A 72,089-nucleotide genomic window follows, 5' to 3' on the forward strand; every position below is an offset into this window, starting at 1 on the left:
CAAACACCAGTAAAAAGATTTATCTAATCAACGATTATTTAAAACTTTGAAGCGGTTTGAACATACGTTACATATTATATCGTACGCGTTTGAAATTTTTGTCTTTATACTGCGGATTGCAATAATTAATCCATCTTTCAGATTTCGATTAGAGATTGAAATCCCTACTAATATTATAAATGCGAAAGTAACTCTGTCTGTCTGTCTGTTACGCTTTCACGTGTAACCCACTAAACTGATTTTAATAAAATTTGGTACAGATATAGAGTTGACCTTTAGAAAGAACATAGGAGAGTGTTTATCCCGGACTTTTGAAGAATTCTCTTGGAAACGCGATATAACCGAACTTTACGCGGGCGAAGCGGCGGGCAGAAGCTAGTTTGACATAGTTTGTATGAAGCTAATGTTAAAATGTCAATCTCTCAATTGCGAAACAATGGATGGATCGAATATTGCAATCCGCAGTTTATTACACTACGTTACTATATCTTGACGCGTCTAAGCTTGAGTGCACCGACAACAGAAACAGTCAGTTTTCATAAAATAACTGTTTATTATGAATTTTCACGTAAAAGTTTCAAAGTAAACAGTAGCTCAATTCTGCTAATTTTATTTAAGCGATATACGATTGCTGTTCGACTAAGATTCAATCACGACCCAATTACGATTGAAGCATGTGTTATTTTATCTTTTAAATAGACGTTTTTATCCTTTTCTGTGAATTAATCATATTGTTTTTGTAGTGTTTGTGGTATCTGTACCTAAGTAGATACAAGAGTAGGGGACACACGAGTAACGCGAGAGCCGTGAGCGAGTACGGGTGTGTCCAACCACGATAGGTGATACAGGGGTCCTACATCCATAAATTTTATAGTTTGCTTACTTTAAAAAAAAACGGACGTTTCTGTTGCCGGTGAATTCAGATTAAAAAGCTGACGCAGTAGACAATTTATTCCGAAAAATCACTGCGCCGTTCAAACGCTAAGTTCAGACGCGAAAAGATACAAACGTATTGTATATATAAGATTATATATAATAGAAGCTTGTACTAAGCAATATATTCGTTAGAATTTGCGTTCTTTTGTATGTATAAATATCTATCTATGATACAAAACTAGCCTAGAAGCATCAGTCGAAGTATGAGCATTGTGAAGTGAGTTACACTAATTTGCACTATATAGTGTTGGCCGTTGAAACTGTACAATATATTAAAGGTTATGGCACACTTGAACGGCAAGATACGGCACAGCTGTTAGGTATGAGCTGAAGTTTGTTTATTTGTTTGAACACGCTAATTTCAGGGCCCATTTAGTATTAAATGCCAATTTGCAAAATGGCACACAGTCGCAAGAGCCAATCCATGAATGTCTGTGACTAGTTCTCGAAAAAACCAATTCGCGGAATGGCTAATTCTCAAAAGATCTAAGTAGTAAAATGCCTAATTCGTGAAAGGACGAATTCGTAAAGTGGTTAATTCTCCAAACGGCTAACTTTTACCAACTCATCCCACAAGTTATATATTATGCATACATACAGTTTTACATTATTAAAAGTAGCTCCACCTAGTCAATCAAACGTCATGGACTATAGGTCCGATTTGAAAAATTATTTCAATGTTACATAGTCTATTTTGTGTTGAGATTCCCACAGGATACGGGTGAAACCGTTGGCAGAAGAATAGAAGTTAGTATGAGATACGATTAAAGGGCCAAATTCAAATGACAAGTTAAGCACTGGGTTGGAGCTGACTTGTGCCGTGCTGTTCATGTGTGCCATGACCTTTACTATAAAGAAACCATGTGATAGACGTTTTATTTTATATATATTTCGTATTTATTAGCTCGTTTTTATGTGGTTTTTTAACTTAAAATCTTGAAATTTAAAATTCCCCCGCGACGTCTATATAAGACCGCTAGCACGGACTGCTTCCATCGGAACAGTTTCGGGCAGCAGAGCGCACCCCCGGCTAGCACGGTCGGCATCCATCTCGGATCCGAATACGAGCGGTCAAAGTGTTGTGTTGATCTTTAGCATTTACTGTAGAACATTCGTGATAAGTGATTTTTTTGTTTCTTTGTTTGTCGACTGAGGAGGGACAATTAAACCTATTACAATACAACTGGTTTATGAGTGGTTTGATTCATCAACAAAATCCCGTTATACTGCGGGAATTTTTTTATTTTTACTTCAAAATAACTGTTAAAAAACTATTTTCAAAGTCGTTTAAGGCCTATAAAATTGATATCACTGGTTGATATAATATCATAAACTAAATCAGCAAAGGTTGAATATCGCCGGACCATAGACAAACAATACTACTCTTCAGTTTCAGGTCAGACAAGAAGATGGCGCTTACAATAAAATGGTAATAACATGATAATATAAATCTATCTACAAACCCTCAAACACCACGCGATATCAATCAATGCAGTGCGAATTAAATAAAGTCGCTTGATTTAAAATGTTTAATTATTGTGATGGAAAACCGTATAAAATGGCAATGAAAAACTATATTTCTCTTCTATACATTTCTTAAACATACAGGGTATCCCAAAACACAATACCTGGTAACAAATTATACCAGTTCTGATTTTTGAGACACCCCGTACAAGACTTAGCTGTATATTTAGCAATACGCAACACATTAAAAAATCTGTATATTCATATACATATATATACCATTCGCACTGCTCCTTACTCTAATATCATTCAACAGTCTTACGGGCCATTTAAGAGCGGTCTGATCCCTCCGAGTTACTGAACATGGATGCCACCATGTTATCGAACTCGGGGACAGCGTCTTCGAACATCTTCAGTTGTTTGGACAAAGATTCGGAGTCGGTTCCAGAAGCTTCGATCACAATGTCCGTCCATTCGTCACTAATGGATCTGGCTTGCAAGCATTCTTGGTAGAAATTCGCTAGCTCTGCTATTGGGCTGCCATCGGCGAAGGGGAACTCCTGGAATTTGTGAATTGATATGTTAAAAGGGAGGTGATTTATATTTACGGAGAAGCACATTAACCTATACTAATCCTACTAATATTACCTCTATAAGTGGGAAAATTTGTGAGTATGTATGGATGTATGTTTTTAATTATTTTAATCCTGTTTTTTAAATTCAATGTTTATGTAACGCGTATTATTGTCATTGGGGCATGAGGTGCTAACCTATAAGTAATTGTAATACTAACCATAGCTATAAGAATTCTTGTTATGTATAATGTATCAGTATATACAATTGTTGGTTGGCCAGAAATAAATAAATAAATAAATAAATTCTTTCATGCAAAAACGGTTAGACCGATTTGGTTCAAATTTGGTATTTTTATCAATACACCACGCGGGCGGAGCCGGGAAAGGAAGGAAGCTTGTAATATAATAAAGGGAAAACATGTTTTTTCTTTGTTTGTTTGTTCGTGCCCTAGACGCTCCGAAACTACTGAACTGATTTGAAATAGCAGCAGACAAAACGCTAAGAACTGAAATTTGGTATTTTTATCAATACACCACGCGGGCGAAGCCGAAGAAAGGAAGGAAGCTTGTAATATAATAAAGAGAAAACTTTTTTTTTGTTTGTTTGTTCGTACCCGTAGAGGCTCCGAATATACGAAGCGATCTGAAAAATTTCACTGCCGGAAAGCTACTACTACTAATATAGTTTATCCCGGTACGGACAGTAGTTCCCACAGGGATCGTGTAAGTGTTAATGTGGTTTATACCACACCAATCATCCCAAGTGTTTAAAATGGACGACAAATATGAAATAGTTTGTAGATTAAAGGCTGTAATAACTAGTTAGAAATGTGTATTTATTTGAGAATTACATAACAACATAGAAAAACATTGGTAGTTGTGATTGTAACATCGTCACATGATGTATGTACAAGTATGAATGGGTAGTGGCTAGAAATTCCAACTATGCGCCTTATCAAGAGTCGTAATGTTTTACTTGGAAATTACTTTGTAGATATATGGATGAGTGAGTTCGGTCATAGCTAACGTTTGAGAGAAATGATCGAATCAATTAATAGCCGTTCCCTAATTCTATATATTTGTTGTTTCCCTTACCAGAGATACGCATTTAATGTTACTTGTATGAGGCTTTATGTCTAAAATCTGTAGTTATTAAATCAAAAGATAGATACAATATAGAGAATGGCCGTAGTAAACTAACAAGGCAGTTTGTGTTAAAAACCTCTTGTTCTTCTGTGTGTCTTCGAAACTACGCAACAGATTTTGATGCGGTTTTTCAAGAAGGTTTATGTGTATAATAACAATAAGAGCCTTGCCTCACTAGGACGCCATGGCGACGTCGCTAGCGGCACAGGTCTGGCTACTTCTGGCATCCAAATGTAGCCAAGTCGAGTGGCTATGGCGTCTCGATAGTCAATTGTTTACGTCGTCGCTGAAGAAATTGCACTCTGATTGGCGACCACGTTGGCGACTGTGTGAGGGAGGTGCGCTTTACCGTGTACATTGTAGTGGCAACTGTGGCCACGTCGCCAAGCTGTCACGGTAGCCAGAAGCCACGTAGGGAACTGTAGCTCGTGGCCACGCCTCCAATTTAGCGACGTTGCCAAACCGTCGCCAAGTGAGTTAGGTTCCATACATTTCAATACTAACTGCTTGGATACGTAGCTGGCGACGTCGCCAATGGCGTCCTAATGAGGCAGGGCTCTTAATGATGCAATGGCAATGTCGCAGGTCATGCAATATCTGTCCATAATTCACAACAAGATCGATAGTCCATAAATACTAGGTCCTTGGTCCCTAGGAACGTGTCAGCAAACTCGCAGGGACAGGTAGCGCCGCGGCGCCGCCCGCGACTGCTAGAGCCCCCCCGCGCACGCACCGAGCGCGCTCGGCAAGCGCCCACCAACCGCGCACTCCGCATTATTGGGGACATATTATTGCACAGCACCATGAATTTGACTTATTTGCCGATAGATTAGGACATTTGTATAAAGAATTATAAATAACTGCTAGCCATCAAGTTTCCATAAATTTATTTCATAATTAATTATTTTAATTGACAGTTGCGTATTGCTTTAATTATTTTTTTATTATTATTGGTATTTTATTTTAATATTAATGTTATTTATGGACTCAGATTGTTTTTTTATTATTATTGTTTATGTTAATTAGTATTACCATGACCATTCCTGACAATGTAATGTGTGTAATAATGTAATGTAATGGTGTACCTAATAATTCTGCTATTACCTACATAATAACGAGGTTGTGTAATACCTGCCGATGTTTAGTCTTATAAGCGTTTTGGATGTGTCATCTACTAGCATGTAAGATTAAATGAAATAAATAAATATAATAAGTGTCAGAAATCAATATAATTATATAATAGATAATTACCATAAGCCCAGAGTATCTGTCTCCGTTCTTAGGCTTGGGCACTTCGATGGCGCGGCTGACGGCGTGAGCGGAGGAAGTCGGTACACTAGTACTGCAGCTAGGTTTGTTCGCGTTCTCGTGGTCTGATATCGTTAGCGCTTTCATTTTCTGGAATTATGTGGGAATTTGAGTTAAACAGTTGAAGTAATAGTATTAACACACGTTAGAAGTCAATTAGGTGAGAAATGATTATCAGTTTGGTCCATTTTGTCAACGTTAAACAGACTTTTATATGATATAATAATACACAGCCGGTTATATGGACTTTCAAACTAAAAATATGTAAACACAAATAAAAGACTGACCTCGAGGCTTACTTTAAAGGTTTACTTGAAAAGAAAAATTAAATATTTTACAATTACTTACGTCACGACCGTCGACCAATATCTACAATGTCAGTGAGCCGTCAGAGCCAGAAGTAAATAGTCGCGTATTACGTTTTTGTGAACCAAGGGTTTCTGTCCGACATAGACAGTAGGTATCTTGGACAACAATAGCTAAAAAACCGGCACTAAGGGTTCCGTACCATTATTTAAAATCACGTTTGTTGTATGGGAGCCCCCAAAATATTTATTTTATTCTAGTTTTCAGTATTTGTTGTTTTAGCGGTAACAGAAATACATCAACGGTTCATGAGATACGGACGGACGGACAGAGGAGCGAAAACAATAGGGCCTCGTTTTATCCTTTGGGTACGGAACTCTAATAAAAGGTGAAGAAAAACATCTTGAAGAAACCTTGCTTAAGTCTGAAATTGCTTGCCTTGAGCAAGCGTAGTGGTTAACGCTCACTCCTTCTCTGTATGAAGACAGTACCTACAGAGGAGTAGTAGTGAAAGGATAGTAAAAGCTGATAAAGATGATCTTACATTTTCCATCTTCTCCTTCTCAGCTAGCAGCCAGGCCATGGGCGGCTCCGGAGGCAGTTGCTCACTGAGGGTCTTGTGTAACTCCTGGATCTTCTTCTGATCGACAAACGCACCAGCAGTCAACGGCTTCGAGAGATCTAACTCTTTCTTCTCGTTGCGGTTTTTTCTGAAAGGCATTTATGTTAGGTTTATTATACACCAAAGGTAGACAGCGACATAATCATAAAATAAATATATATATCAATATTATCAAGTTAAGAATTTATTTGATTGTACGTGCTAATCTTGGGAACTACTGGTCCGATTCCAGAAATTACTTCAGTGTTAATAACTATGCTTCTAGAAAGGCAATGTGTTTTTATCCAGGTGCACGCAGTAGTCCCCACGGGACGCGTTTAGAATACATCTTGAGTTATTTCTAGACCTACACTAAACACAAAAAAAAAACACTTCTTGTTCTTCAATTTTGTTATACTATCAACTATCTAAAAGCAATCAAATACACAAACTAACTAACACTATAAAGTCAGTCTTTTTTGTTTTTCAGTTCAAGTGGGTCAATTTTATTTATTTTTATTATCTGGGAAACAAACAATCATACACTTCTTATAATTTAGTGGTTGAGACAACTTACTTAGGGCTCTCCGTATAAAAATGGTCACTCTTAACCATAATCCCGGTAGTGGCTGGCGAGGCTTCGTACTCAATCTTCTGTCTGGTCTCCGGCATGAACGTCATCTTCGTCCGGTACACCACCTCTATCATTAGAGTTCCTATTGGCGTGTGTAGCTCGCTCACTTTCACTGTCTTGCGTTTTTCGCCTGAAATCGGTAATAAAGTTTTTAATTATTATCGCCAAGCACGTAAGAGAGGAATTATTCTTATTAAAATTGAAAAATGAAGGGTAGACTGGAAGCCGACCAGAACATATTTGGGAAAATTCTAAACTGCTGAACATATGTGAGAAAGGTACCTAGATATTCTAAGAAATATATTAAGGGCATACATAGGCTACATATATTTTATCCGGGTGCGGGTAGTTCTTACCCCGAGACGCGGGTGGTACCTAAAGAGCAGCTATCATTATAATATATCCAACTTAACATACCAAATTAAGAATAAGGACTTTTTATGACCATCTTATAAAAACGATCTATGAAACTGTTTAAGATGCTTACAATTTCTATATGACCGTTAATATTGAACACTCGAGTCTGTCACTCGAGAAACTTTTGTGCCGTATTGGAACAAAAGTTAAAGCTATCGAGTAGTAACTCGATAGACAAAGGAGTAACTCCTAACTGTCCAATGTTCTAAAGCTAAGTTTAAATGAAACCTAATAAAATATGTACCACTGCAGTAAAGTTCCTTACTTCCAGCCTTTTCTCAGTAATATTTAAAGACCAAATAATCGATACTGTTTTGTTACGAAACTTTCGAATTAAATCGAAGACTTTGTTGTGGAGATCCAATTTAGTTTAATTGATACCTTGACATTTAAGTCGTTAAAAAGAATAGAAAGCGCATTTAAAAGGCACCCTAATGTCATGTAATTGTTTTTCAAGTAAAGTCTCTTCAATGCCTAAGTTTTTGACTGGAATTTAGTATCATTTTAAAAGTAAAGTCTGCAATGCCTAACTTTTTGACCAAAGCTACGTAGATACTGAAAAATTGAGGTTTTGCGGAAACCAAAGTTATTAAGCGAAGTTCGCGAATTCCGCGAATTAGGCTTTCATGGCTTGGAGACGTCCCTACTATGAGAATACTTACAACGGGAAACCATTGTACGCAACCTTTTATAAGTCCCATCATTAAGGCGGATGAAAACTGTCTCTATCTAAACCCACCTTTAAGTTTGTTCGGCCAATAGGAGTTTGTTAGGCCTACAAATTGTGACATAACATATTACGTATGCGCGTTTCAACTATATGTACCAGTCAGTCGGATATATGCTAATTAACAGTATCTTTGTCAGCAAAACGTGGCATGTTAATTATTTCCATAAACGTACAGGATATCATAGATTCTTAGGTATTTCTATTTGCATATTAAACTGCTGTTTATTGCCTAGTAATAATGAACGTAATAGATTAGTAAGTACTTAGTAAAAAAAACTAAGCATTACTTTTTAATTTGTATTTTTAAAGACCTAAAATCTAGATATTTGAATTTTCATGATGTTATTTTATATGGATTCATTTCAAGAAAGAGTTCAGAAACAAAAGCTCAAAGTTTTTCCTGTTACGGCAAAGAAGCAAGCCTCAAAAATTCAAGTACCAGTTTTCAACATGAAGTGAAAACAATAAAAAAACTTTTTATTGTTTTTAAAAGCCCTAGAAAGCAAAAAAATATACTTTTAGGTTCGCAGGTCTAGAAGTCAGGTGGTTTTTGTAAAAACTTTTTATTGTTAGCTTTTGCAGTGTTTCTTCTTCACGTTTTATAACTTTATACACATTGACCTGAGAGTTTATCTACCTAAAGCAAGCCTACAATTTTCGAAAGCTGTCTTCGATTTCTCAGGTTTCCTATGATCAGATCCTAGACTTGATAATAATGCCACTATTTGTGAAGGTACATGTAATTTCAAACAAAAAAAGAGTTGTTCAAATCATTTGATAAACAACCGAGATATGGGAAAATTTAAAATTTCCTTTTTAAAAGTCAATTAAAAACTCACCTAAAATATCATAATCCGGTTCCCCGCCATAGATCTTATGGGAAATCTTGTAGGACTCATTATGCTGTGACCTCGAGAGCTTATACGCCGGGGTTATCCTTGAAATAGTCAGGGTAGACTTCAGCATGACGCTCATGCGGTAATACACGGTGGAAGGTGAGCAGACCTCGCTGCCGGGAGACAGCTTGACCGTCCACAGTTCCAGCACCATGTCGTCTCCATCGACTGTGTGTAGAGAGATCTCGATGCAAAGGACTTTGGTAAGCGCGTCCACAACTTCGCCGTTCAGGACTCGTTTGGTGTCTTCCGTCACGCCTGGCTCGTCGGGGATTGATAGATTGAACTGAAAGAAGTAGATTGAATGTTATGTTGGGCCATTGCTACGGCGGATATTTTGGACCAAAAGGGTTAGTCACCGATTGATGAAGTTGATGGATCGAAGTTTAATCCCTCAAATGCTTTAGAATAGCTTCTAAGCCGAAGAGTGGAGGGGCGTATGGATATGTATTTCATTATATATATATAAATGGTCTAATGATTTGACCATTACATGGTTTTAGGTTTAGGTAGTTGTATCTTAAGAATTGCCCCTCCTAAATCCCTACTATTATTATAACTGCGAAAGTAACTCTGTCTGTCTGTCTGTCTGTTACGCTTTCACGTCTAAACCACTGAATTTAATAAAATTTGGTACAGAGATAGAGTTGACCTTGAGAAAGAACATAGGATAGTTTTTATCACGGACTTTTAAAGAATCTCTTGGAAACGCGATATAACCGAACTCTACGCGGGCGAAGCCGCGAGCGGAAGCTAGTAAATCATAAACAGATATTGCACAGCGTAAACTTTGGAGCTAGTTAATGATCTATAATTTATGACGCAAGAAGCAAATACTAATCAATGCTCGCACACAATGAGTAATAAATCCACATGGCATAAAGTAAATACTACTTCGCTTAGTCTGCAAGATAGTATAAAAAATTGCTAAGTTGCAAAATAAGTTTTTTTATAAATAAAAATTTATTAAAATAAAAATAACATGCAGTGCAATTTCTTCATTTTTGGCGCCCAGCATTATAATTACACGCTAATAAAACCTATTTCTTTTTATTCAGCTTTATGCTGTTAAATGTTCCATCAAATGGGAAGACTCAATCAGTAGACAGTCAGTAACCTTGTCAAAGATCAGACGAAACAGAGACTGTCACATATATGCTATGCACAAATGCTTGATTTTATTTAGCACGTTATCATCATATTGCCTTCACTGCTGAACATAGGCCTACTACCCTACTGTCTGTATCCCCCATCTATTACAATACCATTTATAACGAAATACAAGCTATAAATTCGCTAAGCCCGCATTTAATAGTTAAGCTCAGATTTCAAAGCAGTTAAGCTGTTAAAGCTTAACAAGCGAACAAAGTTTTCAACTGTTCCAACTATTAACAACCTTTCGCAGACCAAATACTCTCCTGCAACTATTTGCCTACTGTATTCAGACTTTCAGAGTTACTAAATTCTGCATACATTCACTGTTTTCCAGCAAATATTAGGAACGTTCATATTTAATAGTGGTCTTCAAAATGTTCCATATTTGTGTAACTATTTTCAGCGGCACCCATTTTTAGTAACCTTTGAGAGACAGATAAATTCCCTGAAGCTGTGCCCTACTTTATGAAAATACTCATAAAGTGCTGATTTTAAAATGGAAATAACATTTTAAAACGGGTTGACAAGTTGACACTTCTGGGTTATGCACTATTGGGAGTAAATAATTTAACGTTGACAACGAGTTTCAGCAGTTTAAAATATTAAAACATTTTTATGACATGCAAGAGCCAGTTAAATGACATTCGCTAGTGAGCTTTTGCAAGCTCTTATGTGTTCATTATTTATGTATAGACAACAGCATATCAGCCTACCTCAATCTGTCAAATTTCTTTAATAGATTTTTAACCTTATCACAATAGTGGAAGGTTTATGCTTGATTGGCAATATTTTACAGATTTGGGTAGGTTGACCTGCTGGAGTCTGTACAAGAATTTTAATTGGTTATTCTGTACATTTGCTGTACTTAAGTGTTGTGATTTCTTTATCTATACACATGCATCAAAAAATATACTGTGATTTTCTTAAGGCTTGATTTTATATGACTTTTACAGTTTCAAAAATAATAATTAGAACTGTTAAATGGTTTGTAAATCTTATTGATATGCAATAAGTGCCGGATTACTCTAAATGGTCTTGGTACAAGTAACGTGATTTACATATAGACAAATATACATATGACAATAATTTTTTTTACAAAAATGTGAAAAAAAATTAAATGTTGCACAGCAGTAACATATTCATACACTATACATTATTTTGCAAATAAAATAAGACAAAATAGAAAAAAGTCAGAATAAGCTATTATTACACTAAAAATAAATTGCAAATAAAAGTCGCTAAATAGCAAGCAAAGCACAAATTAAAATGTAAAATAGCACTCAGCAACTTAAATAACAAGCCTACCGCAACTTATTAGAAAACATAATGAATTGATATGCCCTACATTATTGCTATCTATTGAACAAAACAAAGTAGCAACACATACTTCTAGATAAATCATCTTTACAATCTAAGCAAACAATATGTAAGTATATTGTATATACCAACTAAGTAAATAAATAAAAATAGGCTATCATTGATATCAAGTGAAGGATTATCTACTTGTTTTATAATACTGGGGTCAAAAAACTATTTATCAATATGTGCTAAGTTTTTATTACAAAACTTATAACATTCTTTGATTGTGCTCAGTGATAATAAAATACTCTCAGTATGTAAGACTAGTGTACCGTAGTTTCAGTAGTTTTGGAGCAAGTACATACAAACAAAAAATGTGTTCTTTTCATTATATTAGTATAGATGTGGTAACTTTTTATTACAAAACTTATATTTACATTCTTTGATTTTGTTCAGTGATAATGAAACATCTCTCAATGTTTGAGAATATTGTCCCCACTTGACTACAAGTAGCACAGCAGTAACACCAAAGCAATAAACACAATTGACAGACAAACAATAAAACTCAACTAGTATGAGCACACACATATTTTTAACATGTTATTGCAATTACATTACCATGTGCCATGCATATGCAGGCAGGTCATACGAGAATAACTAAGGACGTGCGTTTTTACGACGTTTTGTACCAAAACAAAGCTTACCCATTGCGGCGAAGACTCCACTCCGTTGTCCGGAAACTTGGCATTACATTCGTGGGTTATTTTTTTCCCTTGCCTGCTCTGAACCACTATTTGTGCAACCTTCAGGGTCAGTACCTTCGTAAACTTATAGTACAGTTTGCTCCTTTCTTGTAACTCCGCGTTAGAAGATGCCATTTTCTTATCATTTATTACAGCTAAAGCAACAATTTCATGTTATTTCGATCATTTACGCAGCGTTAAAAAGTATATGCGATCGTAAAGTAACATTTTTACAAATAAACACTGTGCTCTTGTTTGTCACAAATAATTTATATTATATTTTATTAATCAAACAATAGTTTTAGATAGTGTTATTGCAATTTTGAAACGAATAAATGTAAGAATTAGAAGATGAAACTATGAAACGCAAAGCACTGCAGATACGTAAACGCCACCAGACTATAAAAAAAAATCATATCACACAAGAAACTTTGTTGAGATCTCATCATTTCATTTGTCACATGTGGACAAATCTCTTTCATCTGATTGGACAAAACTTATTGGAAGCTGTTTGTTATTGGGCAAAAGCTTGTCAATCCATGCCGTATACGTTTCATTCTATGCGGTAATCTAAACTTTGACATTAAGAAAAACAGTACATTTTTGTACAAAACTATTATATTAACTTTATAAAATAAATTGCGCCGTTACTCGAACTCCATAATTTATCTTTTTATCCGCAGAAGATATTTCTTTACACAAATAAACTCTGACTGCTTAGTTAGTAAAGTTACGCGGTGTTAACTTTCGGCCAATCAGCGCACTTGGATTTGGCGCGATTCCCGAATACAATGGAGCCAAATCTTATAAAATGGTTTCTTTCCCGTTTTTAGCAATACTCTACACTTAATTGGTTATTAAATATTATATTTGTTACACCTAATAACTACCAAATGTATTTAAAAAATATAGAACTTTAAACTTACACATTATAAAGTTCACTTCGTTATCTGGACTTTATCGAAAATGTTAAGGACGCTGGCGACGTGTGTCTAGGTCTCGTGTTAGGCCACTTCTACCAAGCTCCTAAGTAAGTCTGCGCTCCTGGTATCTGAGACTGCAAGTAATCGAATATATTGCGACTTGCGCACTGGGAGTTCAAACTACGCAGACTTAAACTAGATACCCTGTAGGTTCATAAATAAAATAGGTACCTAGGCACTTGCAAGTACCTCTCCGTTGAGGAGATTGTGAATAAGTAGGAACCTAAACTAATACTTAGAATCGGCGTAGGTATCTCAAAACCATTTTGGTAAGTAGGTATAATCACGTGCAAAAAAATATATTCACTAACCAAAAAAAAATCGATTTCTTTGTAAAATGTTGGTTATACTTATTTTGATGACCTTTTTTTTGAATGGCGTCTCGCAGTTCAGCATAGGAAGCTTTTGACGGCTCAACCGGACAAATCCCAGTGGATGCCTAGAATTTAAGGCCTCCAGCCAGGGTCAAAAAAGCTTAGAAACTAAGCGACTGTGTTAAGGGCACCCCCTGTGGAGTACGAGCCTCGGCTCAAGGCGTCGCTGACTAACTGCAAAGGGGTACTCTGAATCATAATTTTAGGGGCGTTTTAACTGTAATGCTCAGCTACGCGGGCTGGCTAAGCAAGGGTCGGGGCCTTGATGACCTATTTTATATGTTGTGGCTTCCAAAATATTATGTCAGAGATAACATTGAAAATGAAGCAATCCAAAAGAAGAAAAGCGCTATTGAATTTTGATAAGGGGTAGGTATACGTAATTGGGACTTGAGACATAACAATACCAACAATATTTTAAAAATACCTAGCTACGCCTGCAAACATCAACAAAAGATACTTAAGTAAAAAAATATGAGTGAAAGCACTTAAAGCACTCAGGCAGTCTTACAAACGGAATGATTCCAATTAGTATGTCAGGCCCTCTACTTATAGTTCGTTTTCTGATAGAATAATATTCTGAACAGGAGTATAATACTTTTCTCGAGCGCCAGACCACTTGAAAATATTCCATAAGTACCCAATTACTGCTAATTGGAAGTTTTTTACTTTATTTCAATGAACTGAAGTACTGATTTAAAAAATATATTCACATTTTATGATTCTATATAATTATGTACCTACCTATATAAAATTTACCTAGGTCTTGGTAAGTAGTACCTAGGTAGGACTTAGGTACCACTTCAGTTCAGTGTAAGTAGCTGTCTAGTCTATTGTAATGAAATGATGGTCTTCTAATGACCATAAGAGACAATGTATAGAGCTGTCGATGTGTGGGAGTAATCCCTTTGATATAAATTGGCTAAGAGCATTTCGAACTCGATTCGAGGTTCCGTAGGTACTCTCCCATATAACCATTTTTGCGAACATAACGTAACCGTTTCGACACTTAGTGTCGACACTGATCTATCTCGAAACATAATCTCGTCGACGTTCCGTGTTAGCGCCGTCGCTGCAACTAAAAATGGGGAAGATCTCGACACAATAAACAAGTAACATTTGGTTTCTAATTCACGTCGCCGTGTCGTAACATTGTTACCATATTTTAACCAGAGATCGCACTAATCATTCAATCATTCATTCGTTCGATCAATTTCGTTGGCTCGTGCGTGAGTGACACGACGAATAATACAAAATACAAAAAATCCCAAAATGATGGTTGAAGTATGATAATGATAATGAAGTAAACAAAGTTTTAGTTTTCATTAATTAATATGGTTTATAATGCTCAAATCTTATTGGGAAAAAAAGTTTACTGTGTAATTTCTTTGAATATGTTGATATTTCCAACGCGCCACCGTAATATCATGTTTTAATAATTCTGGCGAAAGAAAAACTTTTGTTAAATAAAATAAAAATATAAAATGATGCACATCGAGTGCTCAATAGCTTCCATTTAAATACAATATCAAATATTTTAATCCTAATACAAATTATTTAAGCAAGATTTACTCATTAAATTGGTAAATAATGAACTATGAAAAAACATTTTTGATGTTTGTTATGAAAAATATGCTCGTCGCAACTAGTCACAAAGTTACGATAATGTGTCGACACGTGTCGACATGTTACGGTAAATTGTTACAAAATTACTAGATTTTTAAGATGGTTTCTCTTAATATTTGGTTACAGTGTTTTCCAAAGTTTTAGTAAGTCGGTTACTTGGGTTAAAGACGAAGACGTCTTGTTTTGGCCGAGAAAAAGAAAAAACTGCGATTTGGAGCTCGAATGTTGAAACTTTGGCACTAGGGTAGGGACTATACCACTAAGCTCCTCCACTAAATTCCGTACTGTTTTCCTGTAAATGGCCTAGAAAAGAATAAGTTTTAAGTTCAATAAAATGGGTATCCGTCAATTTGCCCTACCAACAATGCAACATCATGAAAAAAATATTATTATAATAAAGAAAAACTTGTGTACGAGTACAATTAGGGACCAGAGATATTTTGGGACTTGGTACTTATTTCTTTAACTCTTCTGTAAAAAGTTGAAGTCCATCGGAATTTACGTAAGGTTTTTGGTTGTTTACTCATTTTAAATTTCATTAAATGGTTGGTAACGGCAGAAAACATAGACAGTTTGAGAATAACTGGCTCTCGTCATGTTTTAAATGTGTTAAAGGGTTCTGGAACATCGACTACACCATGTTACTACCCAGTTACGACACAATTGTGTCAACATTGCTCACTGGTTACAAACCAAACGCAAAGTTTCTAAAATGTGTCGTTACAAATTAAGCTGTAAAGTATCGACACAGCGACCACACAAAGTTACTGAATCTAGTTTCCGTCACATTTTTACTGAACCGTTACAACACATAAAAGCTAATCCCTACACAGTCACGTTGTGTCGTACCTGTTACGAAACTGTTGCGACTTGTTACATCTTTATCATATCTGCGACCAAAAATGGTTGTATGGGCTGTCTATACGTTAGCGATGAAATTCATAGGGTGGCAAAAGCTGGTATGGCTGCAATTTGTTTTTCAAGAGACTATAAATTACTTAATTTCCCAAATCAACTACAATGTTATAAGGTGCCATGAATAGAAGATAGTTCGTATTGTATATAATCAGATACTGAAACGCGTGCCTGTCTATTGCCTTGCTTGAATAATATCACTGAGCAGGTATGCAGGTAGTAGGTCCTATCCAAAATAAGATTAGACTTCCAGGTTTGAAGCTTTGAGGTGCAGAACCCCAAAGTTTACCCTTTGTTTTTTTTAGAAAAGGTCATCCTTTACCTCACCTTATCCTAACTGGGTTGGGGTCGGATTCTAGACGAAGTAAGTACACCTACTATGTGAATAAAGCTTTTAACACCGATATGTCACCGTGTCAATCTATCTTCCTCGACAGGTTGTTTCTCAAGCTTCAGGCTTTTACTTATTAAGTTCTACCTACCTAGCTACATAGGTACATACAAGTTTCTAGGTAGGTGCTTTGTTCTTTACGAAATCTGCAGTTGTATAGAAAGTAGGCACAATCATTGGCCAAAATCAATCAAATGTTAAAAATACTTCATCATCATCGTCATCTCAGCTATAGGATGTCCACTGCTGAACATAGACCTCCCCCTTTGATCTCCACAGATACCTGTTGGAGGCGACCTGCATTCTTGATGTATAAAATCTTTTATAAGAACTACAGAAAAAAATTACATGATAACTACAAAACATTAAAAATTTGAGATTTTAGTATTCAGGTAAGTATTTTCTAAATTAGATGATTGATTATAAGTATTTTGTAATTGAATGTACTGTACTGTAAGTACCGGGTTTCTTTCCTTGCTGATTTACCTGCAATAAGCAACTGCATTATTCTGCCGTGTTCGCTTGTTCATAATTAAGTCGTTGTTGAAACCTGGGCCAATTGCTACTTTTGGTAATACCTACTCTATCTGCCAACAAAAAAAAACATTAAAAATATCTAGCGCCATCTCTTGATACTTAGATTCACATTGATACCCAACTCGAAGATAAACGTGCACCTCATTAGATGTCGCTTTCAATGCAAATAATCTTGGCGTTTGGCAGAAACACCTCTTATTCATTCATGTTGTCCTGGTAACTTAGGATAGTTTCAATACCGCTTACCGACTTTATATAGATAGGATATGTCGAGACCAGCAATGTATATTAAACTAATGATAAAATTGTTGATTTTGTTACGAAGAAGTAACAACTTTGTTGCCGCTGAAAAACCACTTGCAGTGGTAAATTAATTAATTCTTATTTCTTTTACTAATAAGCGTCTTGGATGTGTCATCTGTTAGCTTGTAAGAAGAATATTGTTCCTTCTCCATTGAGAACTCTGGTTATTGACGTGTAATTTCAGAATTGCTACCCTGGCCGAAGGAATAAACAAATGAATTCTATACCATGGAGGTCATATGACATTTCCAGGGACCAGGTTTGGAATTCAACGATCTTCGATTGGGTTTCAAAATATCAATAAAAAGTATTAAATAAATTATAAATATTTATTTTATTAAAAGTTTACAATAGAGTCATATTCATTTATGCCTTGTCTTATAGGAAGTCGATTCTGTTAAAACAATAAATACAATTTGTAAAACATGTTTAGGGAATTTCCCCTACGCCTCTAATAAAATTGCTAAAAGATTTAAATTCGATATAATCATTGAAACTACGAAGAGGTAATATTATGAGCCGCTATGGTTATGAATGTACCACTAGCTTATAATTTTATACAGTAGTCCATTGTTCCTCCGGATAACTTAAAAAGGAAGATACTTATAGCTCACGTTGTCTATGGGATATTCCCATGTTTATCTTTCTGTCATATTTTGGAAGCCGCGTGATATGTATCTCCTTTCCCCAATCTATTATCATAAAACAACTATAGTGCTTTGGAAGCTACCAAATATTACGCCAAATGATTTAAGGATTGCAATGGACAACTGCATGTAATAAGACCCTCGATCATACTATGGATAATAAAATTGACATTGGATATTTTATGGAAAATAACAGGTATAATAGGAATGGATAAAACAGTTAACAATAATTAGTATTATGTAAGTTCATTATTTAATACAATTAAGTAATTCAGTGCTTTAATATCAGTCATAAAGTTATTGCTGTGCCGTTTAAGATACTTTGGCGTATTACACTCAATATTTTCCACAAAACGAATCCAGTATACCTATCGGTAAAATCACGGCTGAATTGCATAATTTCACATTAACGCCATAGGTTCGCTAAAAGGTATATATAAGCTATCTATAAGATTTCTAAACATCGCTTATAGAATCAATAAGTTAAAATCACCATCTCCCAGAAAAGTGGTCAAATTCGACCTTATTGCTATGATATTACGGCGGAGGCAAACCCAGGGTTTTCCTAACAAGTCGCTCGGCAATTTTGTTAAACTGTTCGCGATCCTCTCTCCACATTTTGGCTGCGTCCACGTTAGCACCGCTCTCGTCATTTGGTTCTGAAATAACAAAGTTTTTGATTAAAATTAAACTCATTAAAATAAATAAGATCATTCAGATCATTATATTAACTTATTAACTTCAGGTTTCTGCTAAACATAGATCTGTTTCCGTATTTAGCTACATTGCAATGAAAAATGCACATTCATTGAAAATATCTCATATTAGGAGGAAAGCCAGATGTACATTTTGATTCAGATACAAATATAATTGTTTTCAATATAATTATTTATAAGAAATGCAAACTAGCTTAGGCCATTGGTTTCACCCACTTCCTGAACGAACTACTTTCCGCAGCCGGTTTAAAGATTGCCTGTTCTGGTATATAAGCAACCATACTGCCAAGTTTCATCCAAATCCATTCAGCTGTTTGCAAGTTAACAAGTAACAAATAAACACACTCGCATCACATTTGACAACCTGTATGTTTGTAGAAGTAAAAAAATAGTATTTCTATCAATACATTTCATCATCATCTCCTGAGCCTTTTCCTAACTATGCTGGGGTCGGCTTCCAGTCTAACCAGATGCAGCTAAGTACAAGTGTTTTGCAAGGAGCAACTGCCTATCTGACCTGCTCAACCCAGTTACTCTATATATCTATTTCTAAATTAATAAAACAAATTGTTGATTCTTACCAGCGAGCATGCTGACAACGGAGAGTAATATTTTCTCTACACTTTGTACCGGGGACCAGCGCTCGGCACTGCTCTCATAGCCCATGGGGTCATCACCAGGCGCGTGGAGAATTGATATACATACGCGGCCATCAGCGTAGACTGCAAACACAAATAATAATTTTAATTAGAAAAAAAATATGTACAATTTAAAAAGGCTAATAAAATATTTGTGTATGGTAATTTGGTACTGATTTCATGTTTTTTAAAAAGAGTTACATGCAAGTATTATAATTAATTTCTATACAAGAGCAGATTTAGGTTGTGTTTAAAGAATTGACTGTGAAATTAAATTCTCAATTTTAAGCACTGTAGTACATTAAAGCATTTTATATAATATAAATATGTACCTAATCATGTTCTTTATAAAATTACAAATATCAAATATACAAACTTACTGTTTGGATGAAACATTTCGCAAATAAACTGCATTTTAGGAGGGCTGAGAGGATAGTCCGGGGGGAAGACTAGTTTCGCTGGAAATATTCCACCCTCAAAGCATGTTCCTTCGGGACCACTGCAAAAGATATAAGTTAAATTATATTCAAGATTTTCTCATATTATTTCTCAACCAAACCTCTGTACTAATAGAGGAGCCATTGAAACTCAAAGTCAAATAATTTATTTCATTTAGGCCTTTAAAAGCACTTATGAACGTCAAAAATATCACTAAGTTTGATTCTAGTTGCCATTCCAAAAGTAGCTTCTTATGGAGAAGAACGGGCAAGAAACTCCATGGTTACTCTTTTTAAATTACACATTATTTTAGAGGATGGTTTATGTATTACACTTGTATTAAAATGGATGTGCAAAATCAATGACCTCTGTTGTGTAAGTACATATGTACAATGTCTTTTATAAAGTAATATCCTCCGAGCCTTTTTCCCAACCATGTTGGGATCGGCTTCCAGTCTAACCGGATTCTGCTGAGTACCAGTGCTTTACAAGAAGCGACTGCCTATCTGACCTCCTCAACCTAGTTACCCGGGCAACCCGATACCCCTTGGTTAGACTGGTGTCAGACTTACTGGTCTTTTATAAAGTAGATGGGACGTAAAGCTGACCAATTTGTAGTAGAAACAAAAAAAACTTTGTCAATAATTTAGCAAGGTGATTGACCTCATTCACTATGTTTATCAAATAATAAGTGATATGTGATCAATTGACTTACAACGTCAGAGGTATTTAGATTAAATATTAAATTAATAATTTGGAATATGACCGCTGTCTTGAATAGTAACAGAGTAATATACCAATTATTTTGTTACATAAACAAACTAATTGGTATATATCAAAAGATGAGAAGTAGAAGATTGTCATGGTATAGGCATGTAATGAGGAGGGATGATTCGCATGCAACAAAGTGTGTGCTAAGTATGAATGTAGATGGATGGAGAGGGAGAGGAAGACCTAAGAAAAGAGGGATGGATTGCCTGAAAGATGACATGAATAGGAACGGAGTGAGTGTCAGTATGACAAGTGACAGGGTCTAATGGAAGAGGATGACAAATAAAATTGGGAACAGGACAGGAGGAAGAAGAAACAAACAGACAAAAAAAAGAGAATTATTTCATCATTTATGTGTATAGATTGAAACTTACGTTATAAGTGCCTCCCACTCGAAGAAGTTTTCTTCATTGATAGGGCCGGCTATTATGCCCTCTGGAGGATTTAGAGTCAGCTCTGAAATGAGAACATAAGCTTATAAGTTTAATTATCCACACAGTTCCATATACCAGTTATTTTATGACTTGATGTGTATCATGTGTGATATGTGCATAGTCATATCACCATAAAGAAGCTCAACTTTAATTTGAATAAACCTTATTGAGTTGAGTCTACTTCTAGTCAAGAGAGAATCTACTACATCACAAACTACACAGGCCTCCTCCAAGCTAGGGGTAGGTTCATACACACAGCGCTGGGTATGCATGTTGGTGAGCGCAGTTAAAGATATTTCTTAGCTTCAGAGATGCTGCTACCCGTCCCCGAGCAAGGCGTTTAATATTTAGATAGATTGATAGTCTTTATTTGGTCCACCAATTTTACATTTTTGATCTTAACTTAGTTAAAGTAGGTGACATAATGGGCGGTCTTGTCGCTAAGAGCAATCTCTTCCAGACCACCTTAGGATGGATTGAGACGAAAAGGAAAAGATTATTTACTTGATGTTGTGGTGGTTATACCCATTAAAGTTGATAGTTAGGTAAACAGTGTTTGTACTTGAAACCAATCTGTATTACCAAATGTATAATGACCTTTATTAGGGTCAAACAATGTCAAGTTATGCAAGAATTTATTTAGTTTGGCTGAGTTTGAATATTTTTACTTATAAAACTTAATGGTATCTTGTTTATGGCCAGAATACTGGTATGTTTTGTTTAACCTTTTCACCGCCACGCCATATCGGTATTCCTATGCCCTGTACGCCAAGCCCGAAAATCTTAATTAAATAATCTACTAAAAAATACGTAAAAGTAATGATTTAATAGGTTTATTTTGTATTTTTCTGCGACCTGTTTTTTGTCGAGTATAGCCGTCGTTGGCGCACAGGGCATGCTTGCTCATGTCGGCTATAGCCGACATTGGCGTTCAAAAGGTTAATTATCTATGTATCATTAGATGAGGTTTGATTCTCTATTTATGATTTCTTATAAGAATAAATTTTACGGCAGATGTAAATAATACCATGAATAGATATTCTTAAGTCCAGATTGTGTTATAACCTTTAAGTAGATGCAACTGATTTAATGAGCTATGGTGTGACAGGTATGTTTATTAAAAGTAATCAAGACCAATATCATCATTAATTAATGTGATTGCTAATAAGACTTCAAAATTCGTCACATTATAATAGGTAAGTACTGTGTACAGAATGAATTGCCAATAATTTGCAGTCACACCGCCTGTATGCACATATGTTCAGATACCGATAAAAATAACCATTATTGCATCAATTATTAACAACCTTCTGTTGCAAGGAGCAATGAACTAGTTTTAATTAAACCAATATTTTATCTGCCCATTCAAGAGAATAAAGTTATAGTAAGGAAAAGAATGCTCAATAGTAATTACAACCAATTATAATTTACCAATCTCCATCTAATTATCAATGTAATTATTTAGATGATTGTGAAAGTTTACTTTATAAGGAAATATTGAGAATACCTTTTTATGCGTACTCACGTTTATATTCAGCCATGAGGCGCCTTAGCGCTGATCCAGCCATAATTTTTATTCGTTAGCTGGGAATGTAAATAATATCATTGAATCAAATTTTTGCCCAAAAATCTGATGATGACCACAGCTGATGACAGAAAAGTGCGTTGACTGCTGACAACTACTGAAAATAGGCGCGTTGCAGCTACACAAAGTGGGTATTGTGGGTAAATAAAGCATGACAGTTTTCCTACGTTATCACGTTTAGTTGTCACTAGTGAGAAAAGCGAGGAAAGGAAAAGGAAATTAACAACAACTACTCTAGCGCTTAAAATTTTTATGCAGGATTTGACTCATTTTATTTTTGTCTTTAGGTGGTTAGCCGGTGGAATTTAATATATTTTTGGATGACCTACGTGACTATACTGCACCATGTGCAGTGCACAGCATAGGATTCAAACCACTGATTCAACTCGGCTAGCAGATTCTGATAAATTCAATTTTTCTGAACCTTCTTACTTGGCTTTTTGATACACATGAACACTTTAGTTGTTAAAATAAAACGTGAAACATTACAGTTGGTCAGCAAAAATGTTACCTGTGCACAAATTATTTAATCTGTACACAAATCAAAAGAAAAGCGGTGATTTTGAAATAAGTCTGTCATTAAAATGAAAATTTATTTATTTATGTTTTAATCGTAAGTTTTGCCCTAATCGCATGTAATTTTGGGATGATTATTAAAAAAAATATTCAACGGTAAGTTAGAATTTTCCAAGAAAATAGGTGAGAATATATTTTGGCCACTTCAATTTTACATACCAACTCATTATACCTTTTTATTAGGTAACAGATGTTTTTAGCTAGCCGTTTAAATAAAAGTCTGTAATATATAACAAGCAGGCAGCAATATCGATGATGGAAAAAGTGGGAGAGAATGTATCACCATCGGAACCATTGTTAATCGTGCCTGGCTCTTCTGTGAGTAATAAAATTAATTACATTATCGTTAACACGTGTTACAATTTACTAGTTAATCCAGTTGACATCTGTTCATCAGACTGTCCATAGTCTCCACAGGCCTCTTCTCATACAAAGAATTAATGGACGTCAATCACAGCGCTTGTTCAAGGCGGATTGGTTTTCAGACTTAAAAGTTAGGTTTCGTCAAGAAGTTTTCATTCACCTTTACCTACTCTAAAAAAAGTTAAGTATCATGATTAAGTAATGGTATCCTAGCCGATTGTCGGCCACGGTGGCTGTTATTGTTTTAATGAGGTAAGCCAGCTACGCAGGACATACCTATACTTAGTACACAAGCATTGGCGCAGATACAGGTGCACTCTCTACTCTCTCATTTTCATAGCCCGAGTATGGCAATCCGACACGACCGGAGAGAGATCAGGCGCACGGCCGACATTTACTTTTCGATTAATGAACTGGTGTGTCAATCACCAACTTCCAGACTACCAGCTGCCTTTTTAAAGTTTATAAAATCTACAGGTTGAAATAAAGTAGGTATTCAAACCACCAGGTACAATATCCCCTTATTTGGGGGGAATCTGCGGCCGACTACACTTGTAAGCTGTGCATGAAAACTTTTTACAATAGGAGGGCTTTGCAAAATCATAAAAAGACCCAACACGACGAGGAAGGGTCAGGAAGTGATGGAGAATTTCAGCAGAAACCAACCCCTTTTAGTGATCAAGTAAGATTTGTGTTTTGATTTCCCTATGTATGGCACACGTGAACTGTAATCTCAAAATCTCTTGCACCTTAAATGCGAGTTATATCTTACGACCAATTTAGATATAAGAACCTTGATCTTGATCGTATGTAGTTACACCAACCTTTTTTTTTTGTTTTCTTTTTTTTAAAGACGTCAAAATCATCAAATGACCCCTCCCGCCGTGGGTAAGCGGCGGTGAGGGAATGTCAGACTCTTACTGACTAAAAACCGTCGTGTTCCGTCGTAGGCCTCTTATGTACCAGAGCCACGGTAACTCTTTCGAACAATCCCGCAGAGGTAGTTACCTACATAAATTATAATCTGAGGATTTTACAAAACTACTTTAATTTCGTTCAGGACATAAACGGCCTCTGCGGTTTCAAGTTCATCCCTCTAGATAAAAACATGGATGGCGTGACCACTGATAGTGACGGGTTCATGACTCGATGCTTCACCGAAGATACCTCATACTTGATCATCAAGATTGAGAGGAACGAATTGGATGCTGAGACGATAAAGCGGTCCAGGCTAGATGGTGTCGTCAAGAGGACACAGATGAAACCAAAACTGCCGATTGATTTGAGGTACTTAGGTCTTGTTTCTATACTCGAGTAATAGAATTTAAACTAAAAACTTTTCGTAAGGAAACCAGTGAAAACTGACACTCGTAAACTTATATGCTTTGGTACCATATAACATGTCATCATGGTGTATTTGTACGGTAATAAATTATAAACATTTATTTATTTACTAGTAGGTAACATTGAGCTTTATTGTTTAGCAAACTTTTTTTATAAATCTAGACGGTGTGCTGAAAAAACCTGGGGTCTTATTTTTTTAATTTGTTTCAACCAGGGGGCCCTTTACTTGCACTTTCCCTTCGACCCTGCGGCCGGACCTGCAGTGCCGTCAGATTTTCTTCAATTGCTGTGATTACTCAGTGCACTATCGAGAAGAGCATACGAAAAGACGCAAAGCCGCGCTGCGCTGTCAAGTGTGCGAGAAACGGCTAGACCGGGACTTCTACCCCACCGACACTATCGCCCCACAATACCAGCCTCCTAATAGGTTCACCTTCTCTTGTCGCATTTGTAATCAAATATTTCTGAATAGCAATGAATACGATGAGCACAACCGTATCGTGCACGCGAAGATGAAGCCGCACCAGTGCTCCATCTGTGCCAAGCGGTTCACTCAGCAGGGCGGGCTGCAGCAGCACATGAGGATGCACACCGGGGTCCGTCCCTTCGTGTGCACGTACTGCCCCAAGGCGTTCACTCAGAAGGCAGGGCTGGACCAGCACCTGCGCACACACACTAAAGTGAAACCGTTCAAATGCGTCATTTGCAGCAAGTGCTTCTCCCAGTCGGTGCACCTTCGTCAGCATATGCGCACACACACAAACATACAGCCATTTGAGTGTACTGTCTGCGGTCGGAGGTTCAAACAAAGCAGTCACTTAAATTTCCATATGCGGTCGCATGTTGCCGAGAATTCTCTCGTTATGGCGAATTTTGTGCAAGGCGAGGGCCAAGATGCCCAGATGGATTTCCTGGACTTGGCTAACTTGCAGCGAGTGCAAGATGGCGACACTTTGTACTATGCTACTGAGCTAGCAGTCGGCTCGGCGTCCAGTCAGAATCCTTTCTCTTACCAAGCACAAGTTGTTCCTGAAAATGTACTTTCGATGTGACTTTGATTCAGTTTTTTTACTTACGTATGTGATGAATATGTGTATGAAATAGGCACCAAGCATTGTATATTGTATTCATCGTATCATATTATTATTTAGCTTGTTAACTTTTAATTAGATTCAGTTACTTAATTACTGTTTAAGATTGCATGATAAATAAATCAATTAAATAAGGAATATTTTTTCATTTCTGAACATTATCAAAAATCAAATCAAATTACCTCTATTTTTAGGTTGAATTGGTCCATAGATATATCTTGAAAACTAACATACGTTTTACATAACATGGGTACATAATAAATATTAAATCTCGATCAACGACTAGGTACAAAGACGGCAATGAAAAACATTGCTGCTTTTGATAAGCTAAGTGTGTGCATGATTTTTTAAATTATTTTGGATTGGGCCAATTAAAAATTATTCAAGTACTAAAATTACAAAATAAGTAGGTAATCCACTGATAAAAAAATATGTCAAAAAATTAGACTTATCAAAGCAATAACCAACCAACCAGCAATATGCAACATTGTACACGAAAGTGCAATGATTTCATCCGAAGTACTAGGCGAGCATATCACGAAAGAGATAATGTATGTCAACAGTGCATCGAGTACTAGAACATGTGTTAATTAGGCTTTCCTACTCGTTTGTAGGGGATACAACTAGTTTCGGAGTTCCTACTTCCATTTGCCGGGTGCATTGGAGAATGCGCAGTGAGAACTTCAGTTTACGCACAATGACAGTTTATTTTCAGAACCTGGAGAGAGCTGACATGCCATTGAGAATGTACCTAGTTTCCGTAAATCGTGTAAATTAACCCTAAATTATTTTTTGAGTGACCTCTTTGCCTCGGTAGGAAATGTTTGGGAATTTTAGTGACGTAATAATATTTTTTTTACATATTGGGCTCAAGTTTATTTTTTAGTGTCACGTGAAAATCATTATCTATCTAGTGCAGTATTCCCAATGTCGTCTTGATATTGATATCGAATTATTATTGGTCTTTATGCAAACTGTTATGTAAATAATGATACGGTTCCTGACCTATTTGTGAATTATATTGACTTGTAAATGCAAGACTGTCGCACTCGAGCACACTTTTTAGTAGAACGAAAACATCTAAAAGATATTCCCAGTGTTTAGGTTCGTAAGTATTCCTCTAAGAAATAAAAAACGCGACGCATATCTAGCCGAACAAAATGCAGACGTAAGTAGGTAGGTAGGTCTTTCAAAAACTTTAGGTTATAAAAATCAAGTCCTACACCTCACCTCACTCTTTTTCTGTTCCCGAAAAACTCAAGAAGTACGGAATATAATTTACACACGTTTTCAGAAAGACCGAAAGAATCATGAGGAGACTTAGGTAGGTAGGTATATTAAAGTTGTAAAGCTATGCAAAACTATGGTTGGCCGCCAAGTTCAAGTAAACAATGCAAAAGCTATAACTTCCCAAGCCAACATTTTTAACTGACTCTTTACTTTAATCGTCGATAAAAGTAGTGCAATTGTTTTGCACTACTTTTTCAGAAGTACTCAGACGCTGAATGACTGTAACCAAATCTCTTTTGAAACTAGAATAGGCAGGCAGCTTTTGAACACCGAAAATTGCAAACTTCGTAATACAAATTGCGGAAATATATACAATACAAAGTTAGCAGTGTAGCGTGTTATGATATACAGATATACAGGCCATCGTTCGGTTTAGACAAAGGTATGGCTCCGATGACGCTTCGTCAAAACATGGAGTCGGCGTGTGGCCGCGACGTGGTTACAATTTGGTCCCATGTATATTTTCTTAGAGCCGCGTATGGCACGCCGTGAAAACAAAGCCAACTGATGGCTGCATCCTGGCAACCCTTTTGTTTTTGAACTGACCTTTTTAATGTTGCGTCTTTTCTAGTTTATTTTGGATATTAGTTTCATTGTTCAGTGTCACACAAGTTATCAAAGTTGGTATTAAGGTTTTTTGTAGTATACAATTTGGGTATCAAAATCTTTTATTTCAAATTTAATTTGAAATATGTTTTAAGAAATGAAGTGCACTTATTGTCTTTTAGAATTAATGGCTAATTTTAATGGCTTATTTTTACTTTACGACTGGCATATTGTTCATGCATCTTTCTAGTAACTTATACACTTACAAAGTAATTTATTATTTTTTGTAATCTTAGTTAGATTATACAACATTTATCTCCAATACGGTAGTGAAACATGCATAACAGTAACTGCTTAAAAACTATTTAAAGGGTGCAAAAGATCAGCATTATCTTAGCCAACATTTTTTGCTTACCAAAACATGGTTTTTATATTTTCGCACCCGATGTTTCCTTATCTTCCACCAGACATGTTGTAAGACGTACATTTTTTACGTACGTGTCAGATCAGATACCAATTAGTATGTTTTTTAACCCCGACACACATGTGGCAGTCAGAGATTTACATTTGTTTACATCCGCTGTCCAAGGGTTAACTTTACCTATGCTATGTAAGGGTTGGACCAAAATGTTCGTGTAAAAAATGGGTGTCCTTTTTTACCGATATAGGAATCGTGTAAGTCTGTCCGTTTGTTTGTTTGTTGTCTTTTTGAACCTGAAATAGTTTGGAAATTAATACCACTGTCTGCTAGAATATTTTCAAAGAACATTCTCGGATCATCACGTGCCAATCTACCGTCTCAACCGCCTTTATCAAACGTCACCAAAATGACGCTTAATCAGCCAAACACCTACCACAGCTTATCAGGGTTTCTCATAACAATAGCGAACATTAAAATTATGAATACTCGTAATTCATCGTAAGTAGGTACATTGTCTTCGAGCGGCGTGAACAAAAAGTTACTAGGGATTCAAATTCCCCCTAACGCCTTTCAAGTCGCCGTCAGCGTCGGGCCTTGTTTACATTCGTCGGCTGTTAATGGCTGCAGCTCAGCAAATGTAGTTGTACTGATAGAAGTACGTCTAATATTACTCGGGAACATTAGACATTAGATGTTGGTGATGCGGACTTTTTTGAATTGGTGTGGTTGGGTGAATAAGCTGAGCTGTGATTATAGGGAATGTGATGTGTAGTTTTGTAAGCGGAAAATCAATGTGAAATTTTCGTTATTTTTATTGTGTTTCATTTCAGGTGTTCACTTAGTGTTTATGTTTAGTAGGTATAGGTACGCGATAAAACCATATTGAGGATTTTTCTTAAGTAATAGGTACTTAATGATTTCTTTACACTGAATTAACTTTTTGACTAAAGTGTCGTGGACATTGTACACTCCAAATAGGTTCAACAAAACTATCTCTTAATATTGTCACTATTTACATATACCTATACAACTAAATAACTATTCTTTGCAATCAGGTAACAAAAAGCATCAGTTTTGCCATGGCCGTGGTATGCAACGATCTAGAATAGAATGCAAGAATTTCTCATACTTTGTGTTTTTGGCAGACGCTTAGAAATTCTGTTTCGATAAACGCAGTCAAAACAAGTAATCAAAAGTGTAGGTGTTTAATAAATCGGTTTTAGTTAGTTGCTCTAGCTTGCAGAAAAGAAAAATAAACCAGTCTAGATGCGTAAACTATACGTTGAAAGCACTTTTTATTTGTACTTAAGCTTTCTTCACTATCAACTGGGAATGCTAGTCAGAGCTTAGGAAATCAAAATGTTTGCTCTCTGATGAAGATGTATCGGTAATAATTTTGTATAATATAGCATATATCCAGCTATTTTTCAGAGTATATATTTTCTGTGTTTTGTAACACTCTTTTAATTTAAGTACTTCCCAATATACAGGAATTTGAGTGGTTTATGACTTATAGGTACGAATGAAGTCCGGTGGAGCCTATGTTCTTGTAAGTAATGATATAGGTGCTAGAGCCGCAGCTCTGAAAATAATTTGCAGGCAGCAATCGGACACTTAACTGTTTCCTTTATATGATAACAGCTGTATAAAAAAAGTAAAAAAATAAAAATAAAATAACGTTTATTGACAAGAAAGTAACATAACATTCTGGTAGTTGACGTCGAGCCACAAACTAAGCTCAGTGCTGACATTATTTCAAATTTATATTCTTACAGCAATTTACACGGCATAGTTGAGGATTTCTTTATTTCTAGATAAGATCACTGAAAAATGCCTATTAGAAATTAATCTCTTTCAAAATAGTGGCGATTTTGATTGATTTTCAGTTTAAAAGAAGACAGACGAGAAAATTGCAAAGAATGTCCGGTACGGCAACAGGTAGGTAATCGAAAATAACTTTTTTAAGAAAAACAACAGTATCCTCAGGCGTGGGTAAATTGGGTAAATAAACTTTTTTGGATTTGGTATTTCCTGATCCTTTATGGTTGCCAATCAAATAAGTTTTGAGCCTGTCTTACTTCGCATAAGTTTTGATTATGTCATCGAGCTGATAACCTTTCCTTTTTGCGTTTGAAAGTTACTCTTTCAAACTAAAACGGCTGATTCGACTGGAGTTGTAATCTTAATCTTGCATAGAGATAAGGCAGACAGAGATAGGCGGAGGAAAGATTTAAGCTGGTGTAGGACGCGTACGAAGCCGCAGGCGAAATCAAATTTTATGTAAATGACAATCAAAATAAAATGACTCACCTGGTTTACTCTTTCCTAAACTTGATAACCTTTCTATTCCTAATTTGTTAATTCAAAGTCGCCTTATGCAACAGTAAGTAGGTAAGTACCTAGATACCTTTAGGCAGCTACATAGGTATCTGACCCGACCACTTACGAAAACCAACCAAACCGGTGAACTGCTTCCTCAAACCCCAATAAAACATGATGGAAACGTAACAGCCTCTGTTTCTTGTTGCCCTGGTCGCGCAAATTTGTCTGGCCAAGCTTCCTTCTCATGACGGACGATGGCCACATGGCCTGGCGTCATAAACGTGTAATTTACAACCGAGCTTCATGCGCACGCCACGCTTTCATGTATTGTCGGAATGTTGTATTTAGTAAGGTTTTTGATTCTGTTCAATTTGTTTTTTGTTTTTTTTTGGGGGGTGTTGATTTTTGTGTAGTGAGTCAATTTTATTTTGGAGGAATTTTAGAAAATAATATTTATTAGAATGCATTATTTTACTGGAAGCCGACCCCAACATCCCTAGTTGGGAAAAAGGCTCGGAGGATGGAGAATGCATTATTTTTACCCAGAGAACAATCTGTGTACATCGATACTGTCGAATAAGTGACGATGAAAGGTGAAGGAAAACATCTCGAGGAAACCTGGACTATAAAGTCTGAAATCACCCGCATTGAGCAAGCGTGGTGATTAACGCTCAATTCTTCGCTGGGGGAAGTCTGTTCCCTGCATGTGTAATATGAAGGAATGCACCTTTGTTTTCAAACTGCTTAATGTGACCTTCAATAATAGAGCGTACCTACTCCCTTTTAATATGTCGGTAGCGCACGCGTACGTCTCCTCTGACATTGTAAATATTTTTCAACGTATAACATTTCAATCGAGTAGGTACGCAACTATGACCCTAATAAGCGTATGCATAATATAGAGACCTATGTGTGAAAGAAAATACCTTAGTTAAAGTTAGTTTGTAAAATTTAACAACTTCATTATAAAACGTAATTATTGCTTGCTAAGTTTCCACCTATGCGCTGGTAGTTTGAAAGTTTTGAAAAGTTTACCAAGTTTGTTTCAATATCAGTTTCCACTACAAACATAGGTATATGGAGGTACTACCAATATCAACGTGTTTCAGAGGGATAGTATTATGATATCATAAAACGGTAGATGTTTCAATATTTCATCCCTCTCGCACGTTGCGCCCGCCCCTCCCATTTCAACACATTGCAATCGCAATGCACCCCCAACTCCTTCCTGAAACCTTTAATATCTAGACTACCTATGTACAAACGGGTTATCACCCACCTCTTCGTCATTTATGCTACCCTGGTAACTAGTGTTTTATACGCAAGTCAGAAACTGCAATTTTGTTTAATGGAGCAGCGCCATCTAGTAATAAAAAATATATAACACTGTAATTTTTGAAATAACAGCTTATTTTTTATCTTTTGGTCCTAATGTTGTAAGCAGTTGAGAAAAAAATCAACTCAAATAACAAATGTGATTAAGAGACGCGATTTACTCTAAATGCTTAGATCAAGAGTTGGCCAATACAAATAAATAAGTTCAAGATAGGTCAATTACCTACCTGTAATTTGAAACTTGAAAGTTGAGATTTCTTTCTAGATTAGTTACTATAAATAAATAAGTCTTTGGCAGTAGAACGGTTCACATATTTTTAATGCAACGTCTGCGGAATTCTCAGTTCTTGAATCAGACTCGCTCTTGATTAGTTGTTTGAATTAGTGCTAAAGAAAGTTCTAGTATAAGATTAATTATTGAGATCTTCGAATTACCTACATACCTATGTATCAAGCAAGCCACGTGAACTTTTATTTCAATCGAAGTAAAGTATGAAAGAATCATGACGCAAATAGCTTACTTAACGCTTGACTCAATCAGACGTATCTTTCAGTTTTTTTTTTTGTGAATATAATAAAGTATATTTAATAAGGCGGTAGTTAATCGCAAGGTTCTTAGTATAATTAAGTTACAAAATAATTGAAAAAATAGCATCGTAAACAAAGGACTTTTTCAACACTCGTTGCAGCACGTATCTGTCTCCTAAGTGCATCTTCAGTGCATTCCTCTGCATTCCAAAGACGGAAAGTACTAGGGTAGCATAAATGAAAAGGAGTGTGCTTTCAGTATTTAGTATTTTATGCAGGTAACCTAGGTTACGGCGTCAGCAACGCATGCGTGTTGGGGTGGGAAATGCATCCCTACTATTTACTGTCAGTATGTTTCATTTTTCAGGGAGTCTACATGCCTGTAAAAGTTTCAGTTTTTGTACTATTTAGTAGATTTTATTATTCTGAAAAATGGTCCTTTTACCCTAATTCAATTTGAAGTTTTTATTCTTAGGACAGGTCTTAAGTATCTTAAGTTTTAATTATTTAAAATTCGTATTGAAAACTGCGCAGTTGTTCGAGTTTCCCGTGAGCTATTGTGTGATATCAAGGCCTTAAATAATTTTCAAACTTGTAACAACATAACAATAAAATATTTTTAATCAATTACTTAAATATTTTTAATCAATGAAATATTTGAAATTATTTTTTAAAATGTTTTAAAATTAAATAACACGCTTAGCTTAGCGTGGAGCTTACTTACGGGAAAAGCGCGGGAAAAATTATGAACTTTTAAAACTAAACTATATAATATATTTTTTGCTATTTCTTTACTGAACAAAATGTCTAGGATGTTGAAAACTAGTAACTACTCATAACGAATTTTTGAAGCGTAGGGAACTCTGGTAATATTATTAATCTTTTAAAAGTCAGTACGTGTAAGTAAAACGCATACAAACAAAGGGAACTGGCCTAACAAGAAGTCAACATCCTCCTGCCCTTATCCCATTTTTTTGTACTTTACGGGTGGCACAATATTCCTCAGTATGGTTTGCTTCCATACTCTTCTATGTACCGCCATCGCACTGGTAACGTTCTTTCTAGCCATGTATACCTAATGCAGTAAAAAGTATCAGACATCTGAAAGAAAGAAAATTATTTTTTCCGCCAAGAAAGTATTTTTCCGCGGAAAAAATAGTGTCTGTATCGTTCGATCACAAAATATTATAAACTAAGTGGCAGCTTTTATTATCTTTTTTATATGTATATTTTCTTAGTGCAATGTAGTAGCAGTGTCAGAGTTCTTTTTTTCTTGGTAATCCGTTTGCACAAATCTCAAAAATGTATTTGTCGATTCTAACAAGAATGAGTACGTATCCACGTTGGCTGGAAGTCAGATAGGCAGTCAGTCCATGTAAAACTCTGCTCTTTTCAGCCGCATTCAGTCAAAATTTTTATTAAAAAAAAGTAATTTATTTCATTTAGAGCACTTGTAAAATGTGCTTATGAATGTCCGAAGAGGTGTTAATGATATTACCTATAGTTGTCAATTCCAAAAGGCAACCATGTGTGGGAAAGAAAGTACACTGGAACCCGCTTTACGCTGGCAGTACCTATTCAAATAATTAGAAATAAAAAACAGGTTATAAGTTTCAGTTTTACAATCTTTTAGGTAATCTAGCATAATTACTTAAAATTACGAATACTAACGAGTACCATTAGTATGATATCTACTTTTGTAATATAAACAAAAATAAAATGAATAGAATAAGTAGATAAGTATGTTATATGACTTTTGACAGTTTAGTCAGTAGCTTGAAATCTCATTGATACATATTAAAGTGAAACAAAAAACATGATTACGATAACCAAAACCTAAAAAAAAATGCTCTTTAAAATTATCACAGAAGCAATTTTAATTATTTAAATAAAAAAGAAAAAGGTAAACAAGACCAACTATTTTTCACACTGGCAAATTCGCAGTATTGGCAAGCATTGCCGACTCTATAGAGCTTATAGACTACTTGTAGGGAGGTTACGATCGATTTTCGCACCAAGGAGATTACAACAGTGATGGTGTTAAAAACCAAAACTTCTATGTGTATGTATGAAGATGGAAATCCATGGGACAAAGGAATGGCAATTTCTTTGGGTATATAGTATGGTTATGTGCTCTGCGCAGCTTTTGCAAAATCTGGCCTAAGATAAAGCTGTCATTGCGAATTATTTTCAGCTTGCGTTTGTATACAAGGGTGTGAATTATACTTATAATTCAGATGCTATGATTGGTTCTACAAAAACCTAGGTTTCAGGAAATTAAAGTACGGTCCGTAACACTGACAAGGCTGAGCTAAGAGATGCAGAAAAAAATACAGCTATGCAATTGATTGAGATACAAATCATACCCTAGGATTTCTGACTAAGAAATACATCATTAGACTTGGTATAGAAAATCACATGACCATTCATTTCATTATGTTTGGGAAAAGTTGAGTCGCCATTTTGTCTATCATATCTAGAACTCTTTGGGGCTGGCGCTTGTATAGAAACATAGAGGAGACTTAATGTAGTTTCGAGACTTTGCCACGTGCCTAGATATATTGGACAATGTGGTCTCTGATACGCATGCGTGGTCTGCTCAATGTTGCTAGAGGGAAAAACCAAATTCGAAAAAATAGGGGGAAAAAAATAAAACGCTTTAAACTAAGCGTAATTAATCATTTGTAAAATCAAATATATTTTCCCATTTATAACGAAAAAATAAATAAGCTTTATGAAATACCTTTGAACCATTACCGCCTATTACGCAGGATTGTTTAATTATTGCCAACATAAAAAAATCAAATGTTGCCAGATTGGACATCGATAAGCTTTTTACAAAATTTTGATTGGTTGGGCCACGCCCTGAATTGCACTTTATTGATTTTAGCAACAATAACTTACTAGGACATTATAAGTGCTGAAGAGGTCATAGACGAACTTCAGGTATCCTAGGTCTACGCATGCGTAATCTGGAATTTTTATTACTTGGCCCCGACCCTAACTGATAAAGTCCTAGAGTGAAATGGCGGGAAAGTTTTAAAAAGTTTCAGTGTATGACATGAAATACAAACCACGTCTTTGAGTTTACTCCGCTATATTTATACATGAGGTAAATAATGTTTGGAAAACTTGTTTCATTAGTGACATTTTCTCATATTGTCTTATGAAACGAAAGCTCTACGTCTCATTCAAAAGTTGATCAGAAGTTGTTGGTTGCATATTAAAAGCAGGTAAACTACTTGTTAGAATTTACAGCTAGATAAACTACCTATATTACCTTACCTATCACAGCTATCTACTACGTAGGTATACTTACAACGGCATTATGTGTAAAGCCTAACTCATTCATGAAAATGAAAAGTTCTGATTTTCAGCCCGGTAAATGAAGTTATTAGATAATTCTAGTATTTTAGGGAGGCACCTGAATTACAGGCCTGGTACAATAGCAGAGCTTTATGCAGCGGATTCAATACGTCCTAAAATACTCATTTTCCTCACTCAAAACTTCGTGTCCATTGTCTGTATACCAGATTATAGTGACATAGTTTAAACTAGAGCTAGGTATGTTGGATATAACCAACATACCTACTACTACTATTTCTTCTTCTTCCTAACGTTTATCCCGTCTTGTGACGGGGTCCACTTTCCGTATCTTCTTCTTACCCTTGGCTCTACTGCTATCTACTATTAAAATACTGCTACTGCTGAGTTTATATAAATAATACAGAAGCTTTGTAGTTTAATTACAGTAGATATCCATAAATTAGTAAGTTACTGAGAGTTGAAAGTAAATCTCAAGTTTTCTACTATGGCTTGATTTAGAAATAGGTACCTACTTATTTGCATACAGATAGATTTTTTGCTCGTCATTTCGTACTTGAGCTGTTGTAATATTTTGTGAGATTATATAAAAAGTAAATATAAAAAAACTATACTGATTAAAAGCTACAGGTATTTATGTAAATCTCCGATAAGTCGAACTGTAAGGTGATGATGTTTACGCTATAGCTACATAACGCACGCAACATACCCCAATTGATACCTATATCCAATCAAATATATACAAATTGTATAAATGTATATACAATCCACGTTCCTATCTACCAGGATCGCACAAATTTGGGGAAGTGTTCGATTGTCGAACAAAGATGCAACGTTTATCTCTCTCGCTTGCATAAATATATCTATTTGGAAATATTGTAGTTAGGGGTTAAAAACTGAAGACCAACGCATTTTACGGCAGTCAGTTACTGGGTGCCAACCTGGCAATATGGTTGGTACCTGATAACTAGGCTGAATAGCTCTATATAAATCAAAATTGTTAAAAATGCACCCCCCGCCCCCTTTCTTTTAAAATCTGATGACTTTTATGAATGCGAGTATTATGGATGTTATGGAAGTTAAAAATTAGTTTTTTTTTTTTACTGAAAATCATTTTCACTTCTCTTTTTAAAGTGTAGAATTATTATTTTTTTGTTTGGTTGAACACGCTGATATCTTTTAATCTCTGATCTCTGGCTTTAGACACAAGGAGCGATTTTAAAAAGGTTCAAAAGTCATCGTTTATGAGCTAGGTCAACGTAGGATTTTTTTTTTCATGTTTAATGTTTATTTATCGGCGAAGAAATATTTTGTGCTCATTGTACGGAACCCTCGGTTGCCCAGGTAACTGGGTTGAGGAGGTCAGATAGGCAATCGCTTCTTGTAAAGCACTGGTACTCAGCTGAATCCGGTTAGACTGGAAGCTGACCCCAACATAGCACTTTATTATTTAGGTATACTCATTTTCCCGCGGTTTCGCCCGCATTCTGTGTGAACTACTGCCTGTATCGGTATAAAATATAGCCTTAGTTACTCGGAAAGAGTGCAGCTTTCCCACTGTAAAATATTTTTTTTAATCGGTGCAGTAGTTTCGGAGCTTTACAAATAAACAAAAAAGAACTCTTTATTACATTAATATTTTAAGTAAAATTCCAATAAAATACAAAAGTTCATTCACATACTATAATAGTATTTAATGCTGGAAAAAGAAGCAAAACTTGTCTTTTATATGCTTATCTTCGGCTCATCTCAATCTCCCCCACTTTAAGATTGACTTATAATGCAGGACGGCAGAATGTATAATTGGTAATTAAAAATAGGCAATTACAGAACGAAATAAAGCATGATGGTTTATCCTGTTTTTCGTGCTACCAACAGTCAGTAAACTTTTTCTATTATCACTAGGTACATAGGTAAGTAGTATAAAACAAAGTCGCTGTCTCTGTCCCTATATCTCTATATATGCATAAATCTTTAAAACTACGCAACGGATTTTGATGCGGTTTTTAGGGTTCCGTAGCCAAAATGGCAAAAACGGAACCCTTATAGTTTCGTCATGTCCGTCTGTCCGTCTGTCCGTCTGTCCGTCTGTCACAGCCGATTTACTCGCAAACTATAAGTACTACAGTGATGAAATTTGATGGGAATATGTGTTGTATGAACCGCTACAAAAATATGACACTAAATAGTAAAAAAAAGAATTGGGGGTGGGGCCCCCCATACATGTAACTGAGGGATGAAATTTTTTTTTTCGATGTACATACCCGTGTGGGGTATCAATGGAAAGGTCTTTTAAAATGATATAAAGTTTTCTAAAAAACATTTTTCTTAAAGTGAACGGTTTTTGAGATATCAGCTCTCAAAGTCGTAAAAAGTATGTCCCCCCCCTCTATTTTTATAACTACGGGGTATAAAATTCTAAAAAAAATAGAGGTGATGCATGCTAATTAACTCTTTCAACGATTTTTGGTTTGATCAAAGTATCTCTTATAGTTTTTGAGATAGGTTGATTTAACTGTAATTTACGGAACCCTTCGTGCACGAGTCCGACTCGCACTTGGCCGGTTTTTTTTAAATAGATAGAGTGACTGAAGATTATGAAACATAACCTAATCCATTCAGTGGTTTAACCACAGGAGTAATTTTTTGTTTTTATAATTTGCAACATCATGTGTAAAGCAGAGATAAAGTTAAGAGTATCGAATGTTTTGATCAGTTGACATCTGTCAGTTTTCAAGGGAGAATTTCAGTTGTTTGTAATGACTGACTTTTATATGGTGCTCTAACTTACGCACATCTTTATTCTATTTACTTTGTTTAAAAAATGCATTGTTTTATTTTTAAGTATTTTTCTTTTTTCTTCGTGTTAATCGACATATTCCAGTGTAGTAACGCATTTCATTTAATGTGATTGTGATCGACACACCCGATATGTATGTATGTATAAATTAGTGTATTTAGTATCAGCGTTGCACCCGGAAAAAGGGTAGGATGATGTTGCACCCATCGAAGCCGGGCTGGTCTGTAGTTTCTATTATTTTTAACCATAACCACCACGTGTCACGCATCCCAAAAACCGCGAAAATTTAAAAAAGTTAACAGCTCCCAGCAAACTTTTAGGGGTCAACTGATATTGGACAGTAGTGAGTAACATCTCATGCTGCTTATGGTCTCCTAGTAACTTTTTGGCACCGGCACCTGAGTGCTGATTCCGAGTTTAGTAAGTTATTGCACTCGATATATAGTTATAACTCGGCTGAAATAGATAGTCGTATGCTACGTCAAATAATTTGGATATTATACTTTCATTCATTTTTATTCATGTGTTTTATTTTATTGTTATGTTTTTATTTCGTGTAAACATTTTATGGGTTATAAAACCCGACAGCCAAGAAATATTATTGAGATAATAGGGTCATATATTAGGGTGTGTTTCTTTTTTTTGTAATTATGTTTTAATTAGTTAAGTGCCTCACTGACGCATTAGGTTCTAGGTAGGTCTATAAGGTTAATGATATAGTGAATAAACAAATACTTAAATAAATTTTGCCGAATAAAAACTTTTACTATTTTGCAAGTGAGCGCGTTTATAATACGACCAAGAGCCGATGTCAGTTTTTATTAAATAAACAGTTTTAAAATTAATGCTACGTAATTAAGTTGTACGATAATTTACGTATTGAGAAAGTTAACTTGAAAAACTCACACTAGGCACTTTTTCAGGCAGGCAACAACAGAGACATCTATTGAACTTTTCAGTCTAGCTTTAGCGACATCTAGACTATTTTTGCAAATCTGCAAACATGGAATCTGAAAGCTGAAAGGTCATTGCTTACGTTAGACTTTGCCAACCTATCATAGATGGCAACTTACGTACAGATTTTGTTTATACCAGCTTTTGTAGTAAAACAAAAGAATTACCAATTTTATTTAGACTATTTTAGACTTCGAATATGTGTGTAGGTAGGTACTTAGGTAGATAGATAGTTTCTATAGGTAGCGACTGTAATGGTAGGATAGGTAGCAATGATGCCTTTATTGGATAGTTGTCACCAGGTTATAAGCATTATCATCCTCCGACCATGCTACATATTCTATGTATCCAATCTCATCATCATCATCTACCGAGCCTTTTCCCAACTATGTTGGGGTCGGCTTGCAGTCTAACCGGATATAGCTGAGTACCAGTGTTTTACAAGGAGCGACTGCCCTATCTGACCCCCTCAACCCAGTTACCCGGGCAACCCAATACCCCATAGTATTCTTTTATTCTAAAGTCTTCTTTCTCCTGCCCTGCCATTTTAAAGTACAAGAAAAAATAGCCAATATCGGTATGTATTTCCGAGATTAGCGCGTTTAACGTGTTTCAACTTTCAACCAAACAAAAAAATCAATTACAGTGCAATAAACGCACAACAATTATTAGAAGGTTTTACTTCATCAAAGTACCTGTAGGTACTGGGACTTTATTGAAAAGCCTTTAGTAGTAAAAGGGATTTTTTAAAGTCGGTAATAAAACTAGTTATTATAACCAAATCATTTAATAAAGAAATGAATGAAAAATGTCACATTGTAATTACAATTTAGTGTAAATGGTAAATTCGTTTTAAGTTATAGAGAGGCGGTACAGATAGATTGTGAAAATACAAAATAATCTAAGATATAATTCGGTAGAGAGATACATTATAACTAAGTAAAGGTAGAAATATTTTTTTTAGTTTACCCATTTACATTAATATTTTAAGCTGATTTTGAAACAAATTAACAATGCTAAAGTTAAGTTACAATTTTTTTTTCCAAAAATTATTTTTTGTTGAGTTAATCGAATGTTTTAGTTTAAAGAATTTTAAACCCTGGATATCATACTATGGACGAAATGGATATTTTGATATTCCTAAAAGTGTTGTTAAAAAATCAGTCTCAAACATAGAAACAGTTCCAAAATTGAGCAATAACATTTGACACATTATTGACATACATAATTATACTATTAAAATAACAGTCCATACATACACTATTCAGACTTAAAAATAATTATACACGATACTCAGTCAGACACAAAAAATGCCGATAAAATAGTTCCAAAAGGGGTGAAAACACTATTGATATTTTACTGGTCATTTCAATTTCAAATCGTTGAACAAAGGAATTTTTAAAGTCTCAAAAAACACAGGTTTTACATGCGACATTTGAAACACAAATAACCAATCACAACACTACCGCACTACTTGAAAAAAACCGTTAACAAACACAATCTTGAAAACTTCTCGGAGCGAAGACCCTCGGGGAGCCGCCCATTCAGTAGTAGGACACGTGACGTAGGATACTGCGGAAGTACGCAGGCAGGAGACGGTTCAGCTCCTCGACGTAGATCGCAATGATGTGCAGGGTCACGCTGATGATCCCCAGCACAGCCAGCACCAGGATCTCGAGCATGATGAAGACAATCCTTGCGAACATCTTCAAGTCACTCAGCAGTTGGAGAAACCATCTCCACAGGGTTTTAGCGGACGCCACAATAAGGCGCCGCATGTTAGCCCACTTGAAGAACTGTATTTTGCCGGTTTTCTTTAACACTTGGGAAAAAGACGCGATTACGGAATCGCAGCAAAATGCAAGTGCAGTGCGCTCGGTACGCATGCGTCGGCTGAGCCTCGATTTAGCTCAGACTGGGCCCCGGGCAAAATTGTTGCTATACTTACTATTATTTTTTACGGTAATAAATTGCAATTCTATTAATAGTTTTGAAAGCTCTAAGATTTTTTACAAAAAGAATTACTTAGCTTACTAAGATTTTTAAAACGTATTTTTCAAATATTCAGCCTGAAAAAGTTTCCCGCCAAAACGACTTGATTTGTAAATTCTTAATGCAATTAATGAAGTCATTCTTAGTTTAATGGTCCATTTCATAATTAGGTACTGAAATGGTTAGGCAAATGAGCATGATTAATCATTAGAAAAATGTTAGAAAAGTTTGTTTTATAAGAAAAATCTCACTCCACGTTTGAAACCATAGGGCAAAGCAAAAGCCATAAATTATGCATTCTCTATGATGCACCTGGCAACATTTTGCCCTATAAATTAATTTAATATTGATTTATTTCACCTGTCTCGATATGTTACACTCACATCAAAAAACATTTGCACACAAGTATATTGACCTGAATATGCTCGTCCTTTTTGTTCTAGATTTCGAAGCCTGGTTATGTAATAGCTCGCCTGAAACAAAGGATATTCAAATCCTTTGTTCATAAAGGAGTATTTCTAAACAATGGTCTAATCTGTACTAATATAATAATAACAATTTTTTTTTTTTTAAAAAACCTACAATTGATTCTTGGTTTTGGCGGGGGAGGTGAAACTTAGGTGCTTATCTTTAGAGCCTATTGAAAACCCTAATATAGTTAATTAGTCGCATTTGAATATAGAACATCCTTGGCAGTCGTTGCGGGTAGTTAGAAGCCAGTAAGTCTGACACCAGTCTAACCAAAGGGTATTGGGTAGGGTAGCCCCGACCCTAACATACTTAATTGAGAAAAAGGCTCGATGGATTGATTTAGTCGCATTTGAATATAGGGGGCCTATTTGCGAGTTTTTTGCTACGTGTATAGCGAATTAATGGCCTTATTAGTACCCCGTTTATAATAAATTAAAAACATACAAAAGCCTTATTTACTCTCTTATTTTAATATATAATTCGAGTTGAGATAATTGTTCGATGACGTAACACGCAAGTAGGTATTGAAATATTTTATTAACTGACTACCAGACCACGGGACTATAGAGTCCCGGATTTTTGGGAGGCGAACGTGGGGCCGAAGCCAACACTCTGATGCCCTCTTAAGACAACTTTAATGAAATGGTGACACGAAACTGACGAGTATACCTTTAACACTATAGAAATTAACCCAAGGACAATCCCCGGGTCTGTGCTAAATTATTGCTAACTATGGAAACTACTTGAGCTATTATGATGGATGTTAGTAGATTAGTTATGGGAAATTATGGGAACTACGGCACCTGCCGATGACAATGTACCTATTGAATACATGTAAAAATGTCAGGCTAGCTGGGCCCCGGGGAATCAGTCGCTAAATCGTAACAAGAAATCGCAACTGATTGATTATTAAGGTAACTTAGGCAATCATACATTTAATTAATATACATCATCATCATAATATTCCGGCCCGGGCCCCGGTCTATAAAATCGATAGAGCTGTCAGTACAAAAGACAGAAAACGCCCTTTTAGAGAGCAATGCACTCCAATATCACTGAAAGAGATGCAGAATTGAAATAGCAGATAATTTAGCCTTTGTCGGCTGCAAGCTACAGGCATGCGCACGGCACCCAGACGTCAATAACGCGCTTTTTCTAGACCCTGGTACTAGGATACCAGCGACACATAGGAGGTCGATGTAACCCAACCGAGATCGAGTATCTCGAAGCTTCTCTCCACACATGCTATCCTAGTCGTCAGTCAAAATCAACGGCTATATCCATCGCTATACATGTTTAATTTACAATTAAAGTAAATCAGTACCGCGATGGATAGTTCGGTGATATATTTTTTTAATATTTTTGAAATTTTAATTTTGTTTGTGTGTGTGGTGCATACATACCTCTATATGCGTATAAAGGACATGTAGGATAGGTGTAAGGTTGTAGTTGTGTGCGAGGCATGAATGAAGCACGCAACAAGTTGGTTTGTTGCGAACTTAAAACTACGAGTAGGAATTAAACTATTTATAATAACTGAAAACTATTTATAAGATTTTTTTAATGGCTTATACATAGGTACTCCAAACAACTACAAAAGTGGATATTTGCTCAATCAATGTACAACAAGAAAATAATACACTAAAATCAGATAGGTAATATACCTACAAAAATGAAAAATAAGAACATTCCAGACACACACACTGTTGACACAAAAATCCAAGATCGTCATTGTCACAGCTAAGTTTCGGCGAACAGTGCGCATCAGGTGACAAAGGAGGCCGCACACTATATTATTATGTCGGTAGACTTGTCGCTACAAAGTTTATTATCCGGCCATTATAACCGCGCCTGTTATTATCAGCTAAGATAAGGGGAATTAAGATCTAGCAAGTTGTACTTGTAAATAATAAATACAGACAGTTAATTTGGCAATCTGTCGGTTTAGTAGCTGATATATATAAGACAGATCCAGTGTAGGTATAGAAAATCATCATCATCAAAATTTAAGAGCCCAGCTCTTGTCGGCGAAGCTCCATCCATTTACGCCTATCTAGCGCCAACTCCTGAACTTCCTTATATGTCAAACATTCACCTTCTCTTTAATTTGCTTGATGAAGCTTATGCCTTGGACAACCCATTCCCCTCCTTCCTTCGATTCCTATACATAAACCGCAGTATGTTAAAGTATATATTATAGTAAACGGTCAAGAAGTCTCAAATATAAATAACTAGCTTCTGCCAGCGGTTTTACCCGCATCCCGTGGGAACCTCTGCACGAACCCGGATAAAAAGTAGCCTGTAGCCTTCCTACTATAAATGAGCTATCTAACACCGAAAGAATTGTTCAAATCGGACCAGTAGTTCCTGAGATTAGCGCGTTCAAACAAACAAACAAACTCTTCTGCTTTATAATATTAGTATAGATTTAAAAAATGTACCTACTTATGACTTGCTACGTAGGGTCTACGACGCTCGCCGCGGCCCGCTACGCATGCTACGCGCACTGTCGCGTAGGCTATACGTAGTTATTATAGCTAAAAAATAAAAATATTCATAAATAATGAATTAGAATTTAATTTGAGATTTAACCAGAATATTCGTTTTTAGATAGGTTCAACTTAAATGATTATTATTTTCATAAAAATCAATTTTAATATATAATCCGAGTTAAATTAGTGAACAGAAAATATTATGTACCTATTTCATTAAAATTTAACTGAACTGAAAACTGATTGTATTTCGCATACCTACATGATAAAAAGGCGACACGCAAAAAACGTTAGAGACTATCAAAAGCGTTGCCCAAACCGCTGACAAAACATAATCACAAATTCTCATAGGCCACGGTCACTACAGAGAGGATGTGTTATCTCCGCGTCAGCCTAACGTTACATAGTAATCAAATAAACGCCGACTTTTACTTCACCAACAATGTAACAACTCGAATAAATCGTTACACGTCGCTCTCAATGCGATTTCACGAATTTTTCATCCGTAATAATGGTCGGAAAATCAATTAAACTTCACCAATAAAATATCTAATTGCACACCAAAAATTAAGGCGAAACCGTAAAAACCTCAAAGCAAACATTTCTAGATCGTAAAAGGTGATGAATGGAGGGTTCAAGATCAGGCAATGCTCCGGGAGCGGCGCGCGCGCCTGTCCGAACGCCCGCGCCATCTTGTGGGCGGGGCCACACAGATGCTCATCTTCCTTTTTACTTCGTATTCCCTGAAAACGCTGCGTGGGAAAGAGAGGAGTAGCTTCGGATTTTGGAACGTTGAGTTCAACACATTTGTCATGTTTCCCATATACCTTGTGAATTATTTTTGAAATTGGAAGCAGCTGTTTAACGATATCTACTAAAATGTTGAGTACAAATCGAGTAGGTATGTGGTTTTATAAGTATGTAGAGATACTATAATGTTTTAACTTTTTCGTCTGTAGATATGGAAATTAGATGGTATTGCATGAAATTTCATAGCAGCTGCACTATGTTTTCGTGTTTCATCGTAGTAAACAAAAAATACAATGATGGTTGTTTACTACAGTGGCAGTATTGTTTATGGGAAAGATCAGCAACCGCGGCCATCCTGCCTCGGCACGTATTTATAGCACCATTCGATAATAATGATTTATTTATTGTACGCGACATACATGTGACGTCACTTTAACGTACGTTTAATGGGTATACGTTAAAAATCAAAAGCTGTGAAACTGAACGATTTTATGAGGATCTAAGTCTGTCTCGCGTCATTAGTGAACTTTATCGGTTGATCTCTTTTATGTTATCTTGCCAATGCTTAAGGACTTCCCCGGATTTATTTTGATAATTATTATTTGAGTACAAAGTCCACTTAGCAAAGCTCTTATTACTTGTACTTCCTTTCATTAATGAGTTTCGGTTTAGTGTCGCACCAAAACATAACTCATTCATGACAGTCCATTATATGTGTGACTTACATCTCGGCAATAATGTTAAAGTTTATGTAATCAAGCTGTTATAATGTCTTCCTCTTGATCCTCTTCAATGGCCCGAGGAACTGCCAAACGCCATTGATTGTTTACTTTCCTGGTTTGTAAACTGAGTCGTATGGTCTTCCAATAAAGTTTGTTTTCGATTGCTCTCTTTAGTTTACACGTGTGCGAGTAAATAAATCCGGCAAGTTTAATGCAAAACTTTTGGTTTACGCTTTATGGTAAATATTTGGTGTACGTCGTATAACTGTTTTATAGTTCTAGTAAAATGTTTGGTTTAATTGTGCTAGGTCAAGAGCGGGCGTTCGACAGGCGTCCTTGCGACGGGTAAATATTATTGTCTAAGCGGGTTTTCCGCTGCTTGGGTGTTTGTATGAGTTTGTGGATGATACAGACGGGGATCCGCCAGAGCAATGACCGCACGCACATACGTGCCCACACACCCTGTCTCACCAGCCACCGCGCCTCCACCAGCCACCAGGCCTCATAGCCATAGCGCCCAGGTGCTCTCAGCAATACTGCTGAAATGTTATACTTACACAAATAAGCCACTACGAAAAGTATTCAAGTTCAACTTTACTTGGCTTCGTATTAAGAAAAGTTTTCCTAAAATTATTTCGTTGCTCAACCCAGTTAAAACGTTAAGGCCCAGATTACTTAGTAGTTACTAGGGCTAAAGCTTCAGTTAGGTGTGAGAGTTTGCGCGCGTCGGTAAGCTTCGGTTCGACGAGACGCTGGAGAGCAGAGGCGGACGTGGGAGTGGTGACGCGCGGTGGGGCGGGGCTGGGCGGCGCGGCGCGGCTCCGGAGGCGGCGCGCGCGCACTGTGAGCTCGCCCGCGCGCCGACGCACACGCGCTGCACGCATGAAGACCGAGGACCAAACCACCGAGGAGGCGGCGCGCCGCGCGCCTGCCACGCGACGCCAGGAGAAACCACCCTTCTCCTACATCGCTCTCATAGTGATGGCCATCCGACACTCGCCCAACAAGAGGCTGACGCTCAGCGAAATCTATGCGTTCCTCCAGCAACAGTTTCCATTCTTCCGCAGCTCCTACCAGGGCTGGAAGAATTCCGTTCGCCACAATCTAAGTTTAAACGAATGTTTCGTGAAGTTGCCCAAGGGGCTCGGTAGGCCGGGGAAGGGTCACTACTGGACGATCGATCCGTCGTCGGAGTTCATGTTCGAGGAGGGTTCGTTCAGGCGGCGACCGCGCGGGTTCCGTCGGAAGTGCCAGGCGTTGAAGCCGCAGTTCGGGAGCGGGAGCTACCTGTGCGGGGGCGGCGTGGCGGCGCTGCCTCCGTCGCAGCCGCCGGGCTACGAGCTGGCCGGGGGCAGCGGCGCCGGCGCGGGCGGCAGCGGGTCGCTGGAGTACGGCGCGTGCGCGTACTCGCACGCGAGCTCGGGCCAGCAGCTGGCGTACGGCGGCGAGTACTGCGCGTACGGCGCCATCAACGAGCGCGAGTGGCCGCTGCCGTACGGCGCCGTGGAGGGGGGCTACCGGCCGCCGCCCGTGTCGCCGCCGCCGCACCACGACCTGCCGGACCTCATCCCCAACTACCAGTATGCTGTAGCCAATGAACATGGTGAGTCACACATTATTATATTATTCTCCATTCACACATCTCAACTGGAGGGAACAACCTAGACCCTAGCGTTGAGTCTTTCTTCTAGAGACATTTGTGCAAGCAGTATCTGCAATGGTCCTTCAGTGGACCGTTGTTACCTATCGAAAGATGGGAAATCATTTGATTTCTGTCCATGTACACCTGGGGTAGTTGATAAGACGACTTACTGACCGATAGTTGTTCAATACAATAATATTTATTTAATCAACAATTGTGCATATCCAGTTCGACTGGGTGAACTTCTGTGGTAGAAGCAGAAGTGACTTACCTACCATACCTATACTTACCTTTATGTACTTTAACTTCACGTGTGACCTACTGATTACAATTTACTTACACGAGCGGATACCGTCACCTTTATTCATTCCTAATAGGAAAGCACGGATGGACCGCATATTTTTTACTCGTTTAGAAGAGAAAACAAAGTCATCAATAAGTTTGTGGTCACATGATGACGAACATGACCAACATACATTCGTAAACAAAAACACACACTTTTTTTAAACAAATATTTTATTTATGCTATGAAAATGTTCTGCAGCAATTACAAAATAGGTATTTTGTGCCCAATTTCATTGTGAAAATCATCAAAAAAAAACAGATTCTTCAACATTTATACATATATATAATTTAACATGTTTATACGTATAAATATTTACGTGATGTTCAGAATTGGCTTCCGTCAGCGGTTTCACCCGCATTCAATGGAAACTACTCCGCGCACTCGGCAAAAAAATGGTCTACAGCCTTTTTCGATAAACAGACTATCTAACACTGAAACATTTTTTCAAATAGGACCTGCAGTTCCCGAGATTAACAAATTCTGACAAACAAGCTCTTCAGCTTTATAATACTGGCAAAGATTTATTTCTAACCGAGGAAAATTGATGATTAGAAGGTAAACAAAAAAAAATACGTCGACGATTTGTATATTGTTTTACTTTAGAGCGATAATTCTTAATAACTTAGCGTAAATTTATCTAAGGGGATGATTATCACACTTACTTTAGATCAATTAGCATGTTTTGGTTTTTATATCTTATTTTACACGTTTCACTTCATCCTGAACTCATACAAGGAAGAATAACATTTAAAAATACAATATTACATTGAAAGAGGCGGCTGGACTTTTACCAAGTTCATAGACAATAATCAGCGACTTCAAACTTTAAGCTAATGTCACTAAAAATTACTTTGTATTTCTAAAAAAATATTCCAAGCATAAAAACTTTAATTAAATGTAGACACTAAAATAAATAAAATGTTCATCCTATCGCGTCTAAATTACCTGAGCTTTTCAAGCGGCGCTAGTTGTCTTACTAAAACGTTTTCACGGCTGAAATTCAGTACGTAAGTCTTCAGTTCCTAGTTTCATCGTGTGCCTTGTTATGCTGGTCATAATAATGCAGTATTCTGCACTCCGTTGCATTTCATCTCTCTAGATGGCGTTTGGATCGAAATAGATCACGCTATGGTTTCGTTACCCTGAAAACATGACCCCAGCGACGCAACATCGAACCTTCAGAGATATATTTTTGTACTTTTATACGACGTAGGTTAAGTTAGATTAATCTAGGCGCCAATTGACTATGTAGGTTACGATGTGAAATTTCCACTTTTTTTTTCTCTTCAATTTTTGAGTTGACCGCCCTTATGGCGGTCCCGAAATACCTAAAAAATACCTATTTAATAGGTAAACCTATCATGGATGTTCATTCCATGAAGGTGTAACTTGAGGAAACCTAACATTTCCTCAAGTTACGTCGCGGTTTGTTACTTGAAAGTTTCTTGGGTTTTTACGCATAGATTTACATATATTTTTTAAAATTAAATATTTAAGTAATGTTTTGTCTGTCACATCATGATACCTACTTATTTAAATACATGTTATAAGTATTTATAGTGCTTACTAATAAAGTATAGCGAAGAAATTATAATTAAGACAAATCTTGATTTATTTCTCATTTAATTTTTGTAACGAAGGTTAAATATATTTATTTATTAAAGTTTAGTAGTTTATAAATCCTAAAAGTTTATTTAATTATTTCTTTTAGTATGTAAACTCATTGGAAGACTTTTAAGAGATGGTGTTATGAAATCTAACATCGATATGTACTATGTCAATGAATTCTTACATGCCTACGGGCCGAATTAATTTTAAATTGAGAACGTATTTAAAAAGTACGAAGGAGGTAAAACACACATTCTATTCGGCCAGTAAGATCGCTATAAGTACCACACGCGTCGTCTCTCATCACATACTTAGCCAGGAATTCTTGTGGAGTACTTGAGCGAAGCTACTGACATCATCTTGCTGGGTCAAGCCAGAAGGCAAAGTTCTCAAAAATATGTATTAAAAACTTACTTCGAGTCTCATAAAGCTACCTAGTGAAAAATATCCACCTCTTTTTAATTTTATGAGGTATCTTCCAGTCGTAACTTTCCATCAGAAAGGCGTAGGATTTGGTGAGGGGTGGCCGTTTTGGGGCTGCCTTTTGTAATTTTTGACGTTCAAAATATGCTGTTTTGCAGTTAAGTTTGAATATATGATTTCGACTTTGAACAAGAGCTGGGTTTTATATTAAACTGCTAAGCAGTTCAGTACGGTGTTTTACAAGGAGCGACTGCCTATCTGACCTCCTCAACCCAGTTACCCGGGTAACCCAATACCCTTTGGTAAGACTGGTTGTCAGATTGACAACGGGGTTCTGATTATCCGTAGCGACTGCCATAGATTTTCAATGACAGCAGCTCAATGACAGTGTTGGTGAGCTCAGTGTGGGATATTTTTCAGCCTTGCTAATCCTGCTGCTTGTATCCAAGCAAGGCATTTAATTGGCGTGGTTTGTGGGTTATAATGCCAATGGTAGGTCGCTAGTCCATCACTGTAGTAGGGTGCACACCACATTAGTTAGTTGTATGAAACCTATATTTTGTTGATTTTTAAAAGTTCTTTCTAGCAACATTATCGACTACCTGCTTGTATTATCATAACTTTTGATTTTGAAAACTACTTAAGTATTATCTTAGCGATGCTTACAGTTCCTTAGACTCAAGCAATGCCTAAATCAATTAAACTAGAAGTTAGTAATAAACCAAATTGTTCTACTATTAAGTTCAAGATATTTAGCTTTGTATTGTTTGGAAATAACTGCTATACCGTAATATTAATTCTAATGGTTCATCGTAGTTCGTCGTGATGTGATGACGTGACTTTTGACACCCGCCGTGTGACCATTTACACTAACTGCTCGCTGGCCATACTCAAACTACTCGTGTTGTCTATATAATTTAATATCCAGGTCCAGTGGTTACTTACGTTATACCTGCTATATTACTACTCGACCACATTTCAAATCTAAAGGATTAGAACGAACTCTGGCAGAGAGAGCATGAGCATGAGCAGTCAAGCAAGGGCAGCTTTAGCAGCGTATGCCTGGTAGCTGATTGACTTATGACTATGAAACCACCAGAAGCACCCGTACATATCTGCCTTTGCATTTGTTCTGTGAATACTTATAGGGAAGACAGCTTGAATGTTTAATATTGACTGGACTGTGTTATAGTAGATTTCCGTCCCATAGGGCTATGAGAGTGAGGGAATAGTGAGTGCACCTTTGTCTAAGCAAACGCTCATCATCTCCCCGAGCCTTTTGTCGACTATGTTGGGGTCGGCTTCCAGTTTAATCGTATGCAGCTGAGTACCAGTGCTTTACAAGGAGCGACTGCCTATCACCTCCTCAACCCAGTTACCCGGGTATAGCCCTTAGTTAGAATGGTTGTCAGACTTACTGGCTTCTGAGTATCCTTAACCTCTGCCAATGATATCGGAGCCAATGCTGGTGTACTTTAATATGTCGTGTGCAGCTGGCTGATCTCCTTACATATAGGTAAGAACAGCCGAACAATGTATCCTATGTGTTACTACTCGAGGATAGTGTAGCAGTCCATCAGTGAAATAATTGTTTCAATCGGTTCATGCGCAAGGCCATTATCGACATTTATATGTTTTCCTAAGCACAAGTGTTTCATCATCAACATACAGACTCCAGGCTGTTTTGGGATGTTTCTTAAAACCTACAAAGCTTTTTTCTGCCCAACCAAGGAATCGAATCTGAGATGAGTTAGAAGCCTGTTAAAAGTAAAAATGATAAAGATAAAGATAAATTTATTTGTTTAAAACATATGTTATAAAGGTGTTAAAAAAAGCCTTTGTCTTGATATGATTATATTATAATGTTTATGTTGTTTATATTTATATTATTATTTTCTTTGTACATAGAGGTCCATACATACCTACTTACTCGTAAAGTCGTGGTGGCCTTAGGTCTAGTTAGTGGTGGAGGGTAACGAACAAACTTTTCATACATGAGTGAGTGTGGGTTCTATTCCAGATCTAATGTAGGTACTTTCTAAGTATATCTTGGACATTAATGACTGCATTTCGGAGGACAAGACAAACTGTGGCCCCAGGTTACAATTTGAACATCTTTGGCAGTCGTTACTGGTAGTCAGAAGCCAGTAGGTCTGATGACCAGTCTTACCTGGGGGTTTTGAGTTGCCCGGGTAACGGGTTGTGGAGGTCAGATAGGCAGTCGCTACTTGTAAAACACTATTACTCAGCTGTATTCGGTTAGACTGGAAGTCAGCTCCAACTTGGTTGGGAAAAGGCTAGGCAGATGATGATGGCATGTTCTACATATTATAGGTACATACTTACTTCTGATAATTCTTCTTACCTCCAGCCTTGTCAATCCGTTATGTTTTAACACAAAATAACTCATTACATTAAACAAAAGAATAGAGTTTTTTAAGAATTAAAAGACTTAAAGGAAATTACAGAGTTTTAGGTACTTATGTTTCAATACATAGTATTTTTACCCTAAATCGATTCCCCACATTGATTTCCCCTTGTAACTGGGTGAGGCGGTCAAGTATGCGAGTGGACATGTAAAACACTGGTACTCAGCTGCATTTGGTAAGACAGCACATAATTTTGAAAAGACTAGGCAAATGATAATGATTATGGATTTTAGGAAAAGGCTAGACGGATGAAGGTGACGTGGGCAGTCTTTCGATAAGGAATTAACATATGAGTGAATAAGTATCAAGACGAAAGCAAATGTAAGCATTTTAATAAAGGCTTTTCTTGAGCATATTTCTCGTTATTGACGGTCAGTTCCGATTGATTCTTCCGTTCTAAGCTTGAGAATCATTTTTGTCTGACATCTTCATACAAAAATGCAAATTAATTAATGAGTTGTTGTGAGTAAATATTTTATTAGCGAATTACAATAAATTATGATTTATACTTACGTTTACTTACTACATTCGTTTCTTGTAGAGCTTATTTCAAGGGCTAAACATTATGTTATGTCTTCCCCACCTTTTAGGATTATCTTAAAAAAAAACAAATTGATAACGTCTTTCTCTTTCAGATGTCGGTTAAAAAATACCAAATGTAGTTTAAATGGGCTCAGTATTTTTTTTCTATCTCAAGGCATGTTTAAATTCTTAACATTGTCATATCCTATACATATACGATACATTTTATCTGGCGCCAGTTCTAATTTCACCCGGACTTCATAACCAAAAGGAGCCAAGAGCTAGTCCTAACAATGCACTGGACTAGAAAAGTGAAAGTACTCGTCACATCCCTCACCCACACATTCAAACCTAACATTACATGACGACGATGACGTACACGGTACACGCACACATTATAAATTCTAGCTTATAAAATCTAGCTCTTATCAGTCTAGACTCCTAGTATCTCGGTTCTGTATAACTGAGTCTAATCAATACTGCAGTAAACTAATGGGGGCGCTGTACCAAAACGTGCAATGTATTGATTGCTTCGTCTGGCCGAGGTACTAGGATACTATGATAATGCAGGAGATCTCAAAAGCTGCGTTGGAGGGCTATTTAACCTAGCATAGATCCTGGCCCTGGGTATAGATTTGGAGTCTCTGAGTGGCTGGTAAGTTTCTTGAGCCAATTTCTTTCGAATTTAGAATTAGAGATATGTTTTCAGTCTTAATTCAAAAAGCTAAGACAATTTCCACGGTCCTTATCGGCGTAATCGCAATACTTTTCTTTATAACGACAGCTTATAACCTTATAAACAAAAATTAAATTGCTGAACTCTGGAAAATTACTGAAATGTAAAACAAGGTTTCTTACTCAGAAACTTTTTATGTTGAAGTTCACAGCACATATAACTTTACGGAAGTAACTTTACGTATTTTTACCAACTCAGTTAAGTTGTGTTAGCAAACTTCCGAAATTCCTTTTAATTTATTTAAGCAATTTTCTGCGAATGGCATTATTAATCATGGCTACCATTTTTCAACCCTTTCCGCAAAAAAGGGGTTTTTAAACCAAGTTGGCGACTTTTAAAACAATCTTCTGGCTTGTTTCGACTTCACAACTACTAGTAGGTCAAACTTTTTAATGTTTTTTTAGGGTTTGAAGTCAAATAAGAATCCTTATAGTTTCACTATGTTTATCCGTCAGTCCACGGTTCATCTCAGTGACCATTAATTCTAGAAAGCTCAATTATGGCACTAATGTGTGTATATAGGTATATCAATCTCATCGACGAAAGCCGCCCCTTATACAGAAAGCGGGGAGTGATTTTATTTCATTACAACCCTGACGTGCATATTGTGGGATAAAAGTTTTAACAAACTTTTCAGGTTGGTTGGGTTTACTAAAATTATTTTTTGACAATGCCAATATTTTCGGAAATAATTGCTTCAAGGGTAAAAAGATAATTGCCGCTCGTCCATCTTTTGAAAAGCAATCTTTAAAAATATGAAACAGATCTCAAAAGTAAAACTTTATAAAAAAAATCTTGGAAAATCATATTTTAAACTATATCACTGAAGTAAATTTATAATTTCACCTTAGGTATATACAGGCATTTTTTAAAACTTAGTTTATATATTTAATCACTCTGAACGTATCTCCTTTCAAATAAAAAAATCGGTTTACACAGTCCAAAATTACTGCCGAAAACCCGTCTAGTTTGTTCAACAACTGCCGTTCCCAATATTCGAACTATCTATTGTTTTGTTTATCAGCGATAGGAATTTGACATTTTTCTATCTCTGTAAATAGAGAGAGGTAATAGCCCTAAACCAATTTTCCGCACCAGTTCAAAATTTCAAACTAGATGGCGTTGATCAAATTAAGCAAATCCTAGATCGCAGAAAATTCGAGCAATTTTAATGAAAATGTCTTCGTGATCATCCTTAACTTGAATATAGTTTTTTTTTTCAGTTTGGTTAGTCTCTCGTTGGCATGGGTCGGTCGTTTGTTATACACATAAAGTATTTTTTTATCTTCGGTATTAGGTAAGTCAATGTAAAACACTGGTACTTAGCTGAATCAGCCGACCCCAACATAGCAGGGAAGATGATTTCTTCTTGCTCTTGATGTGTGGGTTAAATACCTGAAGTTGAAAAAGTATTAGTTTGCGTTCTATTACATTGATTGCGTTAAATAGAGTAACATTGTGGGTAAAAATTGAACCTGTTATGTGCTTTCTAGTTTCACAAGCTTTCCCTATTTCTCTGTTGGCAAACGACATTGATCAATGTTCTGCCATCCATGGTTTTGTACGATGGAGTAACAAACAAAATATATTATTTCTTAGAAGCTGTAAGCGATAACTACCACTTAAAACCTCAAACGATTGGCACCTACTTGAAAATGTTCTCAAGCGTGAGCTCGTCTTAAAATAATTCAAAGGTTAAGTTTCAAGTACATAGTTTCATTAGTCTGTCACGTAATTAAGATTATTTTTAATTTGTCGATAATTTGATAAGTTCTGGAAACAACTATTTAAGTCCTTTTTTGAAAGCAAAGTAAGTTTGTAACTTTAGGGTATGAGCGTAGAAATAGAGTTTCGTAAATCAAAACGTAATGAACGACACTTCTTTGCGCTTTTGTCAAAGTTAATTTAAAATCTACTATCGGAAAGAGTCTAATTTTAAAATAATGCAGCTGTTTTCCCGCAATTTCACCCGCGTCCGGAACTAATGCCCGTACCGGGATATCGTTAACCTATGTTACTCGGGTAGAGCGTAGCTTTTCAGCAGTGAAAGAATTATTCAAATCACTTAAGAAATTTCGACGGCTTTAGGGCAGAAACAGAAAGACGGTTAATTCTATCTTACCCTTACTCTTTTACACACTACAAAATTCCGACTAAACCATCCGAAAATACAGTGCGAAATTAACACAAACAAATCCGAGCACATCGCCAAACTGCCAGCATGGCGTCCGATTAAGGCGCAGCGTACATAGACGGCCAATAAATACAGACTCCTGCGCAGGGCCGGATAATCGCCCAGTTTATAGCCGCCCATGTGCGCAGGCCGGTTTCTTAGAAGCTTGGAACTCCCTTACGACCCATAAAATGTGGTATAACATGTGCAGTTGCAAGGCAGACGCTCTGATGCATCTCTTAAAGGTCGGTTCTTCGTTTTACATAAACGATTTGTATCATTGTTTTGTGTTTACTTTCGAAGTTGGTTTTTGCAGATTATTCAAATTTGGATAGAAGGGATAATCATTTATCACTGCATTACGGATCACCCTATCATATTATGCTATCTTCCCGTGGCCAAATGGCTCACTAGTAGTTACACATAATTAAGATTCCAAGATTTTCTTACATACATACAAAGTTACAAGCAAAGCTGATATAAGCGTGTCAAAAATTGTTTTCCATAGCTGTTTATATAATTTTTACTGTGTAGTATTTTTTTACTTGAAATAAGCACTATTTGATGTGCATTTCTTATGATACTTTCATATAATTAGGAAAATATCTGTAATAGGTTTTCCTTTTATAAAATAGATATTGATTCCATAAGTGTAACTATGATGCTCTTTGTCACCAATACCTATGTTTTATTATTAAACGTAAATAAATAATTATGGCCAGCATAAAGTACGTTATCGAGGAAGGCTGTAGGCTACTTATGTGGGTGCGCGGGTAGTTCCCACGGGACGCGGGTGAAACCAGTGGCCGAAGCTAGTTACTGATAAGAACGTCTTGACCTCTTAATTTTGGTACCAATGCTAAGTAGTACCTACTTGAAATAAATGAGTGTTGTAAGATGATCTATCACATCCTTGTGAAAAATTGTGAATGCTGAGTGCGACAGCCCAATAATTAAGATAAGGGTACATTCTTACGATACCTACGTATCTACCTATGCATTGGGTTACTTAGCTTAAGTTGAATAAACACCATTTCAGCTGTAAGCTGTAATATTGACTTTGGAATGTTACATATAATTGTGAAAGCTTAATCTAGGCTTATCAGTATTTTACTAGTCTTAACTTAACTAACTAGTCGTAACTTAACTTAACTAGTATCCTACTAGTTAAGTATCGTCCACCCTTATTGTGATAAATCTTCAGTTGGATTTCTGATACCAGGGCTTGCTAGGTGATTAAACCTGCAGCTCACTCGATAAGAAGAAGGTTGTGAAAAATATATAAGTATTTTTTTATCGGGAGGTAAATAGTAAAACTTGATTTCTCCCATACTTATCCCATAATGACTGATAAGGAACATAGGCTTTATTTGGTAACAGAGGTAACTATATTAGCAATATTAATCTGAAGAGTTTGTTTAAAAGCGCTAATCTCAAGAACCACCGGACTGGTTTGAAAACTTCAGGTCTCTTTCCGTGTTAATTAGCCCAATTATTATTATTGATGAAGGATATAGATTACTTTTTTTAAACGGGAGGGTGGATTAATTTCCCTAGTAGGATTATGCTGAAACCGCTGGTAAAAGCTAGTTAGACATATCAGTGCACATATTTTGTCATCATTACATTACGTAGTGTTTAAAACAAAGTAGTTTTTTCTGTCCCCGTTGTATGTTTAAATCTTCAAAACTACGCAACCTTTTTACATACCTTTTTTTTATAAGTAGAGTAGGTAATTAATGAGGAAGTTTTATATGTATAATTAAAATAGGTACTGTTGACCCGTGTGAAGCCGGAGAGGGTCGTTGGTTAGTTATAAAAATAGTTCCAGTCCCTGAATCCAGACAAGACAAGAGCATAGAACCTACATACGTTACTGAAAGTTACGCGCCTGAGCACAAAAAGATCATAAAATATAAAAGTTCCTGAGAGAGCGTGGTGATGTATTTTAGTTTACGTGTGATAATGGCGCTGCGTACGCGCAGCTACGCGTCTGATGTGTTTACACGAACGCCCGTTTGTTCAAACCGTTTGATCTTTATAAATGCAATAGGTATTTCAAAAATATCGCCGTCGGCGGAACTCTAACGCTGGCTTTAATAAAAAAATCGAGAATGATTTTAAGAACGACAACCTTGATTCTGTGTTTATGCTCGCCTATGGGTGCTCGGTTTATGAGCATTTTTTGATTTAACGTAACTGACGTGTGTTTGAAAATTTTATTTCAGTACATTCGTTGTACGGTTAGAGGTGGGCTGTCCCTAGCAAGTTGACGGGGATGAGTAAGACTCAAATTTCTCGAAAGATGAGGTGTATTTTAATTTACGATTGCGAGTGAAGCCGCCGTTTATTTGTACGATCGCGATTACTTTTGTTTCTGCGAAGTAACCAACTTTGTATTAGTCACTTTGGATCGCACTAATGGACTCGATTTCCTGTTCTTGATTAAACGTTTATTGTATACAAAGTCTTTTAGAGCTAGATACTTGAAATATAATGCAATTTTTGTTATGTAGGTTCAGATATTCTATTTATGTCTATTGTTTTGAGAGAACTTTTATTAGTAAATACCATATCAATACTTAAATACCTATCCCTATAAAAAAAAATATATATATATAATAATAAAAAAAAATTGCGGTGGCCTAGTGGGTAAAGGACCAACCTCTCAAGTATGAGGGCGCGGGTTCGATCCCAGGTCAGGCAAGTACCAATGCAACTTTTCTAAGTTTGTATGTACTTTCTAAGTATATGGTACTCAGCTGAATCCGGTTAGACTGGAAGCCGACCCCAACATGATTGCGAAAGGGCTCGGAGGATGATGATGATGACTTAAATACCTATCCTACAAGACGCTTTCACATCAGCTGGTTTTCCATTCGGCTTTTTATATGCGACACATTCCAGACGACAATAATCCCAACGGAAAAAAACCCGTTCGTATGAAAACGTTATCATTATTTTGATAAGTTTTCATGCTCTACCGCTCCTGAAACAAACGAATCTAGAATTACGATTATATGTTCTTTCATACACACAACATAGGTATTCAGTCCTCTAGTCTGATTGTTAAACAATTTCTTTCTTTTTAGTTATGTTCCTTTAATAACTGGGCTTATTGATACATTTTGTTTTTAATTTTTATTTTTTTTTAACAAAACGCTGCTGTCAGACTATCACGTTTATATTCATTTCAGAAGTAGGCCAATCGATTGGCGTATTTACAGTATATACATGGCTAGTACGCAAGCGTGTGAAACTAGTCGCGAATAGATTGGAATTCACTTTTTATACAAAGTCTTCCGATGTATACAGCAGCAGTACGCAAATACTCGCATATATTTTGTAGTGGCCAAAGTATCTTGCTTTGTTCCATAATATACAGTGCTAGTCCGCATACTAATCGTGTATACATTGGAATAGGCGCGAAAAACTTTACGATTCCAATCTATTCGCGAGCAGTTGCATGCTCGCCATTTTGATTAAAACACGACCTAGCATTTAATGTTAATTTAAATATTAATCATGCTCGTTCAATTTAAAAACATTGTATTAAAAATTGAAATTAGTGACGAAAACGAATCGCTGCAAAACCGACTCCACGTAGTCTTGTCTGCCCTACCCCTAGAGTGCAATTCAAAACCGCGTAGGCGCGGAGGGGTGAGGTGGCCTGCGAGGTGCGGTGGTGAGCGTGAAAACCATCTGCGACGATAAGCTCGCATGGGACCGCCGGAGCCCCGCAGCACCGGAGCCGTGACAGAAGCTATGCTTGCTGCATGTTGCTTGCTTACATTTTAAACGTACTGAGTTAAAAAATTATATATTTTATGATGTCATTTAATAGTATTTTAGAAGTTTACTGTTAGAATGCCTGCTAAAAAAGATGCTAAAAAATAACCATCATGCTGAGTTGTATTTAGAGTGGTTTACTTAAAAGATAACTAGTGGCTAAGATACTATTATTTAGATGCTCGTTAATTGTGGCTGACTTAATAATTTAGAAGGCAACATACATTTTTGGGGGCGAATAATAATATTAAAAAGAAGCCTGTTTAATTAGCACTTTAAATAAACAAACTCAGATTCAAAGCCATTTTTATTTAATGCTTTACCTAATATAAATTTTGTATAGTTAAATTTGACCGTGTACAAATTGGAAAGATGCATGTGCACGTCTAAGCTACGAATTATACGCGAGCAGTACGCAAAATTCATGTATACTTTGAAATCACAAATTAAAAAACAGCATTACAAAGTATCAGCGAGCAGTTTCCTATGGATGCGTTTTGGCTATGTACACTCTGTAAATACGCAATCGATTGATAGTATCTAGGTTAATTTTACGAAGCTTCATGTTGCAAAGAGCAGCTTTTTGAGCACTGATAATTTTCACAGAGTAAGTACATAGTGTCATGAACAAAGTTTATTTTCAGATTTTTTTCCATACCTATATTATTACCGTTCAATTTACATCTATGTTAGTAGAAAAAAAGGGTCCGTTCATTAATATACATACATGATAGTAGAAAAAAGCGTCAAAAATTCATCCCCATCGCTGTCAACTGGGAGCGTGCCCAAGAGGCTGGCTGCATTACCTCGTTGGATCGCCATGCTGATCCTTTGTCCGATGTAACAGCCAGCCTTTTGGTCACGAGAAGCGTCCACCAGCCGCATATCGTACGCAGTTAATTTTGAATTCTTCAAATACCGAACAGCATTTTCCGGTGTCAGTTAAAACAGTTGTTTCTCTAAATAACACATCTTCAGTATTGTTCTATTTTGTATTCGATATGTTATGGACCATGTGATTAATTCGGGCATTATAAATAATGCCCGAGCATTATGAATAATGTCTAGCTTTATCGGGCCACGTGATTAATAACTATCTTAACTTCATTATTTATCACATTGCACGGGCATTATTATATTGCTACATGATAGTTGGGCAATTTGATAATAAAGCTATATTTTATGCGGTGCGAGGGTGGCAGTTGTTCTAATAAATAAATTCTGTTACTTGCTACATATTTTATGATTATTGTTTTAAATAAAATAGAACATATAGTTCTATTTTAATGGAAAATTACAAGTCTAGCCACAAAATTATTAATTGGACTATTGTCATCTGATTTACTAACTCGGCCTCGTTTTTCTTGATCTCATTTTTCTTGACTCGTTTTTTTTATGGTAGAATTTAATTTGGATTCAAAATATTGTATTAAAAATTGAACTTAGTGACGAAAACGAATCGCTGCAAAACCGACTCCACGTAGTCTTGTCTGCCCTACCCCTAGAGTGCAATTCAAATCCGCGTAGGCGCGGAGGGGCGAGGCGGCCTGCTCTGCAGTGGTGAGCGTGAAAACCATCTGCGACGATAAGCTCGCATGGGACCGCCGCCGGAGCCCCGCAGCGCCGGAGCCGTGACAGAAGCGATGCTTGCTGAATGTTGCATGCTTACTTCCATGCTGGGTCAATTAATATGGGATGTGTTATGTTAAAAAAATGAAATTAAATATGTTTGTATTACTTTGCCCAAAAGGTCACGGGCAATATGTATAGTGCCCGGTCAATTTGATTATTTGAATAATTATTATCAAATTGCACTCTCATATTGGGCATTTTTCATAATGACCGGGCATTATGTATACTGCCCAATTTATCACTTGGTCCATAACAGATATAAATAACTCGTGTAATTGACACAGATCGATGCATTTGACTCGACGTGTGCGGTCCGATTTGAAATCGATTCCCGACGGGTAACGAGGGTGCATCCAGTAACAATGTAATGAGAAAAAAGAAAAATTGTTGTCTGATTGCTTCGCGCTTTAAGTAGATTTTTTAAATCAATAATATTCATTCTTTCGTTTCCTGTAATGTTACATACATATATGCTAATTTCATTTTTACTTTTTTTTATTCAAGTTAGAGTAAGACATTTCGGTCTACTTACATAAACTTGCCTTAAATACAGAGATCAAACTAGAGCAAAACGAGTTCTAGTAGCTTTACCTTCTACCATAATGTACTTATCAAAAGACTTTTAGATTTTTTTATTATTTATAATCATTACTAATTTTTAACTTAATAACGCCAATATTTTGATACTAATATTCGTCACATAGTTAATGGGTGGTCCCTCGCAACAGATTTAGCTTCTACCATAAACACGCAAGACAAAAAAAAAACTAAAAAGCCGAACGTGGCTGATTGCAGTTGCGCCTAAGACCTGCTAAAAAAATCAACCCTTTCATATGGCAACCTTGACCTTCAAAAAAAGAGGTTACTTTTTACAACAGACCGACAAAAAACAGCAATATAAAAAAAAAACTTTGCCAGTACTCGTACTATCAAAAATTTTTACGATTGACTTTTTCAGCATTTTTTTATTACTGTAATCACTACCGGTATAATTTCCCTACGGTAATAATTTCCTTAGCTAATAAAATAGGTATCACAAAAGTATGTATCTACAATTTTACTAATTCAAACAGTTTTATAACGGCAATGAAAAAATATACAGTCGTTACAGTATTTTATTTTCTTGTAATTTTCATCGTTTCACGTGTAAACTCCGCCGTTTTGTTTCAAGGGTTAAAATTATCATCTACTTAGCCTTTTCCCAACTATGTTGGGGTCGGCTTCCAGTCTAGCCTAGGCTGAATACCAGTGTTTCACAAGAAGCGACTGCCTATCCGACCTCCTCAACCCAGTTACTCGGGCAATCAAATACCTCTTAATAAGACTGGTTGTCAGACTCACGGGCTTCTGACTACCCGAAACGACTGCCAAAGTTGTTCAATGATAGTTTCAAGGGTTATTATTAAAGATATAATTTCTCTTATTTAGGGAGGATCGATGGCGCAATACCAGATTACCTTTCAACGTTTGTGACTTGAAAGATTTTCGTCCTACGATGATAACTATCAGGTATTATGAGATCTTCAACTTTGTGTCACCGCGAATTGTATCTATCTTGTGTTCAAAGCAATCCGAGTGTAATTCGTCATTAGGCTTCACAAACATTAACTTATGTGGGAGCTTCTCTTCAGTAACGCAAGTTTGTAGTTACGCTGAACTGCACAAAACTCGGATTCCTTTGTTCTTCGTGTTTTCTGGAATATTGCGTCTTCGTGAATCCTTAATGCCTGCCAAACTCATGAACTTGAATCGATCGCTTATCGTTTCAGATATTCTTACATTCACACACATCCGACGTCGTAAATGAATCTAATTAGGGAAACGTGCATAGACTAATATAAAACGAATTATCCAGTTTTATTGCTTCAATGACATAAAAAATATTTTGATTACTATCATAAATTTGCGGCATTCGGGATTCACATAATTCGCTAGCGAACATATTACATTTGTAAATTGAATTTTATGTGCAATAGCTGTGCGACTTATGCGAATTCTTTTATATCTGCTCCAGGAATAGTTGGCGCTGTATGTACCTGCGTGTGCCACTTAAATCCTAATAAATCTATAGTTAAACTGTTAAAGTAATGTAATTCGGTGTCGGTCGGCGCGGGCGCGGCCGCCCCGGCGCGCATCTCTCGTCGCCTGCCAACTTGAGAGCAATTTATCCCATTGCCGAGGCCCTCTCCCTGGCGTAATCTATGGCCTTTACAAAGCGATGACAACTAACGGAATGTGAGCTTATGATCGTCCGTACAGTACAACACTTCTATTTTTCATTATAAAAGTCTTTCATAAACAGTTAAATAAGAAACAGTTTTAGCATTCTCGGAAGTCGAAACAGTGCCCGCAATATATGTATTATCAAAAGTAAACTATTGAAAAAATATTGATAATCTTCTGCTGTCTCACTCAACAAAGTAGAAATGATGAATGTCGTAATCAAACAATTTCATTTCAGAATTTATATTGTGGTTTCCACAAAATTCTGAGAATAGTTTTGTATCGAGAGATATTGGGATACTATTGCTTGCATATACATATGTAGACTGGATGGAGTTCTTAGAAAATTTTATGTCGAAGTAAAATTTTATTCCTAAAGGCGGGCAATTGGTTGGTGTTGCTAGTTTGTTTAACTTACGTCGATTAGGTGGTGCACGTGGCCGCTAACAGACGAGGCACAGGCGGCGCCGCGGTGGGAACCAGTGGAGCGCAATTATAGCCTAACATCCACATATTTTATGAGAACACGCGTGTATGTGAGGTTTTACGCCGGCTCCACATTTATTATCATCGCGTTGTCAGTACTGCACTGGTTATTTTTTTCCACAGAGATCGTGGTTTACCGAATCTGTATAGTTGTCTACGGAACATATGTTTTTGTTAATTGGTCGTTGTTTTATCATTTATTTTACGAAACTGATCTCTTTTTATTGTTGCAAACCCATCTACGTGTCTTCGTACCTAACTGCTGAATTACTTACATAAGCTTTTGATTCGTTAATATGCAATAATATTTTCATAGCCTTTTGACCACTCCCATGCGCCGGTTTTAGATCCAAGCTACTATATTCTATATTGGTACCTCTATAGATTCTAGTGTATTCAGAAAGTACATAAAATAGAAGAGGGATTCTAACCTTTAAGAGCCGTTTCCAATATTCTGTCTATCCGTTGTTTTGTATTCTAAAGATATGTGTCTACGCCTACAACTTTTTTAATAGCAAAACGAGCATTAATGTTTCGATCGCGTTTCACTTTTTTAACAAATGTCAATTCCTAAGTGGGTAGATTTTTTCTTACTCAATACGATCGTCACGAACTCGGCTCTGCTGCTTGTAATTTGTCTTAAATTCATAATCTACTATCTACACTAATATTATAAAGAGGAAAACTTTGTTTGTTTGTTTGTTTGGTTGTAATGGATATGTTACGGGTAAAGCTAGAAGGTGGAGTAAACCTAGGTTTACCCGGGTTGACTTAGTATTACCCAGGCTTCTTGGGTAAAGTCCGAATAATAAGTAAAATTAATTTTACATTCTGAGTTTACCCATGTTCACCTAGGTCTACCCAACTCTGACTGGGTAATGTTAGGTGTTGCGTAATTTTCGAGCCCGTGGCGTTATTCTAAAAAGGTTTAATTGCAAAACAGAATGTGCCACAAAGAAGTGTTCATGCAAAGCTGCAAGAAAATTGTGCAATTCTAAATGTCACAGCAGTTTATCTTACTCAAATAAATAATTTCAATTTGAACAACAACGACCGTTATTAGTTTTTTTCTATTAAAGCTATTAAGTTTATGCTCTTCAATAGCCTGTGTAGGTATGTTTTTGTAATATATTATAAATGTTAAAAATGACCTTGGATTTTCATTTCACTAATAAATTAGACAATTTTTTTACATTACCCAGTCAGAGTTGGGTAGACCTAGGTGAACATGGGTAAACCCCGAATTAAAATTTATTTTACTTATTATTCGGACTTTACCCAAGAAGCCTGGGTAATACTAAGTCAACCCGGGTAAACCTAGGTTTACTCCACCTTCTAGCATTACCCGTAACAGATATATCAAAAAAAACTCAAAAACCGATTTTAAATATTCTTTCACCATTAGAAAGCTATATTATCTGCGAGTAACATAGGCTATATTTTATCCCTGTGCGGGCAGTAGCTCCCACGGGACGCGGGTGAAACCGCGGGAAAACGGCTAATTATACGTAATTTCAAGATATTCAGGGTTTTACATTACTTGTATGGGGTAACATCAAAATTCTATCTCTAATAATCTTGAGAATGGCTTTAAGTATTTTCAAACTTCTATCTGTCCCTTTAAGCGTCACAAAAATAAAGTTCCCTTATCATTTATACTTGTATATATGTATATACTTGTGTATAAAGTATACGAGAAAACATTATTTTATTTAATATTATAGGTAAGCCAGCTTTAGCGAACACTTGTTTTACATACAATGTGCAATGAAAAATGTATCAACTCCACAAATACTGATGACATCATGCGCTGCGCCTCCAACGGACACATACACACATACTAATATAACATCTTTGTTCTTCAGGCTCAGCTCCCATGTTCGCCGGCATGAGGGGGGTGCACGGCCAGATGCTGAGTGGAGGGTCCTCCATCACCGGCCTTGGAGGCTTCGGGCTGTCATCATCACTCCCAGCCCTCCCGGCTGACAGATCCAAGGTCTACTCATCACCACCACCGACGCCCTTACCTACTCTGCCTTCACCAGCCTCGGTACCTACGCCCGGTCCACCTCCTTCGTCTTATTACCAATAATTTTATTTTTTTACTTCTTTATGGATATTTTATCACCGATAGTGTGAACTTTTGTAAAGGTATGAGATTGTCTAACCGTCAGTTGCACAAAGTTACAGCTTCTTTAAATCTATTGCTGACTCTTTCTTTGGCAACAAGATAAAAAGTGTTAGCAATAGATTTAATGAAGCTTTATCTTTAATGGAGCTTTGAACAACTGACGGTAAAACGTCGCTCGCATCGATAGCTAAGATGAACGCCAAATGTAATGTTATAGTAATTATTATATTATGTATTTTTCGTCAATTTTGAAATTACTTAGTGTACCATAATTATGCTTAGTTTTATGTTAGTTGTTTAGATATTAGTTTAGATGGAAGTATTTATCATAAGAATCATCACTGAATGGTTTCAGAATTCATTTTATGTTGCTAGATTTTTACAGTACTTCTTTTTGCTTTTAATTATTGGCAAAGTCTAATGTTTATTTATCCAATCTTTTATACCTCCTCGTAGAATGAATAGCTGGCTTAATGTTATAAATAGGCAAAATATACTGTAAGACCCTGTAAATTACAGGACTTTTCAGGGCTCTAATATTGTGCCTTAATTTAAGTACAACTCCAGTAATTAAGATTATTCCATCTTACTCAATTGTACCTTTCTATTACTGAAAAAAATATAAATACTTATAAAGGGTTTTAAAAAAGAACAGTTTCTCGGTTATTGTTGTTGTGCTAAAATGTCAATATCTTGAGTTCTTTGACACTTAGGTACCCATTTTTTTAATGAAAATTGGCACCTAACTACTGTACTTGTAAACTTAATTTTATTATCTGCTTGTTACCTGACCAAATCATTTTGTTTTCACTTTGATATTTTTGCCTTGAAGTTTTCAGTTTTTTTTTTTTTAATATATGTACTTAGATGATAAATTGCAAATTCTTAATTAATTTTAAATATTCGCAGTGATCATTAAGTAGGACTTAGAGTTAACTTAAACCAGTAGGATATTATTTTATCAAAGTCATTAGTAAATTGCTAGAATAATATAATAATAGTAAGCGTACAAAAGTATTAAGTATGTTAATTATTTCATATTATGTATGTATTATTTTCTCGTGTCTAAATGAAGACGGTGTATTTTTATTAGTTGTAAGCTGTTTCTTTTTTTAAATAAACTCTTATTAATTTTATTTTTATTTTAACTTGTCCCTATTTTATCTCTGATATAATTAATTACCACATTACACTTACACTACGTTTTTTGTTGTTCGTTGTGGTCAGAAGATTATTTTTGAAATAATCGTACAAAGTACGAAACCGTTTATAGGTACCAACTGACATTGACCTACATCCCTAAAACATAGACCCTTAAAAATAGTCAACAAATACTTAAAACATACAATTATTTTAACATCTTGAGTAGGTACTTGCCTACTTACCTTACACACACACAAACTTTTTTTTTCCACACAACATATGATATAATTCTGTGAACTTATGATATTTCACAAAATGTATAAATAAATATTGATTCTTTTACTAGATAAGAACTTTCATTTATTTTGTTCCATCTAATATGTACATTGTACACACTTATATATATAGAGGTACAAACTTAATCTACTTATCTTTAAAAAAAGGATGTAAAAAAATAGTAACATAATTATGTACAAGAACATTGATTAGGCGACGAAGTATGTAAGTATCTGTGTACACATTACTTGTATATTTTAACACGGGGGTAAATGTCTTTCTATCTCTAGTAACCAATTCATGGATGGATAGAATATTAGGAGCAGCCATTAGTGCACAATACATTATCCATGTTTGGTTCCACAGTGGCTGGTGTTGACAGGGCGTCATAAGTGGCCGTGCACCCTGGCATGCCGTAAATATCTCCACGGAACGAAGATAACGAACGATGAGTGCTGCAACAACCCAAAACGTTTTTTAACCAGTTTTAACTACTTACAAGTTTTTTAGTAAAAAGTTATATAAACCAGAGCTAGTTTTGTTGACTAGCTAATCATTGACACAGAGTAAGGAAATATGAGCAGAGATGCCGTAATGCATGTAGGTCAGGCGCCTTCTTCTAGTTTAAATTCCTACGGTGGGCAATGGGCATAAAAAAAACGATCAGTTACAAGTAAACTAAGTAGGCGTTCGCGTTCTTTGAGACATCCGTCAAAGATTTTTAGTAGGTATTACAAAATATGGTTGGGTCCAAACAAGGCGTAACGTTCCTCATCCCCCGCACATCCGCATTTTGGCGCGTCAATTTCTTAGGCGTTATGACACCTCCGCGAGTGATTATGTTCTCCATGACTATAGCGTAAGTGATGTAGGAATGAATTGCCAAATGGCTTGGGGACAAAATATGCAGATAAGCCTAATGGTGAGCGATTATAATCGGTTGCGTTGCTGCTTCCCCGCAACACTGAGCAATGCGTCTTTTGTTGCCGGTCGATTCTAAAAATTACTATTTTTATTGGTATTTTTGTAAGAAACTTGGTAAGTACCTACCTACTTCCTAAGTAGTACACTTCAGTTACACTTTGAGAAAAGGACTCTCCGAATCAATAATTATAATTAAGGATTAAATGTCACTATAGGAATGCTTCAACTCATGGTTTTTGAAAGTAAGGGAAAGGGTGAGGGTTAAAAAAACTAATTATTAATAGATTATTTTTTTTAATAAACAATATTTACAAAAATGCGTTAACGAAAACTATAGTTTTCTAAAGTGCTATAAAATTGAATGCGTTGTAACACATTTTTGCTAAAATAAAAGTTAGGTATAAGGCAAAAAATAAATAAAAAGCTGGTCATATACTTATGTATAACTGAATTCGTCACAATCTGCATTTTTGGTTCTTGGTGACGGGCACACGACACCCTCCAATGAGTTTCGTACTATTCTGTTCGTTCTGACTGCGGCGGAATTCCGCCGTTCCTAGCGTGAAGTTGCGACATGCAGTCAGTCCTCTCTTGCAAGGAATAGGCAGGTACTCTTCGCAGTTACAGGTCTCATGGCCTCTTTCCACTGTATCATATTCAGTCATTGTTGTGACTTCTAGAAGTTGCGTCCTTTCCGTCCTTGTCGATTTTGTATCGTATGCCCTGATGGTGGCTGGTTGTGATATTGGCAGTGACGGTGCAGGAGCGGGTGTTCGTGCAGGCGAGCGGGCAGTTATTCGGGAAGAGGCGCGAGCAGGGGTCCGCGCAGGTGTAAGTACAGGTGTGCGTGAGGGTGCAGGTCCAGGTGCAGGTCCCGCCCGTGCTGCAGCAGCACGTGCCGGTATTTCAATGGGACGTTTTACAGTTGACAGTGTATGCTGCGCAAAACCTCTTTTTTCGAGTTGAAAACCCCTTACTTCCACAACCTTCTGACTAGCTTGTGTCTTTCTGTCTGACAATGATTTTTGTGGAGTCTCGGCCAATGAGTTCTGACAACCTACAGATGATGTTTGAACGCTGCGAGCTCTGTTTATAGCCAAGTTTGCGCAACAAGCAGTTTTTTGTACAGCAATGTATCTGCTGGCTATTGAGCCTTCTGTATCATTCTCTGTGTTCGTGTACTCATTGCGAAAGTTCTTGTCACTGGGACTCCATTGAGTTTGTACGGCGTACGTCTTCCTGTGGGTTCTGGTGGAGCAACCCACATCTGTAGTTGGTCTTGTTGATGCTTCGTTTGCAGTCTCTCCCTCCATCCCGACTGATTCCAGGATGGTATCCTCTTGGCCGCTCTTCATGACATCGTAATAAAGTTTCTTCGATAAAGCATGCATTGGTAACGCAGCTTATGCACTAGTAGTACCTATGTAACGGGAAAGGAAAAGTAGCTTGAATGGTAAAAGTACTAAAAAATAGTATATTATAATAAAACAATAATATTTCCCATATTTGTGACTCTGACATGACCCACTTGGTTTGGTTATAAAATCCAGAGAGTATATAATCACTACGTTTTAATAAACTCCTAGTAAAATACTGACCGCAAAGAGTTATATGTCAGCTGAATGCAAAGAGGTAACATACCTACAGGTATCTAATATCTACAGAGTAAGAATAAGAATGGCAATATTATATCTACAGAGTAAGGTCCCCCGTGCACTATGCAGCCCTTCTGCATAGGGCCTAACAGGGCCCACAATTGTCCATAGCTACAAAAAGCCTGCTTAAACCCCGTGTCAAGAAACTTGTGGAACGCAAATAAATGATACGAAATGAAACAAATAAGTACTGAGTTGAATAATATAAATAAAAATCGAAGGCAAAGGCTACGTTGTCGTTGCAGGCGAGGATGTTTCGTGTTGTTGAATACCGTTTCTCATACATTTGAAACCAAATCATAGTTCGATGTAAGCAGGGTTCCGTATTATTATTTATAAAACGTTCCATAATTATTATACATTTATAATATATTCCATATTCTGTGATATTTCAAGCATCTACCTGTTGTCGTTATTGATATCAAGCAAAAATGAGCAAAAAAATGACGTTTGTTGTAAGGGAGCCCCCCAAATATTTTTATTCTAGTTTTCAGTGTTTGTTGTTATAGCGGCAACCGAAATACATCATCTGTAAAATTTTCAACTCTCTAATTATCATGGTTCGAGAGATTCAGCCTGGTGACACACGGACGGACGGCGGACGAGCGGAGGAACGAAAACAATTAGGTCCAGTTTTACACTTTGGGCACGGAACCCTAAAAAAAGGAGCAAATCGTTCATACCAATACCTAAAGGATCAGCGAGCTACGTTATCGTATTATGAAATACTAAATGAGCAATCGAAAGCGAACTTGAATGTGATAAACATGTTTACGCAAACAAAGGCGCGAGACGCAACACCGACCTCTTCTGACATCACGACGCACTACTATAGTCTAGCAGGGGCTCGATTCTGCTAATTTTACTTAAGTGACACATACGACTGGGGCCCGATTCTACTAATTTTGCTTAAGCGACATACGATTCACATTCGACTACGATCCAATCACGCACGACTCGATTAAGATTTTTTTATTTTATTTTATTCAAAAGGAACTCCAACAAAGGATACACATTACATGCATAATTATAAAAAGTTATTTATAGATTTGTGCTCCTTCAGTTATAGGAGAACACGATTGAAGCATATGTGGCTTTCCGCTATTTTTTCTTTGAAATAAGTAAACGTTTGTATCCTTTTCTGTCATTCAATAATTTTGTCTGCAAATGATTTACGATTGAAATATAATTATAAAGCAAACTACCGTATAGACTAAATGGCAGATCAATCGCAAACCAATCGAATGTCATTGGAATACGATTCGTCTTACACTACTAGCAGAATGCGCGATAAAGTTAAAACTGCTATTGCGATTACATTGTTATCCAATTGTCACATTATTAGCTAGCCTAGCAGAATCGGGCCCCAGACAAAAACAAAATTACCGATTGTTCAAACATTAAACCATAATAAATCCTATTGATGTTGATACGGTAATCATACCTATACTTTCCTTAAAAGTCGACCCATACTTACTGACTAATCTTATCAAGTTCCTATTTTAGATTTATGTAATGAAATCTGTAAACATGAGATTTTATCATGTCCACACGGGCCCAAAATTGGTGCTGTAGCATCTTGGAGTGCACACCGAGATTTGCTTGGTGTGACTCCGTGTCGTAGTAGCAGATCCGAGTGCAAACACAGACTATATAATGCCGGGACATTGTCGTTCGTTCATTGGCCGTTAACGAAGATAAGTGGCGACCGAGCGCCACGCAGCTCCATGCGCTCGGAACATAAATTCGCTCATTCCTCAGTATTTGTCCAGACTCCAGACGCGCAACATCGAGCACCCTCAGCCATCAACCGTCACTCGTGAGTACCAATAAGTTTTTTAAAGTTTTAACGTTAGCTAATCTACTCATAGAATAAACTCAAATCATTAATTATGAATACGATAGGGCATTCAAGGCAAGTGAATTATTTTACTGGGCCGTTACTAATTTTTATTAAGTAGGTACTCCGATAAAAAAAAATTGCAGCTCAATTTTTCAAGTTTTTTGCACTTTTCGTTTTATTTTAGCTTGTATCGTGCCTAATCACCTTAAATCGAAGGAT

The 72,089-nt window shown here is 36.5% G+C and overlaps 5 protein-coding genes across 6 annotated transcripts in view; 3 read left to right on the forward strand and 2 right to left on the reverse strand.

Moving 5' to 3' along the window:
* Positions 1-1,076: 1,076 nt before the first annotated feature.
* On the reverse strand, positions 1,077-13,241 carry LOC135117392 (autophagy-related protein 13 homolog). The gene is made up of 7 exons (XM_064036595.1): positions 13,137-13,241; positions 12,172-12,365; positions 8,957-9,299; positions 6,914-7,100; positions 6,280-6,445; positions 5,373-5,519; positions 1,077-2,960 (listed from the first exon to the last, which is right to left on the reverse strand). The coding sequence occupies exons 1-7, from the start codon at positions 13,138-13,140 to the stop codon at positions 2,730-2,732; spliced, it is 1,272 nt and encodes a 423-aa protein (XP_063892665.1). The 5' UTR covers positions 13,141-13,241; the 3' UTR covers positions 1,077-2,729.
* A 4,413-nt stretch (positions 13,242-17,654) lies between these two features.
* LOC135117394 (ubiquitin-conjugating enzyme E2 G2) lies at positions 17,655-22,666 on the reverse strand. The gene is made up of 5 exons (XM_064036605.1): positions 22,509-22,666; positions 20,924-21,005; positions 19,721-19,839; positions 19,284-19,424; positions 17,655-18,645 (listed from the first exon to the last, which is right to left on the reverse strand). The coding sequence occupies exons 1-5, from the start codon at positions 22,549-22,551 to the stop codon at positions 18,524-18,526; spliced, it is 507 nt and encodes a 168-aa protein (XP_063892675.1). The 5' UTR covers positions 22,552-22,666; the 3' UTR covers positions 17,655-18,523.
* A 662-nt stretch (positions 22,667-23,328) lies between these two features.
* LOC110372437 (zinc finger protein 26) lies at positions 23,329-26,073 on the forward strand. The gene is made up of 4 exons (XM_021329139.3): positions 23,329-23,462; positions 24,016-24,189; positions 24,568-24,794; positions 25,066-26,073. Exons 1-4 carry the CDS (start codon positions 23,397-23,399, stop codon positions 25,901-25,903), a joined length of 1,305 nt encoding a protein of 434 aa, XP_021184814.3. The 5' UTR covers positions 23,329-23,396; the 3' UTR covers positions 25,904-26,073.
* Positions 26,074-45,749: 19,676 nt separating this feature from the next.
* LOC110372486 (forkhead box protein F2) lies at positions 45,750-67,165 on the forward strand. 2 transcript variants are annotated; one of them, XM_021329237.3, is made up of 3 exons: positions 45,750-47,492; positions 62,618-62,698; positions 65,764-65,901. In XM_021329237.3, the coding sequence occupies exons 1-2, from the start codon at positions 46,772-46,774 to the stop codon at positions 62,665-62,667; spliced, it is 771 nt and encodes a 256-aa protein (XP_021184912.3). In that variant the 5' UTR covers positions 45,750-46,771; the 3' UTR covers positions 62,668-62,698; positions 65,764-65,901. The 2 variants fall into 2 exon arrangements, with proteins under 2 accessions (XP_021184912.3, XP_021184910.3); XM_021329235.3 differs by lacking the exon at positions 62,618-62,698 and having other exon boundaries at positions 65,764-67,165.
* A 4,535-nt stretch (positions 67,166-71,700) lies between these two features.
* The window catches only part of LOC110372452 (D-3-phosphoglycerate dehydrogenase), an 8,592-nt gene continuing 8,203 nt past the window's right edge, over positions 71,701-72,089 (forward strand). The window contains exon 1 of the mRNA XM_021329185.3: positions 71,701-71,846. Coding sequence (XP_021184860.3) covers positions 71,755-71,846 — 92 coding nt within the window. The 5' untranslated portion in view covers positions 71,701-71,754. The remainder of the gene's footprint in view (positions 71,847-72,089) is intronic.

The sequence above is a fragment of the Helicoverpa armigera genome, chromosome 1 (assembly GCF_030705265.1).
Source record: "Helicoverpa armigera isolate CAAS_96S chromosome 1, ASM3070526v1, whole genome shotgun sequence".
In the NCBI taxonomy this organism is placed as follows: domain Eukaryota; kingdom Metazoa; phylum Arthropoda; class Insecta; order Lepidoptera; family Noctuidae; genus Helicoverpa; species Helicoverpa armigera.

What these genes read in the sequence shown, in the direction of transcription:
- LOC135117392 (XM_064036595.1), bottom strand. An exon ending in ACCGGATTATGATATTTTAG is followed by an intron (nt 7,101 to 8,956) that starts GTGAGTTTTTAA and finishes TACCGATTTCAG; the next exon opens with GCGAAAAACGCAAGACAGTG. An exon ending in AGAAGGAGAAGATGGAAAAT is followed by an intron (nt 5,520 to 6,279) that starts GTAAGATCATCT and finishes ACATAATTCCAG; the next exon opens with AAAATGAAAGCGCTAACGAT.
- LOC135117394 (XM_064036605.1), bottom strand. Translation starts at nt 22,551, where the DNA reads ATGGCTGGATCAGCGCTAAGGCGCCTCATGGCTGAATATAAAC. An exon ending in CCTCATGGCTGAATATAAAC is followed by an intron (nt 21,006 to 22,508) that starts GTGAGTACGCAT and finishes TTCTCATTTCAG; the next exon opens with AGCTGACTCTAAATCCTCCA. An exon ending in CGTTGTCAGCATGCTCGCTG is followed by an intron (nt 18,646 to 19,283) that starts GTAAGAATCAAC and finishes TTGTTATTTCAG; the next exon opens with AACCAAATGACGAGAGCGGT.
- LOC110372437 (XM_021329139.3), top strand. Translation starts at nt 23,397, where the DNA reads ATGATGGAAAAAGTGGGAGAGAATGTATCACCATCGGAACCATTGTTA. An exon ending in CAACCCCTTTTAGTGATCAA is followed by an intron (nt 24,190 to 24,567) that starts GTAAGATTTGTG and finishes AATTTCGTTCAG; the next exon opens with GACATAAACGGCCTCTGCGG. An exon ending in AAACTGCCGATTGATTTGAG is followed by an intron (nt 24,795 to 25,065) that starts GTACTTAGGTCT and finishes TGTTTCAACCAG; the next exon opens with GGGGCCCTTTACTTGCACTT.
- LOC110372486 (XM_021329235.3), top strand. Translation starts at nt 46,772, where the DNA reads ATGAAGACCGAGGACCAAACCACCGAGGAGGCGGCGCGCCGCGCGCCT. An exon ending in TGCTGTAGCCAATGAACATG is followed by an intron (nt 47,493 to 65,763) that starts GTGAGTCACACA and finishes TTTGTTCTTCAG; the next exon opens with GCTCAGCTCCCATGTTCGCC.